The sequence below is a fragment of the Crocodylus siamensis genome, chromosome 9 (assembly GCF_052110815.1).
Source record: "Crocodylus siamensis isolate JL-2025a chromosome 9, ASM5211081v1, whole genome shotgun sequence".
Lineage (NCBI taxonomy): Eukaryota > Metazoa > Chordata > Crocodylia > Crocodylidae > Crocodylus > Crocodylus siamensis.
Window position 1 is genome coordinate 59560542 of NC_143403.1, and position 59186 is coordinate 59619727.

Consider the following 59186-nt stretch of genomic DNA (forward strand, 5'->3'; position numbering starts at 1 on the left):
TATACACTCTGTCTTATCTATTTACAAGGTAGGCTTTTTGAGGGGGTTATGTTTGTACTAGTGCCTGATAAAATAGGAGCCAAACCCCAATTTGGGTCTGCAGATGCTACTGGAATACAAATAATACCATCCTATCATCTGTACAGGTGGCCTGTACAAGAGTCATCATTGAACATGGGTAAAATATGGTGGAGAAATGTTTACTTCCTCTGCTTGAGCTGCTACCTACTTTATGGGTAAGACTAACTTGTCAGTCTTGAATCTTTAATAATCACTAAATTATGTGCACAAAATACATACTTAAAACAAGAAAATATATAAAAGCTACTTCATGTAGTATGCACTGTTTAGTTGTGGAACTTTTTATGGTCTGTGCATGATATTTTTCATCAGCAGAGCCATGCTATCTCAAAATCAACCTCCCCATCCCAAAACCCAAATTGGACCAGTTAAGAATATAATGAAGGTTTTTATTTAACCACTCTCGCTACCCCCACAAAAACTGGGGAAAAATCCTGTCAAAAGAAGGCATTTACTATAGCTTAGAGTAATGTTTAACAAATCTCTAATGTATTTCAGTAATGTCAGACCTGCTAGGCAGACAAGTTTTTTTTGGGTAAATGTGCTATCTTTTATTAGACCAACTAAAATAGTTGGAAAATTCTTCTTTGCAAGCTTTTGGGTACAAAATCCCCTCATCAGACTGAGGAAGGGTCTGCAGTTGGTCTGTGCTCTTCTTGAATGGAATAGAATAGAAGCCAGAGGCCAGTATGCCTGCAAGTGCCAGTAGTGAAAATGCTAATTGAGGCAGTCAGTGGGTATGGGAGAGGTGGCAGGGCAGGGAAGGGGAATGTAGACCTGGTGATAAGAATATAGCTGGTGTTAGGTAGATTATAATGTCCTAAATGCAGGTGCAACCAGTGAACTTGGACTGGAGCATCACATGGGAGCAAGGGGGAGGTTGCAGCCAGCCAGGCAGTCCAGCTGGAAGTTGGGAGGCTACAAACTCCGCCCTGCTCCTGGCTGGCTGCAACCCCTCCCCCTCCAGCTCCTGTGTGCCACTGCACCCACCTCACCAGTCTGAGTTCACCAACTGTGCCTGCATAAATCCAGTGTATACATTTAGTCCATGATTTTTTGTATCCAGTAGGTTGAGGAAGTGAAGTTCGTAGGCTCATCTGTGAAAGGTGTTTTGTAAATTCCCTTTGAGGATTAAAACTGAGAGATTAGAGGGGGGGGGAGGTTTCTTGTGAGACATGTGCCCCCACTGGTAATTGGGTATTCTTGTTTTTGAAAGATTTTTCAGTGTGCATTAATTCTGGGATATAGTTGTTTTCCTATATATTTTCCATCAGGGCATTTAGTACACTGGATGAGATGTGTTACTTTTTGGACATGAATGCCGTGTGCCGCCCCACCCCCCCTGGAGGCTGGGGAGGGCATGACGAGCTCCCGCAGGTGGCTGTGGTGCTAGCGGCAGGGCAGGGAGCAGGTGGCAAGTGCCCACCAGTGGTTGGCGACCATGCACAGACGCTGGTGGTGGCCAGCAGCAATCGGGGACCATCTGCAGACACCGCCAGTGGTGTCAGTGGTGGGGCAAGGAGATGGTGAGTGGCAACTGCCCACAGATGCCACCAACAATGTCAATGGCACTTTTTGCAGAGGGTGCACTGCCAATCTCAGGGGATGCATATGCACCCGCATACACCCCCTACGCGTTGCCAGTGTTTCAGGAGGTACAGGTGTAAGATCCAGGAATGTTGATGGTTCTGTTGTGGAGTGTAGTTATTGTGGGGGTGCTGGAGATATGTTGATAGGTTTTACATTTCTTGTCATGGCACGGTCTAGATCCATTTGGTGTGTTTTGGGCCATAGGAAGTTTGCTTCTCATTATGAGGTTGGCAGGGTTTGGTGCTTATTTAAAGGCTAGGATGGGTGGTTCTGGGAAGATCTCTTTAAGAATTGGGTCTTCTAGTATGGGTTGCAGTTGTTTGAGAATTTGCCATAAAGGTTCCAGGGATGGATGATGCATCGTAACTAGTGGTTTGTGAGTCATGGGGGTTTTCTTTCTGTACTCCAGCAATTCTTCACATGGTATCTGGGTGGCTCTTTCAAAAGTGCAGGGAGGGGGTTGTCTGTGTCGCAGGAGTGTCCTTGTTGCATGAAAGGCTTTTTGAAATGTCTGAGGTGATGATCACGGGTGTTCTCAGTGCAGATTTGGTGGTATTGGAGGGCTTGGCTGTATATTGCAGCTTTCTTGGTGTGTTTAGGGTGATTTCTGGTTCTGTACAGATATGTATGTTGGTCCATGGGTGTCTTGTATATGGTGGTCTTTATTTTACCATTCCAGATGGTGATCGTGTTGGTATAAGAAATGTTGCTGCTGGAGTATTCAAAAGAGAGTCTGATGGAGGGGTGATGATTGATTTCCATCAGAAATTCAACAATTGGAGATTACAGGCTTTCTGTCCAAATCATGAAGATATCATCAATAAGTATAGCAAGGGTTTGACAGTGCCGTTCTTGAAGAATTCTTCTTCCAGGTGGCACGTAAGAAGGTTGGCGTATTGTAGGGCCATTTTGGTGTCAATAGCTGTGCCCATGGTCTGGAGGAAGTGTTGGTTATTGAAAGTGAAGTTTTGTGTGCAAGTTTAGTAATATCTTTAGGTCTGTACTCTGAGTTGTAATATTGCTCTTGTAGGTATGTAAGGCAGGTTTGGATGGCATCCTGGTGTGGGATGTAGGTATAGAAGCTGGTAATGTCCATGGTGGCTGGGAAGGTGGTCTGTGTTTTGTTTTGTGTGTTTTGTTTTGTTTTTTTTTTGCAGAAAGTCCATTGCGGCTTTGGGTGGTGGGTTTTAGGATTGATATGTTGAAACCTGATATTTCCTCAGCTGGGGTTCCACGGGTGGATATGATAAGTCTGTCAGGGTTCCCTTGTTTGTGGATTTTAGGAAACGTGTAAAAAGTCCCTGGGTTAAGCAGTGGTGGGGATCAGGTTCTGTAGTTTTTCTTGTAGTTCAGATGGAAATGATTTGATGGCGATTTTGAGTTCTAAGGTCCAAAGGGGAGTAGGATCTTCCTCTAGTTTTTTGTAGTAGGTGGTGTCAGAGTTGTCTGTTGGCTTCTTTTATGCTAGTCTACACAGTTAAGGATAACTATAGCTCCTGCTTTTATCTTCTGGTTTTATTACCATTTCCTGGTTAGATCTTAGAGATACTATGGCCCTTTCATCTGAGGGAGAGGTCCTTATGGTGGCATGTGGTGTTGATTATTTCATTGTTTATTTTTTCCCTGAAGCAGTCAATATAGCAGTCAAGCTTGGACATCCTCAGTGGATGAAATTCTAATCTGATTTTTTTGTTTTGTTTTGGTTTTTTTTGGGGGGGGGGGCTGATCTTTTCCTCAATGTTGTCAAAGAATGAAGCATTTTCAGAAGTGGATTAATTTTGGTTGTGGAAATATTCCTTGAGGCAGAGGTGTCAGAAGTGCTAGGACAATTCAAGCTAGATTGTGCCCTGGTGTTATGCCATCTGCTGGAGAAAAGCTACTACTAACATATTTTATATAAATAATAAAATGTCTGAGCTGTTAACTAAACTAATTAACAGAATTGAACATTTCAATTCTTATAGTACCTTTCATCCACATAGCTCCTGAAGAGTTTTACAAAATGTTCTCAAAACTATGCATAGGTATCATTTCAACTGCTGTTGAATGAGAGCCACTCAAGAAATTAGGGCAGGAAGCGAAGAATGTCATATCAAATTGAAACTACAATTAAAAGATTAACTTAAATTTAGCATTTTGTGTTTCTGAAGCAGGCAGAGTGCATTTGCCAAGTATGAAGGGTGGGGGGGCTGGGCAGGCTAGAGGAAAGTGAGAATGATTCTGGACTATAACTGTTAAGTTTGGATTAATTTGACTGTCTGCCTTTCCTCACTCCAGTCACTTTTGTCAGGATCTGAGATAAGCCTGGGCATTATGACTATTATTTAGTTGTTGCTGTCTTGCAAATTCCAGGCTCCTGTAACTAATTTGAGCCACCCTTGTAAGCAGATTGCACCCATGCCACCCCACTGGATTTTGTTCAAAGACAGTAAAATCAAAACTGGGAAGATTGTTTTAGTGAATGAGAGGGAATAAAGTCACTCTTGAGGCTTCTCTACATAGGGAGGTTTACTTTGAACTAAATTTGGGTTGCTGGGCGCTTAAAAGACCAGTGTCCAGAAGATTAACGGTAACTGGCAAGGTACTGTGGTCTCATCTCCTACTTTGAGTAGCAGTAAACTTACCAATGTATCAATGTGGGTAGGGTCTAGTTTGTGCTGCGAGCTGTTCTGGTGGACTTCTAATTGCCTTCCCCCATGGTTTTTCACATGGATTGGCTGATTGATCTGCCTGTAGGTCCTCTAGTTCTATACAGTCATGGTGACTTCCTAATGGTTCTGGGGCTTGAGCAGAGTCAATTTGTGTGTGCTTACATTGTCCTGGAATAAGCGTATCTAACATTTTGTTGTAGTCCTGTGCCCTGCCTCATTGTGCATCCAGGTGGAGTTATGCAGAGGGAGGTCCTGGCTCTCTCCATCCTTTGGAGAGATGTAATGGTTCCAGAAATCCTAGAGAGAAAACATTCAAACATGGATATTTTTTGAGTTGCTAAAGAAATGTCTGAGCAGGGTGCCAAGCAGGGCAATTGGAAATGCTGCATCAAAATTAGGGATGTGAAACCAGGTGTTCAATAGATCAAAGGACAAAAGAACAGATCTTGTATTGCTTCCTACACTTGTCCAGCTCTGATATGTACAAGATGCTATGGTCCACGATATAAGAACCAACCTGCCAGCCACAGGTTTCCTTCCCTTCCCTTCCTCCCCTCCCTCTTTTCTCTACTTCTGGCTGGAACATTACAAGGTATACCTGCCTACTTCTGGGATAGGTTGCAGCCTCCCAGTCCCTGCATGGAATGTCAGAAGGAAACATGTTGGTGAATAACGGAAATGCCTCCCTTGTTGGGCTGTTCTTGGCATCTGGGATGCAGTTTCCAAAGTTAGAGCAGCCTGCAGAAGTACAACTGCTAACCTAGCCATTTTACCAAACCATCCAACATGCCTTTCACTGCATGTCAGCCATAATAGCAATATCTGCACATCTGCGACTGCTTGTAACTCTTTTGGTCACACCTGAGGCAGCTGGATCCTCAGGAATATTGCCTCTGTTATGGCCCAGTTCTGGCAAACTTGCAAATGAAGAAGGTAAAAAGCAAAGAGGAAACCATCAGTAATCTTGCTGGAAGCCTTCAAGATCCAAGGTTCAGTAGTTCAGGGAAGGAAAAAGTTTTTCAAGGAAACAGAAGGACAGAAAGCCAAAGAAGAAGAGGGCTCTTTCTTTCTATCTGCGACCAGGGAACTGGCAGAGAAGAGGCTGTTTGACCAGTGAGACTGAAGTGAACAGGCAGATGCAGAGGCACCTGGTAGAGATCTTGAACAGTTTGCAAACTCCACTGGCAACCCAAAAAGAGGTGGATGGTGAAAGAAGAATTGTGGTGATGTTGAATTTTAACGCCAAGATTTAGAATTCTCAAGACATTTAGCTAGCAGAAATTTCTGTAATATCCACAGGAGGAATCCCACAAAGCTTGGGGTCCAGCAGAAGCACAAAGGAGTGTAGGGCACCTCTCCACAATGCTGGGAGCACTTTTCAGAGGCATGAAGCAAAAACTGACTCTTCATTTGGATGTGGCTACTGTGTTGCTGCTTGGCCTTTTCAGCTCAGGCTGCTTCTCGGCCTCTTGAAGGCTCAGATCAAGTGTAATATGCCAGCTGCCTGGTGGCCCCTATCACTGACTCGGTGGTGACTGGCAGGCTCACAAGTGGGAGAAGTATGCCCCATTGGCCAACATCCTGAGGGGCCGCGGCTACGACGTGATGGTTGATGCGCTCATCGTGGGAACGCTCGGAGCCTGGGACCACAGCAACAAGAGCATCCTGCATGCCTGCCACACTTCCTGCCACTATGCCAAGCTGATGTCCTGTCTCATGGTGTCTGACATGATCCACTGGTCCTGTGACATCTACGTTTAGCACATCATGGGCCACCACCAGTACTCCAACCCCACCGGACCAACCACCACCCGATTGGACCCAGAGGGGACTACCTGAACCCCACAGCACCTGATGGACTTCACTTAGAGGATTCTTCAGCAACGGACCACCCTGCTCTACCCAAAGAGGACCCCCATGATGAGACTCTATATTGACTGAGACACTTTCCTCAACCTACTTCCTCCACCACTGTGGGCCACTGTGTGGGTTTGTGTGTATCTACCTCCTTTCTCTCCGTGTCATGAACCCCCACCCCCGGGGTTAGTTGGCTAACATTGTATTTTCTGTAACCTAGTTGTGTTCCCCTCCTCACCCCCATCTCTCTAATATTAGTCCCTCACTTGGGCGATTTGTATTTCCCTACTGGCTTTTGTCATCTTTTTGGATTCACAATCCTAAGCCTCTTCTATGTAGCAGTTAATACCCAGCATCTCACTGTAAAATAAACATCTCCCTTCTTCCATGCAGACAAGCCCTTGGAAATAAGTAGAAGGAAATGAGGAGGTGCATATCAGAGGGGAAAACATTACATCTAACAACAATATGAAACTTAGAATAAATATTGAAAGACTTGGTATAAAGCATGTAATGATGCACAGCTAACTGTGAATCTCTCAAAGTATGAGTGCATTGCCAATAGATTGGAGGCAAGCCCCAGGTAAAGAAGAAAATACAGTAAGTGTATGGGCAAGATACTGAGTTTCATATGTATAACTATTTGCAGAACACTTGGTCAAAGTCCAGGAGACCAGGGCTCTGTTCCTTGGCCCTGTTGCCAGCCCATGGGATTTCAGATGAGTTGAGTGCATCAGTTTCCCCATCTGTAAAGTAATGGGAACAGTACTAATGCTAATCCTTTGTGAAGTGCTTTGAGAGCCTTAGATGGAAACAGTATTGAAGTGCATGTTTATGGTCTACAGTAGTAGGGCTCTGAGGCATGTGGCCTAGAATTCAGAGTATCAACCCGCTTCTGTTGCTTCTGCAAAATTATGTTGAGTTTGTCTTGTCCAAGATGAGATCAAGCTTTGAGCAACCAAGCAGCTGAGTGGGTAGGTTATTGAGTGTCTTTAGATGCATCTTGTAAGAAAAGTTCTACAATTAACAGGTTATATGAGAAATGCATCAGGCTGCTTCTTGTGTTGAATCTTTGCAGCAATCTTATACCCATTACATAACTTTCTTTTTAAAGAAAAAAACAAAACACTTTGCCAAAATAGCCAACATTAAATAGTCTTTAGGTTTAGACAAGTCTGGATGTTAAGCAGATGCTCTAGGTTCAATTAATTGGAGATATTAAGTCTAATACAGGAATGCTGGGATTTAGATGCATTGACAAATGTACCTATGTCTGTTTATCTTCACTGTGCTCAGCTCAGGCTTGTACAGCAGGGGACCAGAGGTGATGAAATTTAGAATAGAGATCAATAATGTTACATGAGGGATTTTGACAGTCTGTTCTAGTGCTAGGTTTGTCTTTAGCCAGTATCTCCATCCCTCAATTTACCAATGAAAAAAAAAAATCAACCTAGTTTTAGATTAACAGCAAATATTTTTACAGGTTTCCCTCTATCCGGTACATTCATTCCCAGAGAGTGGCGCATAAATCAAATTTGCATAAAGCAAACCCACTTTACATTGTAATAAATTAGGGATAGGTTCCCATGGCAGGAAGGGAGGGAGGCTGGGACTAGGGAAAGGGCAGGAGGAGGGGTGCTGCTCCCTGGGCTGCACAAGGCAGCAAAGCAGTGGGAACAGAGTGGTACTTACCCTAGCCCTGGCTGCAGCAGCCCTAGGAGTGCCCAGCGCCAGCTGCCTGCACCCTCTGGGCTGCACCGTACTCCACCTGTCTTGCCCACACTCACCTCTGCTCCTGGGCTGTGCTGTGCCCTGGTACAGGCAGCTGGTGTCGGCTGCTTCAGCATAGGCTGGGGTGAGTGCAGGCGAGCAGAGCCCCAGGCAGCGTGGGCCGTAGCACTCACCCCAGCCCCTGCTGCAGAGGCCCTGGGAGCAGCCAACACCAGCTGCCTGCACCAGGGCATGCCAGAGCCCAGGTGTGGAGGGGACAGGCAGAGCACAGCACAGCCCAGCAGCTGCAGGCAACTGGTGCTGGCCACTCCTAGGGCTGCCGCAGCTGGGGCTGGAGTGAGTGGGGCCATGGCCCTTTCCCATCCCCCCCCCACAGAGTTACCTGCTTGGGTAGGGGCATCTATGCTGATCGCATCAGAGTGAATTTACCTTGCATATAACAAATTATGGATCTAAATACGCTCATTGCAAAGAAGTGAATTTGCATATAAAAAAACCCACATAAATCCAGGGAAACCTGTGTACAAGTTCAGACTTGGTGAAGAAAAGAGTTTACAGCTTTTAGCCACAAGATGGAGCCAAAATAATGCCATCCATACTTGCTTCTTACTGATTTAATTGAGGAAGTATGTTTTTTGAGTGTGTGTGTTTGTTTCACTTATACATTGTGTCCTCCCAGCTTCCTCAGGTGTCTGGGACTTTGAACTAGCCACTTGTTTTTCCTCATTTATTACATTGTCTTTAAGCCTAATGGAGACCAAGCGTAGGTTAAAGTGCTCCCCCTCCATGCGGTGCTGGTCAGGCTGCAGCTGGAGTCCTGCGTCCAGTTCTAGGCGCCGCGCTTCAAGAGGGACGTGGGGAACGTCTTATGACCCCTCCCACCCCCAGTGGTCCTTCCTCCCCATGGCAGGAGTTCAGACTCGATGATCTGTCTAGGTCCCTTCCCACTCACTGATTCTATGATTCAGAAGGCAGGGAAAGGACAAGGAAATATACTCTGACATTTGCAAGTCCATCCTACAGATGAAAACCTCCAAAGTCATAAGATCACACAGCTACTGGATGACTTCTCTTTTATTACCTACCAGGTTTATCTGGGCCTTGATTTAGCTGATTTACCAAGAGCACTTTGAATGGTAAAAGTGGGATGGACTAGGAAGAGGAGGAAGAAAGAAATAACAATATTGATAAGGAATGAGTTTTTGTCAGTTTGTTGGAAAACAGAAGTGACCCAGGAAAGTAATTGCAGTAAATTATTGCCTGGTTCAAAGAACTTCTCTCAGCACCAGGAAGAGAGAAGACATTTTATACTAATGGTGCTCAACTTTCAATGGTGCCCTGCAAGTTAGTTGAGTAGTGTGGGGCTGGTCCCTGGACCAGATCCTATGCGTGCAGTCTGGCACACCAGCCCCATCTGGCATGTGGCCTGACCTATGCTACTTTCTATGGCCATGTCTTTATCAGGAAAAACAATTAGCTTTTCAATAGGAGTCATCCACTCATAGTCGAATCCTACTGTAAATGGGAGATATATCACAGTTTCACTTTGAAAAAGGTGCATCTCAACCAAGGTAAAACTGCAACTCACTCTGTGTAAATACAGTATTACAGTTGCTGTGTGCTACCTGCTTCACTGTTTTGTTTTTCATTCATTTTTGTGGGGGGTGGTGTTTGTTTGTTTAAGCACCTAGCACCTACATTTCCTAGTAGAGGCATAGTCCTCAACTTTGGTGAAGAAATGCACACTGGCTAACTGGATGAAATAAAATAAACTACTTTCCTGATAAGAAATCTGTTTGACCTGTTTGTCATTCTTGGCAACTGGGCCCCCACTGATTGGTTTAAAAGGCTAATGCCATGTTTATCTCATGCAGATAGATGAATTCTTGAGTGATATAAGGCAAAGGCATGTCTGGATCAATTCCATAAGACAGGCATTTTTAATGGCCAGCCAAATAGCTGATATGTTGTTTTCCATTATAAGCCAATTCTTAGTAGTAGTAACTTCTTTAAATGTGGTTATGTGGGTGCATTCTGGAACACCTTGTATACCTTCTGCTGAGGCTAGGAATGTATTTATTTCCTCTTGCGTGTAATCTTATTGCATAACAGTTAACACTCTTAGGAAGGACACAGTGGCTGAACAGCTTCTTGAATATTAAGTGCATCTAATGCTTTAAAGACTGAAATATAGGTCTTAGAATGAAAAAAATGAAGCAATTCAGTGTGAGGATTGAGGGGTGACTTCATGATATCTAAGTGTGTCTATGGGGAGTGAAATGGAAAACTGCCTCATCAATCCTGCAGATCAATATACAATATGATAACATGTTTCAAAGATGGGCAAATTTAGGCAGACCTGTTTAGCAATGAAGGAACTGACCTTAGAACAATTTATCAAAAGGGTTGTGGTGGATTCCCCCTTTAATATAAGTATAGGATATTTTTCCTTTTCTGAAGGATATGCCCTAATTAACCAAGAATAAATTCAGAGGAATGCTTTTACCTGTTATTATATAGGAGGTAAGACTAGTTGATCACAGTGGTCCTTAAAATCTATGAATCTATAGACTACTTTCATGCTGGATGGCTATACCAGGAAGCAGAAAGAGTTGAACGTTTGTGCTAGGCTTTAAAATGATCAAGACATACTTTTTGTGATGCTCTTCTTTGGGGAAAGCTATGCTCCCCTGCCTTTGGCTGATTTGTTTTGTGCATGGTAAGTATCTACCTATATATACACCCTTAAGGCATATTTACAAAAGACACTTGTCAACAGAAAATGAATCTTGGCTTTCTTGAATCTCACTCAAAACTACAGAATTCCTTTTTGATAAGCAATGGCTGGCTAGTATCAGCCAGGGTTGTCTATCTGGAGGAGGAGGAGATGACCCTATGTAAAGGTATTTCAGGTTATGTATGCATACGTATGTTGCATATGATGACTATTTCTTTTCATGTTTATTTTTTTCCTGTTGCACCAAACAAGTTTTAGTTCCTGTTTTCTTTCTGATGATTAAATATGCTATTAGTTTTAGTACAGTGCAGGCCATAATCTGCTTATGTGCTTTAAAATACCATGGTCATAACAAAGCCCAATTAGTTTTCATGTACTATTGCTCTCCTTAATTGTGCACTGCCAGTCACTTATTTGCATGCCAAAATTGGATCCAGATGCTCCTGGCTGCAAGTGACAAGCTGGAAAAGTAGTAAGACGTTTTTTCCCTATTTTTTATCCAAGTTCTGATCCTTTCAGCCAGGTGACTGTCAGAGGTACAAAAAAGTCTTTATCCACATTGCAAAGTTTCACAACTGCTGCTAGGGCTCCACCACAGCACTATCCTACTAACGAGAAGCATGATGTGGACTTAGAAGCACCATTTCTTCTAGGAACATCAAGTACTTCATGGAGCTGGATGTTCCTTCAGCGGGGATCCAACTGATGCAAAAGAAAACAATTGTTGGCAGTGGTTTTTTTGGTGCTGCAATGGCTTGACGTATTCTTGTGAATAAATCTCTGCAGCTCCAATATTCGCTAACAGGGAGGGCAGAAATGATCAGTAGCAGGGCGTCCTTTACTTGCTCTAGCCAGGCAGCCACCTGCTCACAGTTCCTGTAATTGTTGGACAAAAAACTTTTTAAAGATCTGTTTCTCTTCCCCCCACCCCCTGTAAAGATTAGTTACAAACCAGGCAAGTTGCAGATGAACTCCAGCAAACAATAAGGCTTCCACCTGTCATGATAATACAGTTCATTGACATGGATGTGGGAAAGGCATTTTTGTGCTGATGTAAAGATTAAAAACAAAGCAAATAACTGGCTGTAAGAAAAAAATGGTTCTAATAATGTGTTACCATTATCATGCACATAAGCCCATGCCGTGTTTGGTGTATACAGTCTATCCCTCATTTCCTTGTGCACTGACTATTGTGTTTCAAGAGACTGGTGTATTATCTGTCTGTTGGAACACTAAATAATGAGAAGTGAGATTATTCCATCATCATGATGCAGGGATAAGAAATGAGGGAATGTTAAATCTTCAGTCTGGTTTTGTCTCATTTACTTAATTCAGATTCTTGACAAATGTCTGGAAGCACAATTATTTTTGTTAAAAATTTAAAATGATATTTCTTCCCCTTTTCTTTTTAGTTGTTCTCAGTCTTTCAGTCAAATCTCTGAAGGAAGTTGGAATCCCTAAACTTTTGAGTGCTCCTTGTATATCACAAAGAAGCAAAAGAGGTCATATGTCCAATATTATTCTTTTGCCAATCCCAGTTCTTGGTCCCTGGAACATCCTTCACTTGCTGCATCTAGAAGCCTTGTTATACTTTTTAGAAGTACCATTATGAATTGCAATCAGGGTTCAAATTATGGGGGGCTCAGGGGCTGAGCCATCCCATAAGAGATGAGCCCCCTGTAAGATTTAAAAACCATAACCTGGGGGGTCAGAATTCTAGGGGATTTTATTCAGGTATCTTGATGGTGCAGCCCAATTTTTTTGCAGCCCCGCTCCCCAAGAGTCAGTGTAATTCAAGCCCTGATTGCACTAAAGTGTTAACAGCACTGCATTCTAACAAATGCATGGCATCTCTCCATGTCCTGTAACCAGCTGTAAACCACATCCTCCTCTGCTGAACCCAGTAGAAAAACTGATGTGAAAGACACCCCTACTGTAAACTCACCTTCTAAATGGAAGTTCCCACAAGGCAGAATCCATAATATTCATGTAGGAGGAATTACAGGAATTACTGTACTGGAATGATCAATATTTGTAATTAAAATACTGAGCATTGTCTCCATGTTAATACTTGGGTTTGACATAAATTGCCATTGCTATAGGAATTTACTATTCTTTGTACTGTATCTTTGGAAGATAGCGTACCCGTGTACAGTATGCACCTTGATTTTGAAGGGGAACCTGAAGAAAAAAAATCTTTGATCAGAGTGAGTGAGTAGCTGCAGCTAAGGAGCAAAAGCTGATGTTAGCCCTGTGTGTTGGCTGAGCCTGCAGATTGCCCCAGAGTGTCAAGTCCCAGGCTGCATGCTGAATCCAACTCCCTGCATTGGCTCTGGAGCCATGTACTGGGTTAGGCTCAATATACTGAAACCAGGACTGCTGGCACCAGCTACATGCTGGGTCTGACCCTCTGTGTGCTTCTGCGGCCGCATGCTAAGCTCAGGCTGAACCCAGCATGTGGCTTCAGAACCAGCATGTGGTCCCAGACTTGGCACGTGACTCTGGAGCCAATGCATGGTGTCAGACCTGGTGTGCTGAGTCTGGCCACATAGGGTTCATATGTCAGCCTTATCTGGTGAGTGATTGCAAAGGGGTGCCTACCATAGGTTGGAAATTTGGTGGGGGGGACAGTGGCAGTGTGAATTGCCATGGCTCCCAGAGTTGTGGCAATTAATGTTACTACTGCTCTGCCTCCCCTTGCCCTCCCCTCACCCCCAACCCAATTTCCAGACCTGTGGGGATCCCTTTTCCTCATATATAAGGTGTGCCAATTATCTCTAGCTGGTTTTGGGGGAAAAAGGGTATTGGGTATATGCAAGGAAATAGTGCTGTATACAGACATTGTTATATACAACCAAGACCCAACCCACATTGTGTTAGGCACTGTACAACCCCAGAGACGCAAACTATTCTGAAGAGTTTACAGTTCAAAAAGTATAGATAGAAAATCAGACTCAAAGTGGAGTTTGGTCTCTCTCCTCAGTTTTCCAGCTGCACATCCTATTTTGTACCCATAGCTGAACTCTGTGGACTAGCTGCTTTATTTTCAACAGTGCTACTTTAGCTTTGTATAGGTCCATTTGTGCAAGCAACCTTAACCTGCCACCAAAGGCTGGGGGAAGGGGCATAAACTTAAATGCCTCCTGCATCTGTAGTTTAAAAGAGGTGGGGATGGATGGCAATCCACCAGCAGGGTACTGGTATTTGTTACCAGGGAAACAAAGAGTAAAAAGAAAGTGGCCTTCAGTGTGCTAAAATAAGGGAAACATTGTTTCGTCCCCACTGAATCTTTCTCCTCCTTTCCTATCATGTCTTAATTCAGAAAGAAAGACAGTCAGTTCTGTATTCTGAGGGGAGCCATTGATACCTCCTGTTCCTGCTACAGTCTGTAATTCATACATTAGTCAGTTCCTAGGACAGGGGCGGGCAATTATTTCAGGTGGATGGCTGCTTACTGTGTTTTGGCAAGCTGTTAAGGGCCATATAGGTAGCCCTGCCCCTTGACAGGTGCCCTGCCCCCTGGTTGCCATCTTATGGCTGTGAGTCCCACCCCCTAACCCCTGACCTTTGCCACCATATGCATCTCCCCATGCCCCCAGAAGACTCCTTTCAGCAAGGGGTTTTGCCATCTTGGAACCAGAAAAATACCAAATTTATATTCTAAAAAGCAAATGTCTAAAACAATTAATTTGATTTTAAAAATATTTTTTGTACTGGTTTACATGTTTGTGTAGTGTACCTAGAGGTGATTGTACATAATAGCTTAAAATTAAGTTTTACTCTTGTATACTTTGGTGGGGAGTATAGGTTTGTGGGGGGATGTGGGGATGAAGGGGAAGGTCCTACTACTACCTCTGGCTCTTATCTTTGATAGGCAGCCAGGAGTAGATAAAAAAAAAAAAGTTTCCACCGCCTTATAGAACTCTGAAAATCCACATTACATCTGGTGCTCTGAACACCTTCCACCAAATTCACCGTTTCTCAAGATAAGGCTTGATCCTGAACAGGAGCTGGAGACTAATGGTCACTGTTATTTTACCTGCTTTCACACCCTGGACAATCGCTTAGTGTCTGTCCTCCAGCTTCCAGATCTGTAAAATGAGGATAACATAAAACCTGCAAGGAAGTATTGCAAGAATTAATGAGCAGAGACTGGTGTAGTGTTTTGAACAGGCAAAGCATATAATTAGTGGTAAGTATGACTAGTAGGGCAGAAGTATTACTGTTATAAAAGGTGACTGTGGAACTCAGAGGGATAGCTTTTCATTCAATAACTGGTAAATGTTGCATTTAAAAGTTGCCATGGTGGTTGGGGGTGCAAGTTGATGGAACACCGGTCCATCCTGTCTAGTATTTTATACTTATTAAGCTACTTGAATGACTCTACTCAGTCTAACCTGTCAATAGGAGGGGGAACCACCCCATGGGCAGTTTGAATTAGACACGCTGTGGGACAACTCCCTTTTCCTCTCTGCTAGAAGTTGGCTTATTACCTGGACCTGAAGATAGATAGCGCCTCTGCTTTTGATCCATGACTGTCCAAGTCTTTCTCTTTTGTTTATTAAACCTCAACAGCAATGGAGTTGAAACCATTGTAGAGATAGCAAGAGCTTGTCAGGAAATCTAACATAAACACACCTCCATATATTTAGCAAATGCAGTTTCCTGCTCTTTGTTGCCTGATGAAAGGGAGATTAAATTATACAGGCACCCCCCCAGTTAGTGCTCTTAATTGGTTCCTGATAAACCCAGTGTTAAGCAAAAGTCTTTGATGACCCAAGATGGTGACTGCAAGCATTTTAATAAAAGTTGCTGAGCACTAAGTGGAATTGGGTATCAATTTAAAATGAGTGTTATAACAAAACAGTGCTAAGCAGGGGTTGCCTCTCAATGCCATTCTCCTCCCTCCCTTCTCCCCATGTTAACTGAACCATACCTCCTCCACCACCCCCATGGACTATGGATATACAACAGGACACCTGTGCAACCTTCCTGTTAAGCTGGATGTTGAGAGGTGATGTGACGAGTGTGATCTCTTGGTTATAACTGTCCTCCCTGTGTAAAAGTGGAACCAAATGCCTTGCACCCAAGGGGGTGATTCTCAACTGGGTGACAGCAGCGATCCTTGCAGGGTGTAAAACCCAGGGATTTTGCCTAGACCCAAGGACTTCCCACAGCAAGCCCTAGATGTTATGCGCTCCCTGACTTCTCTGCAGTATAGAAATGGCTGTCTGCTCTTTTCCCCCGCTGAAAACGAAGAGCTGCCCTCGCCCGGCTTCCCTCGAGTCTGTCAGGGCGGAAGAGCCCCCCGGACCAGCACAGGCCCGCTGCTCTGCTCCCTTACGTCACGAGGCTCCTCCCCGCGGCGCTTGGCGGGGGCCGGGCTGGCGCTGCCCCTCTTCCGGAGGGGCGGGGCGGGGACTGCCGCGCGCGCTGCGATTGGCTGCCCCCAACGTTCGGAGACGGTTTAACTGCAGCAGCGAGGAAAACAAAACAAAGGAGCCGCGAGCCGAGCCCGGCGCGGCGGGGCTGGCGGCGGGATGTCTCAGCCGCCTCTGGGCCCTGAGGGCAGCGCCTGTGGGCCCAGCGGCCGGATCCTCCTATGACCCCGCTACGCAGACGTCCCTGAGCCCCGGGGAAGGGGAGCGACACCCCCCTCCCCCAGCTCTGCAGCCGGTACCTGAGCGGAGCATGAGGCGCTGGTGCTACTAATATCCCACCCCCCCTACGCGCGCACGCACACACTCCCACCCACCCCCCAGCCGAGCAGCGGTGGAGGCTTCTCCCTGCCCCCCCTCGAGGGGAGCGGGCCCGCAGCACTGGGCGGCGGTGAGTACCCGGCCCGCGCAGGCGGTGGGAAGGGGCAGTGTCTCCCGCCCCCTGGGGGCAACTTTCCGAGCTATTTATAGTGCCGGGAAATGGCTGCAGCGAGTCCGGGGCGGGCGGCGACGCTTTACATAAACGCGGGTGGGGGGCGCGGCGCAGCTCCGGCCCCGCCGCCTGGGCCCCGCTCGGGGTTTGCCGACAGCCGCGATCCCCAAGGCGCGGAGTGACGCTCGCTCGCGGAGTGCTGGGGGGAGGAGGGTGTCGCTCGGTCGGCGCGGCGCGGCGCGGCGCGGCGCGGCGCGGCGCTTTGTCCTGTGAACTTCCCGAAGGAGACTGACGCGCTCTTTCATGCGCTGTGTCCAAATGCGTTTGGCCGGAACCGCAGATCGGAGTCACGTGTGTGTTGTTTTGTGTTTCCCTCTTTTAAAAACAATAACACCACAAATCTCACGTGATGGCACCGTAGTTTGTGGACAGTTCCCCAGGGCAGTGGTCCGGGTTCAGAGGGCCAGCTCCTTGTAATCCTCCCTTTCCTACATGGACGCGGTTTGGAGAGAGGCTCCTGGAAACGACCGTTTTGGTTTGGGTTTTTCCCCATACTTCTGCCTGCCATTCTGGAGTTGAGCAGAACAGGAGTGGGAAAACTGCCCGCAGAAATGCACTCAGTGGAGTGAGCTGTGAACTTGAGAGATTTCATTGCGCTTATTGACTAGCCTACCTAACCCAGTCATGTGTTTCTTAAGGAGCTAGGAAGTGGAGTTAGTTCCTTGCTGCCTTGGTCTGTAACGGGTAAACACCAAGGAGTTTTAAAACCAGAATATAGTGAATTGCTTAAGCACGAAAGAGCAACTGCTGGCGGATGTACTCAGTGCTATAGGTAACCTCCCTTTTAACTGCAAGCTACAAGAGAAATGTATGGAGACAGCATCTTTACTGCAAGCATTACAAGCTCTAAACAATAATTTATCAAGTATTAAACTGTGTTTTTATTATTATTATTTTTTCCAGGCAAGCCTGGATGACAGACTCTTTTATAGAGATTGAAGGTTTCTGTAGTGACCTTAGTTATATGGTGGACAATAGTGCTGTCTCTGGACTGCACCTGCTTAACATGCTTCCTCTATGTTTGTTTACACATCCGGGACCAAGGCAGGGACTGCCCACTTGGTTAGGATTGGCTGGTACTTGTCTAGCAAATTCATACCTCCCATTGAGTGATGTCATGCTGCTGGATGGCAGCAAATCTAATATTGAAAGAATGCAATTCATGAATTGCAAATTTAAAACTAATACTATGTTTCTTTGGCTATGTGGATTTTATGGTTCTCAAAATCAGTTAGTGCTCAAAATGTTAATGCTTTAGCAACAGTAGGATGGTAAACCAACTTGAGCAGTAGTGAATATATGGATAAAACTGAGCATGATTTTTAAAATGGAGCTTCAGTAATTAATAGTCTTCTATTAAATTGTAATATTGGCTTTTAATGCCTTTGGGCATTCAGAATTGCATTGTCTGAACTCTTGTGGCTAGCCCTCTCTAATTTTTGCAGGTGGCAAATGAAAGTAAGCCCATATGCAAACATATAAAACACATTTGAATTCCCTTGAGCTTAATAAAACGAAGAAAACAAAAGATTGTATGTGCTCCAGAATGACACTGTATAGTGTCTAGGTCAGCGGTTCCCAATGTGGTGCCTGTGGGTGCCATGGGATAAAACTTTAAAAAACACAGCTTCCCTTTATGTTGTATTCTTTTGAAGTTGTGGATCTAATGCAACTTTAAGTTATGGATAAGATGATCAGATTGATTTGAATTCTAAACTTTAACATTCATATTGATGCCTGCTGCTTTTTCTTTGTTGTGTCCTTGGGCACAAACGTTGGGATCCCCTGGTCTGGTGATATAGTTCTTAATGCTGTTAGGAGGTGGGTAATGCTAGGGATCTCTGCTCCTAATGAGTATACTGATAATTATATTAATAGTATCTTTGTAATTTAAAGCATTTGCCTAACTCTTGGAGCACTTTTAAGGTTAATATGTGGAGTAAGGTTAATACATGGAGTAAATTAAAAATACAGTTAGACTGCATTTTTTTTGTAGACTGCTACAAGCATAATTATGTGAATGAAAACCATTTCCATAATCTCTCCCTCTTCTACAGTGAAGCACTTTCCAAGTGTTCTTGCTTTGGCTGAAAAATTGTTTTTCCAAATGATTGTGTATACTCCCCCTCCTCTCCCTTTGGAAGCAGGACCATGTATGGATGCAACTTCTAATCGGGTCTAAAGGTTACAACTAATATTTAGTGATGGCCTTTTTGTGCTCAAGCATTATTTCATTCTTGGAATTTACTCTTATGACTACGAATACATCATCTTTGTATTCTTTTAAAGTCATCCGAGTTCTGAATTTTGATAGGAGAAAACTAATTCTTGTTTTAACTAGGAAGTACAAGTCTTTGTTGGGAGAGTTTTTAATAAGAAAAAAGCATGCCAGTTCTATCGTTTGCTAACAGCTGTGTTTTAGACGGCTGTTCTGAATCTGACTGTCACTAGCTTTGTGACAGACTGCCTCTCAGAAAGTATATGCAAATAAGCCGATACACTAATAATCTGTTAAAGGAGTTTAGATTGAAGTGCTTTGCAACAAATATTGAAGATGCTTTGTAACCTTAAGGAGAAAAAGGGGGACGAAGAGGGAAAGACAGAAGAGGGTTGGAAATCCAGACCATCTAATAGCAAGTTAACAGAACAAGGTGAAATAATTGAAATTATGGTATGTATCACTGATTAAAAGGCAGGAGGGAAGCAACGCTGACAGCAGGACAGAAAAAGGGATTGGAAGGAAAAAGCAAAGAACCAGTAAGAGACTAAAGAGCCAAGTTGACCTTACCTTGTCCAGTAATCTGTGAAGGCATGTTATTCCTAGCTTCTGCTTCCTGGAAGCCTTGCCAATAACAAGCTCATTCTTTTTCTTTCGCCCCTCTCCTAGGAATCACATGAGGAAGAGGGGGTCCATGTCGGTTCACAGGAATAGTTTTGGGCTTGTGTAAAGCTTCAGACTTTTTAACTTTCAGCTTTTTCTCAAAATACCCAGACTTCTCAAAGCTACTTGTAGATTATTGCTTAAACCCATTTGTAGTCCAGGTAGCAGCACAAACACTGTGGTTCTTGAGAGTAGGGTTGGGGTGTTGTAGCTGTGATGAAAGGTATCACAAAAGGTCCTTGTACAGAGAGCATGATTCTTGATGCATTTCCTGCTTTTGTAGGAATAGTGGAAACTGATAGCAGATGGGCTTTTATTTAATTCATTTTTGACAGAGTGATGATGTGCAGTTGAGCCACTGGAGAGAGTCACTGGAGCTATGTCTGTCTGAAGGCTGGGGAAGAGAATGCTGTATTGACTTGATCAATTCATGTTTGGAATCTTGCCTTTTTGTTAGCAATACAGCTTGGCAGTAATGATGTAATAAGTTACGAAGTACACTGCTATGACATTGCCACTGCTGCCAGATTAAGTAATTGAGAACAGAGAGAGGTGGGGGCATTTTGTTTTGGACATGCATCCTAGTTGCTGGCAAGAGCAGGAAAATCAAAATGCATATATTTATTATGACCACTTCAGAGGTTTCGCTGAAAACTTAGAACCAATTCTGCAGTATTGGAGTTAATACATCTGCTATTTTATCTGGATTTAGAGCAGGGGTAGGCAAAATGCGGCCCATGGGCCGAATGTAGCCCATCAGGCCATTCTATCTGGCCCACGGTTCCCATAAAAAAATTTAGAAAATTAATATTAATCTGCCCTGGGCTGCCTATCATGCAGCCCTCAATGGCTTGCCAAAACTCAGTAAGCAGCCCTCTGCCCAAAATAATTGCCTGCCCCTGATTTAGAGTGTGCTCATTCTGGTCTCTGGATTCATTACCATATTTAAAATTTGCAAATACTGGGGCAGTGTCCCAAGACTATAAATGCATAATCCTGTATTTCATCCTTATAAACTCTTTGACTTCTGCTATCTTTAAAAATAAATAAAAGGTGCAAAGCAATGCAAAAAAGAATGGAGATCTACAGGTCAAAAGTGTTATAATTGATAACCTTTTTTCCTTTATTCTCTCTCTCTTAATGCATATGTTCCACTATGTGTCTTCTTCAGAAGACTTATTTGTGGCCTTGGAGTTGGTTATGAATAGAATTTGAGGATGTTTTCCACCCTCATGAAAAATGTACCCATGCCTCTCTTCATCTTAAGGTGAAGCATCACAGAGCTGATGCTTTTAGTGCTTGTAGTTTCCCTGTATGTGCACACATATGTGCTCCTCCCTCCCCCTGCCCCTAAGACATTTTGAACTGTGATCACTTTTATAAGGTTTGTTTTTTTCCTCGAGAAATTTAATGGTATTAGTAGAAACCATATAACTCAAGCTTTCCTTGGTGTTGTAGGACACGTTTCTGCAGTTTGAAGTAATGTGAATTCTTTTAGGTGGTGTTTTATTCAAGTTATTGAATAAAGTGGTTAGAAAACAAGTGTCAGAAGTATCTAAGAGGTGGGGCAGAGGCAGTGAGTACAAGGAAGGGCTTAAAGTGGAAAATATCTTGGTGGCAATTAGTTTTGTTTCTTGTGTTTAGTGTTGATTTTCTCTTAAAGCAAACTTTCCTGTATAGGAAGAGTTGACAGCAAGTAACTTTTACAGTTGGAGCTCTGTAGCAGTTAAGGTGCAGTGGGCTGAATATAAACTTTTGCATTTATTCAGTAAGCACAGAGGAAACAACAAATCCAAGGATTACTAATTTGTTACTAATAGAGAAGTGTACTTTTTTTTCTGACCTATGGTTATCTGGCTAGTAAATACTATACAAGCGTGCTTCGCTTTACTGCGCTTTGCAGATATTGCGGTTTTTTTACCAATTGAAGGTTTGTGACAACCCTGCCTCAAGCAAGTCTATCGGCGCCATTTTTCCAACAGCATTTGCTCACTTCGCATTTTTTATCAATAAAGTATTTTTTTAATTAAGGTATGTACATTGTTTTTTAGACATAATGCTATCGGACACTTAATAGACTACAGTATAGTGTAAACATAACTTTTATATGCACTGGGAAACCAAAAAATTTGTGCGACTCGCTTTATTGCAATATTCGCTTTATTGCGGTGGTCTGGAACCGAACCCGCAATGTCTCCGAGGTATGCCTGTACTTTTTCTCACATAGTGAAAAAGGACTTAAGAGGCTGGGCTGCAGTATGTCAAAGGGTAGTGTTGTTTTTTTTACCATGATGAAATATTCTGATGCTTAAGCAGTGTCAGATTTTTATTGGTTGAGATTTTTATCATCTACCTTATTAGACTCTAACTTCAGCACCTGTGAAATGCACTGGAAACTGGCAGAAAAATGGCAGCCCCTATCTCCATTTTGGAGGTTGTTGTAAGTAGTGACAAGTGCAGGATTTTGTGCTGCCCATTAGGATGGTGGTGTGAATTTGAAAAGCCATGTGTAGACAGACGTACAATGAGAATATGAGTGGAGAGAGTTATGTGGACATCTGATTCATTAGGAATGCCATTTAGTTGAAACCACTGAGTAGAGAAGAATCATTTTCAGAAGAATCATTTTCTACTGAGCTGTACAGAATTGAAGCCAGTGATCTGGAATCAAGAGGCTACATTTCATTACAGTAACAAGATCTAGAAAGTTCTGTTCTGAATGGCTATGTTCTTTATTTGAGGCAAGGATTTCTTAGTGTGATATCCCTTATTGGATCAACTACTTATTTATTTGTTATTTAAAGTTATAATATTTAAAAAAGTGTATTTAAATTATTACAGTTAATTTATAATTTTAAAATAAAATGTATTTCTTATAGTTAAATACACTTTATTTTAAATTTTGAAATATATGAAAGAACTTGAACATACTACGTTAAATATCCTTGGCTTCTTGCAACTTATTTATAGCTCTTCTTTGTTCACCTATAGGTTGACTGTTTCTCTTGTGGCATCTGTGTGGAAAGTGCCACACACACTCCAGAACAACGACGGCTTTTGCTTGCATTTTCCAGTGTTTCTTTTGTCAGCGAGTTCAGCAAAGTTGTAATTCTTCAAGTGCCAGCCCTGAGCTGAGTGAGGAGCCACCAGCAGAGATGGTAAAAATGACAAAATCAAAAACGTTCCAGGCTTACCTGCCAAACTGTCATCGAACCTACAGCTGTATCCACTGCAGAGCTCACCTAGCCAATCATGATGAATTGATCTCCAAGGCAAGTGATTAGTTTTTAAATACTCTGATTTATTGTTAACCAAAATTTGTTATCATTGGACCACTACTTCCAGTAGATAAGAGATGCAATTCAAAAGCAAGTTTCAGAGTATCCCTCCAATATTCTTGGGTCACAGGTGTTGTTTATAGAGGACTGGATATTTTTTGGAAACTTTTGAAAACTTTGTTCATCCTAGTTGGTTTTTTTGTTTTTGTTTTTTTTTCAGTATAGTCCTCACCTTCTCAATTCTCCTAGACTAATTGGGAGGTTGTACTTTCTGAGTTGTCTGGTAAACCTATATCGGCATTAGATCTTGTTAGTTTGCTTATGAAAACTGCCTGATAGAAGTACAGAGCTCAGGACTCCTTTTATATGGCAAAAGAGGAATTTTGTGAATCAACACAAAGATGCTATTGTCACATTCAGTGGCTCAATCTGGGATTCATCAAGCCTTTTTCTTTCTGATTTGTTGGTACATGCCCTACTTTAAACTTGCGTATTTCAAAAAAGTTACTAAAGTTTAGGTTGTCTCAGGTTCTTTAAATAACGTGGGCTTGTGCTTTGTATCCATTATTGAAAGAATCTACAACTCCATGTAGTATCTAGGAAAATCATAATGCACAGATAACATGCTTTAAGGGGTGTGTTTTGTTTGAATTTCACTTAGTTTGTCATGAACCATCCTCTAAATATTGTGTTCTGGGGAAATGTTTAAATCCCACTCTAAACTTCATGTGAAATTCCCCTGTCCCCTTTGTTTAAACAGTCTTTCAGCAAGGCAGAATAATTGGGCCCGAGGGGCGGACGTGCGCGCGCACGCACACGCACACACCCCTTTATTTTTTTGAATTTTCTGTTTTCTGTCACCTTTTGCTACTGCTGGATTGACCATTGTAATAAGGCCCTTTCTTGAGAAGCCGCAGGGATTGAAAAAGTCTCTCCTTTTAAGTTCTTGTTGCCTATTATAAGCAAGAGCATTTATTCCTTAATTCTGTGGAGTGGTCTTGGGCAGTAATGTAATAGAGTACAAGCCCAGAACCTTGATTTAGGAGACATGGAGGAGAAGGGGAATAAAAACAGCTGCTACTGTAGGGGCACTAGTCACTGTTACTGCCACTGCCCTGTGCACCACCAGTGCCCAACGTGCAAAACTGCCAGACTACACTTCTGGCCTTAGATGAAGGCTGTTCTTAAACGGACTTGAAACAAAATTGTCATCTTATGCTATCAACCTCTTCTGTTGCTCATTTCAATGAGTAGCTTTTCTAGGACATGGGTGTTTTCTTAACTCAAGATGATAGCAAAATTCTCACCATTTTCATTATGTTGTTGTTTGTAGGCACCTTATTGTAGCCTTCTTTCTCTCCCTGACCCTTTTGATCGGTAAACTAAAAGAAAATCTTTATTTTACATAATCTTTCCAGTTAGGAAGCGTGTTTAAATAATGAAATCTTGTCTTATAGTCTATTACATTTGTGGGATAATACAGATTCATTGCAACTATCTTTTAGTTCATTTGCCAGCATAGTAAAGTTAAATAAAAGGTTTATTTTGTGACCTATATGAGATTTTCTAGAATGGATTTAAAAAGTCTGAGGTTTTAACGCATCAAAAAGAGTTACTGAGCATATGGAAAGTGGTTTTGTTTTGTTTTTTAAGTACCCATGTCCTGTATGTCTGAGTAAGTATAGCCCTATACTATCTAATGGTGTAGGAAAACTTCTGGTATATGGTCTTATTTTAATCCTGGTTTCATATTCTCCAGTTAAGGTTTATTAGACAAACTGCCAAGTTTCTTAACCACTTGCCAATTTGGAAGTTGTCAAATGCAGTGCTATAGTAAACTTTCCTGAACCCTTCTTTTTCTGGCTTTTTTGCATTGTATCAATCTTGCATGAGATTCAGAAATACATGAAACATAAGGTATATTTTTACTTGTAAATAAATATATACTTGTTGCTATTTTCCGACCAGTTTGTACTGTTATGTGGGGTGCTGGCAATAAAAACAAGCACAAGGGAAATTATTAGATTACACCTGTTTTAACTTCAGTTTGTATGTCGATTATAATACCATGTAAAAAATCTTGTACGCTTCAGGATTCTTTCTTCTCAAAACAGGTTATGAATTCATAATGTTGAATCTTGTAACTTGTGAGTATCTGACAAATGGTGCTTCCAGCAGGGAAAACCAAGAGTTTGACACCTTTTTTTTTTTATTTTAAAGACATACTGTAAATGTATTCAACCTTTGCCCGGTCTTTAAAGAGCTCATGTATCATTCAGACATGTGACTTGTATATTTACAGTCTGTTCTTACAACTTTACACAAGCAGAAGTGATGGCTATAACTTTGAATTTTCTTTTGTCATTAATACAAACCTTCCTATCTAGTTTTTTCTTCTGACTTACTGATCCCTTTACAGCATATAAAATATATATTCACTAGAAGGCTGGGAATGTTGGTATATGTGTAGTAGCAGTGAAAGTAAGCTTAATGGGGTCACTTTAACCTCTAGAGCAGGGGTGGCCAATTTTGGCTGGAGGGCCACTTAATGAGTTTTGGTGAGTTGTCAAGGGCCACAAGGGTAGCCCTGCCCCTTGACAGATGCCCCACTCTCTGATTGCCATCTTGGGACCAGAAAAGCACCGGCCCCCCAACCCTGACCCAGAAGTGTTTATTTGGGGGCAGGGGTGTTGTCTTGAAATGGGGGGGGGGTACAAATTGTGTACTTAAAAAAAAAATCAAACGCCTACTCCTAACTTATTTTAAGAAATATTTTTGTCCAGATCTGTGTGTTTGCATAGTGTATGTAGAGGCAATTGCATAATGGCTCAAAAATATAGTTTTACTCTTGTATATTGTGTGTGGTAGAGTAAGGGGGTATGTGTATGTGTGTGGTGGCTGTTGGAGGGTGTTGGGTGTGGTGTTTTTTTGGGAGGGTATGGGGAGAATGGGGTGTGTGGGAGGGTGCCGGGGGGGATGTGGGGGGAGGCGGCTCCTCTGAGTCCCTGGAGTGTGCAAATGCCTGGAACTGCACATGGTGTCAGTGAGCAGGGCTGGCCCCGTGCGGGCATGTAGTGCACAACTCCCTCCCCAGCCACAGGTAGTAGCAGTGTGCAGGTCAGCCCCATAACATGCAGCTCCTGCCAAAGTCCCTGGTAACATGTGATGGCAGCATAGTATGCAACTCCTGCAGTGTGTGGGGCCAACCAACCTGGCCCAAAATTGCACAGCTCCCCATGCTCCTAGCCCCTTTCCCCCAGTGGGAGTTCTTGGCCCCAGCTAGGGGAGGGGGAGGGCCCTTATCTGAATTCCCCCTAAGCCACAGGGTGGCCAGGCAAAAACCTATGCCAGGCAGAGTCTCTATTGGCCTCTAGCTGGGAGCGTGGTTGCTTAGCAACCACTGCTGCACCTGTTGCATGGAGGCTCCATCTTGCACAGGGGCAGCCCAGCGCCGGGGCTTACAGGGGGGCCCCACAGGGCAGATGGAATTCCCTGGTGGGCCAGATGCAGTCCGCGGGCTATATTTTTGCCTGCCCCTGCTCTAAAGGTTGTTAATATAAACTAAACCAGCTTTCTTCAACAAGAAAAATTATTACTTATCTAGAACTAAAACTTGTGTTGCAATCTAGGACTTCTCTTAAGGAATTGTACCTTGACTGACATACAAATTATGCATGAATTGCAGAGATTAAAACATAAAAATTGTCATGTTCTGACAATTGTGCCTGATCACAGAACTATTACTACCCCCAAATCTAAACTAGTTAACTCTCGCTTTATTATTTCTAATACCTTGTTAAAGGTGATCCAAAAAAGGGTAGGGCTGATGTTTTGTTTTGTTTTGTTTTTTGTGCTGTGAGAATGTTAAAAATGATTGGGGAATCTTGATCACCTCTTTCTTTTCCCATGTTCTGTACTAAATTGTCAAGGTGGCTTCTAAGTTTATCTTGAATACTAGAATTCATACAATTACAACTTTGCAAGAGAAGGGAATGGAAGCAGAGAAAAATAGTTTAATCATTAAATTCTCCTTCCCCTTTGGGACCTAGTTTAGCTTTAAACTCATTCAAGCAATTTCTCAAAAAAAAAGTTCTTACAGTAAAGATTATTCTCCCCTTTTTCCAGTTCAGGGTTATATAATCAAAGTCCAGATGTTATAGCTTCCCTAGATTTTCTCATCAGAAATCGGGCACAAGACCTTGGATTCTAAATACAGCAGCTTCTAAACTGGTTTGTGGAGCTTCTTGGATTCGTAGTGGTGGCTCTTTTTTTAACAGAGAGAAAACACTGATCACAGTTAGAAAGGACAGAGTTTAACATTTTCTAAAGAAGTTAAATTGACTTGGTTGTCGCTGTTTCTAATATTGTAATACTTTCACAATGTAGTTGCTGCGGTAATGCTTTCTGGCTGGAAAATTGGCTGGAAGATGTTCTACACTAGGAGACAAACCCTTAACACAAGATTCTTTCTTTTTAAGGCAAGAGCATTCTTTTTCCTTCATAGGTAATCTTAAAATGGTGTAGACGGAACAAATATTTGGCTGTGGCCTGACCCAAAGCATATGAAATATGACTTTATATCTTAACTTAGACCATCTCTTGTTTGCTTGTTTGTTTTTTCCCTCTCTTCCATTTTTTTACTTGAAAGATGGTGCCCAACCGAGTGTGGAACTTTGTAATAGGGGTGTAGGTTATAACCGTGTTGGTCTAAGGATGTAAGCAGAGAAGGTTCTTTGGGTGAATCTGATATCTTTTATTAGACCAACTTAAATAATTTTTTTCCCCCAATTATTTAAGTTGGTCTAATAAAAGATATCAAATTCACCCAAAGTACTTTGCCAAACTTTGTAACATAAAGTTGAGCCCTTTTTTTTTAATGTTTACCAACTAAACCTTTTTTTCCACAAAGTGTACAAGTATGCCATCAATCTTTTCCTTCTTCTCTAGCAAGAGCTCAACTAACAGTCTTCAGTGGAAGGTTGTGTCCTCCTTTGTGCCTTAAGCAGTCAACTGAAGCAGTTGCCAAGTAGGGCAGCAGTACTGAGTGATCCACCCCTTCAGTTTACTGCCAACAGTTCTGCTTGCGTGTTCTGGGCTGTGGCAGCATTCTCTCCCTGCCTTTTAACCTATTCATGTAGACCTTTTTCTCCCTTTCAATCTGCCTCCTTCCTATAGCATGTATTTCTCTTTGGGAGGCATCTGGAAATAGCTAAACTATATTGTTTTCTGTTCTTTTACGCCATGCCTCTTTTGGCACCTTGACAGAAAGGTATTTGTCAGCTTCAGCTCTGAGGAGACCTTTCACTGATTGACCAAAACCCAGAAAAGCAGGGATAATCTTTGCAAAGCCAAGAAACTTTAATATATAGATTTCAGCTGCCCTCTTTTCTAAGAGGAATATTCTTTTTTATTCACAAACAAGAAATCTGAGCTATCTGAGGGGAATTGCAAAGCTTTCTTCAGTTTATTTTTGCAGGTATGTGGGAGAGCAGATAACTCCTTTTTGCAGGTAACCTCTCTGCAAATCCAGACAAATTCAAGTTTACCAGCAATTGGTATGCAAATACATAGGCCAGAATACTTTAGTAGTCTGTTTTACAAAGTAATTTACACGGACTGTTTTTACCTCTAATTTTAATTTCTTCTGCCACCTTTAGAAGGATTGATTTAGCCAAAGCTTAATTACAGTCTAAATTAAATCTGCTGTTTAATGCTGTGTGCATGCTAAGAGTAAAGATACTTCCTCTTAAGAAAAAAAATAGCACAAAGCCATGGGTATTGCTTGCCAAAAGAAACACCTCCATTTTTAAATTTTATTTTTTATATCTCTTGAAAATGTGAGGCTACAAAGGTATCCAGGCTATATGAGCAGCAAGTAAAAGTCTATTGGACAACAAAGGCCTGCTTCAGGTGTTGCAACTTTTGGATTATCTCAAAAGTTAAGAATTTGTTCCAAAGAAGGAAAAGAGTGCACTAACCCCAGCCAGTTTTTTTTAGCTGGTGCTGTTGACATGTTGGGAGAGGGGCAGAACCTTCCCATCAGTGGAAATAATGGTCTTATGGTTAAAAATGATTTATTGGGACTTTGATATTCTACTGTCTAATGACACCAGTTTATCTGGGTGCTATTTAAAAACAAGAAAAAACTTTTTTCTGAAGAGTTTTTAGAAATGTAAAAGGATATTTTAGCTCGGCCAATGTACTTTGGGAGAGCACCCCAGAAAAGAACTGATACCTTGAATACTGATCAGTAATTCTTAGTGAGGTCTTTATGATGATCCCTTGTATTTATTTTTTTAAGTTCATGTGTATTTACATACAACATTGGCTTTATTGCTCCAGCAGGAGGTATTCAAAACTGTTGTCCACTTTTCAGATATGTAGGGGGTAGGGAATATACTGTATCCACAAATGCGGTATGTGTGCAAGGAATACTAACCTAGTAACAAATAGATTGAGGAGAAGGATATGGAAGTACAAAGAAAATGATGCCTCAGTAGAACTCTGTTAAAATGGGTTCTTGAGGGAGAACCTTGGGAAGCCTGTGTGGTGTTCAAATGGAAATGTAAGAAGCTTCTTAAAGACAAACTGCTGAAAGGGTCATGCCCAATTGTAAATGTTTGGTTTGCTTTTGTTTTCCCATTTTTCTAGAGAGGAAGAAGCTGCTGGGGTAGCAGTAGATCCTCCCTGATTTAAAGGTGAGGATTTTCAAGAAAGGACTCTGTGAAAGCTGTTGTTCAGATAGAGGTGACTGACATGAAGTCTCAGTACTTCATCAGAACTTAACATTTGCTCAAGTTTTGTGTGGCTGATGGAAAGAGACTGAAAAAGCAGAATTGCTCTGAGCACATTTAAGATGCATCTTTGTTTCCTTTCTGAAGAGAAGAAATCAACAGGGCTACAATAAATTGTGATTTAGAGACTGTGTTAAAAGACACCCCCCCCCTGAAAAAAAGGGCCAGCCAAACTGGTGGCTTACTTTGGGTCTCTGTAGTCACTCTGTCAAGATCAATAGGTTGACTGACCCTCCTGTTCAAGGAGCAGCAGTTGAATGCCCATATGTGAAGTGTTATTTAGCCACTAAAACCTTCACAAATTTTGTTTTCTTATTCAAAGCTTAATTATGCATTTAACCTCTTGCTATTGCATCAGATTGAAATAACCAACTCAGTTTTGCTATATTTTTCTATCTATGTTGCCATTATTTTACACTTTGCCATTGCAAAGCATATCTGACCAATTGGGCAACTGTCCCTGCTATGCAAGGCAAAAAGACATGATGGTTACATGCACATTTTCAGGATTTTGTTTTGCTGCAAGAACCAAGCCATTTTAATTAACTCCATGTGAAGTTATTGCTTCTGATGATAGAGAAAATAGGGATCCCAGACCTTCTCCTGAAGAGTATGATGAATTCAGTTATTCCAAGGAATTAATATTTCTACCCTAATATGGTTCAGGAGGAAAAAAGTCTTTGTCATAAGTTAGAAGTCTGAGCAGTTTTAACCTAAATTATTTAGGAAGTCTTTTGTGTTCTTTGTCCTTAGCATTTTAGCTTGTGTATGTGGATTATTTCCAAATCTGTTATAGCGGACTCATTGTCCTCTACTTTTTTCTTCCCCCCTGCCGCAATGCTGCAACTTAGGCAGATGATTGTGTCCCTCCTCTAGCAGCTGTCCACCTCTCTTTGCACTGTAAAGAATAGCTGTCTACCTTGTGGGCGGCTAGGACTTTACTACCTATTGATAGAATCTAAAAGAACTGGCCTTTCACGTGACATAGAATACAATTTTCTGTTCCAGGTACTGCTCTTAAGGGCAACTGACCAGTTTGTGGGAGAGATCTGACTTTACCCCAAATCAACTTGAATTTAATCCACTATATGGGAAGCTTTTCTTATTTTATTAGGCAAACATTTACTTTTGGAATGTATCCAGTTGGTGTGTATCCCTCTTGAACTGCCTTAATGATCAGTTAGATGGCCTCCATGTAGTATTGAAAGAATAAAATCTAGTGAGGACTAGTGTGTAATCTTTTATAAGACAGACCTTTACAAATTGTGGTTGGACCTCCAGGAAGGTGGTCTAGATAATTCTTCTAGAGGTACTTTCCAACCTTACTTCTCTGACTTTATGACCTCACATACACTTTCTTTTGCCTCGTAAATCGAATTACTCGAGGATGGATAGAATTCTTTGAGTATTTTTTTTCATTACGCTTGTGAAGTCCCAGGAGTATCTAATATTCTTATTGATGAAACTTGTATTTTATAACTTAGCATCAACATGGCTCTGGGGTCTAGTTCTGATTGCAAGGAAGGAGTTGACCACAAAAAATTTATGGGAGTGCAAATCAGCATAACTAGATATAAACTTCTCACCTAATGATTCTGTATAGGTTTGCTTGACAAGTTGGGAACATTGGTGCTAGCCATTCAAAAATATGGTACTTCTAGTGCCATTAATTTTTTAATAATTTCCTTGTTATAGAATGTCAGAATCATTTATATGGTAGGTTTTGATCACTTTTAAAAGCATCTTTTATGGACCCTGCTCTCTGGTCACGTGGCCTTGTCTGATGTGCATTGTCTGTGGAGCAACTGATACCTTAAAAGCTTTTAGCATCCACATCTAGCCGTTACACCTGCCTCAGAGGGTGAAAATAGAACGGTTTGCTTAACTGCAATTTCCTTTTCTCCTGGGCAAAAATAGCTTATCCTGATGCATCAATAGAGGCCATGTGACTTGGGAGTTCATCTCATACCTAATTCTACATTTGGAGAGCTTCACTTGCAGGTATGTACCTAGCTTTTGTTACAGTGAAAACACTCAGAACTGCTTTGGAAGTACTGTACTCTGTAGTCGGCATATTACAAAATAGATCAGCTAGCTGGAGAAAGCTGCTACAGTAGGCTTTAATACACTTAGTATTTTTTCCCCAATTTACTATTTAGTTGATATTTATTTTTTAGTGTGCATATTCTGGACCTTCCAAGTGTTCTGAAACATGGAAAGAGTACTACAGAATTGCTTCATGAAGCAGTAATTTTACAGGATAAGACAGAGTGGATGTTCACAAAATACACCAGTTTTTACCAGTATTCTACAGTTGTTTAGCCATAATATAAACCACTGGCAAGTAGATTTGCAGTAAACTTACTTCAACACTCAACAGTAGATTTAAGAAATTTTCCAAAGCAAATATCCTACTATGGTGTCACTTTGGCATATTTTATCATAAATCTCTGTTGCTGTGTATTCATGCCACTTGTAGTCCATCTATTCTGAATAAGACAGATACTGGACTTATAAATGTAACTACAAGATATCCTGTTAGAATGGTTAAGTGCCATACATGCCATTGTATCTTGAAAGGGCCAGAAAAAATGTACTGCAGTCTTATAACCTGCAACAACTGATAAAGTATTTCCTGCTGTGAGTTTTCATCTAGTGGTCCCTTCTGGGTAATGATTCTTAATACCTAGGGTTCTGTTCTTTATTCTATAACTGAAATATCCTCTTTTCCACTAGCCTTGGGCAAATTACTTTATGTTGTACCTCAGCTTCCTAGCATTTAAAGTTGGTATATATTTGAAAATGAATAGCATAACATGAAGAAAAAAACTGGAATGCTGTGGTGGTAAAAAAAATAAGATTGTTTCCATGTGCTCAGAGACCTTGTCTGCTTCTGGAACAGGAACCAAACCAGAATCTGTCTCCATCTGCAGTCACTGGATTCTGAAATCCAGAATAAGGTTATGGAGGTTAGGCAGATAATAGCATAGGATGACCTTTACATTATAGACTAAACTGTTAGCTTTATAAATTGTCACCTTGCCCTGAGTTTTACTAGACTTCAGACTAACACAGCTAACCACCTCCTGTATTGCAAGTTGTCACAGACAATCTCATGGCAATACTATATCTAAATAAACAGCAGTGCTTACTTTCCTGAGTTCCTTATATTAGTAAAAGATAGTCAAGCAACAAGCTGCATTCTGGTTTTTTTGGCCCAGTGCTAACCAGGTTGTTCACAATGGCATTGATGCAGTCTTCTGTAGATCTCATATCTATTTCAAGAAAGCTGGTAATGCCATCAGGATTTATAAAAAAAATAAATACAAGGGGCAGATTTAATGAGGGAATGATATAAACTGTTCAAAATATGTGGAAAGAGGATGTGAAAGAGGCCATGAGATTTGGCTAAGTAGAGTCACATGGAAGCCCTGGTGAGAATTGTTGCTAGAGTGTTAAGGATGAAAACTAGATTGAAAGGGATTCTGGGAGGGAAGTGAAAGCAGTAATTGCACATGGATATTCAAGAAGCTTAATAGTTTGGTGATAGGATGGTACCCGTTTAAGTTGGGGGAGGGATTTTTGGAGGCCGGGGAGTATTAAACCATGGATCTTAAAAGAAAAGACCCAGAATGGGAAGGGTTGTCCAGTTAGGTTGACTGGAATAACTGAAATAGTGACTGGGTGTCTACTAGGTGTTAGTTTGTAGCTGGCTCCAGAGGTGAAGCATTTTAGCACCACTCTAGTAAGATTACAGTATTAGTGATGATGTATCTTCCAGATTAACTTTGTCAGTAGTGGAAGAGAAACCTTGCCTTGCCTTTCAATAAGGATGATAATGTAGAACATGAATGGGTAATGAGAGTGAATAAATGCATCAGAATAGAAATTACTACATATGAGGTGAAGTAAAGGTTGGGGGAACCTGGATAACTTCCACCTCCAAAATACTGAAAGAAATAGCACATTGCATTTAAAAGTCTGCTAGCTAGGGTTTCTAATAATCCAATCAAAACAGGGTACTACTTTTAATTGGAAAATAGCAAATGTCCTTATTTAAGAAAGTGATCCAGGTAACTACAGACACTTTTTTTTTTTTTTTTTAGTGTGACCTGAATAGCATGCAAGTCTTCAGAGCAAATTTTTGAAGGAAAGAAAAACTAAAGACTTGTTATGAGATGGAAAATAGGATAAAGTGGAAGATAAATTTTAATAAGGAGGCACCACATCACTTTAACCTGATACCTGATTTTTTTTTCTAGACAGATTTTCTGCATTTTTCTTTATCTGGACTTCAGTGAAGTATTTGATATGATATCACATGGGGAAACTTATTACTTATAGATAAGGAACTGTCCAATGAGGAGACTTGCACCAGGTCATAGCAGGATGGAAAGTTTTTGACTGTAGGAATGTTACTACTGGAGTTGGTAGTACTGATTAACAACTTTGGCAAGTGAAGTAGGAATGTGCTTATGATAATACCAAACTGGGAGGCAGTATTAATAGTCAAGGTTGAAATATTCTATAGGATGACTTGTTTTTACTTGAACTGAAGTAATAGAAATGGGATTAAATTCGATAGTGCAAAATATGAGTTTTATGAATAAAGGGATTAATAGCAAGACTTCTTACTATAAACTAAGAGTTAATTGGTTAGAATTGACAGAGCAATAGAAAGGCCTGGGAGTGTTAGTCTGTTAGGATAACTAAATTCTCAGTATGGGGTTGACATGAAAAAGACTAACGTGATTTTAGGATGCATTGAGTGGAGTATTTCCAGTAGAAGTAGGGAGGAATGAATGGGTGCATCTACACGTGCACCTAACTGCGAGGAACTGCCGGGACCTGACCCTACTGTACAGTAGCAATGCCAGTGTAGTTCTTGCCCACTGCAGTGCTGCCATGGCTTGTTGCCATGGCGATGTAGCATCTTCTGTAGACATGCCCAGTGTGCATTTTCTAGAGGTGTACCAATACATCAGTCCATATCATATCAGCACTGATTAAAAAGAAACTTGACATCATCAGCAATCAGCTTTTTTTGGCTGATGTGGCCAGTTTAATGGCACTGATTAAATGCTGTGTGCATACGGACAGCCGCAGCATGCATGCAGCTAGCCCAGCATCTTGGAGAGCAATGTCCAACTGGTAAGTCTGTTGGGGTGAAGGGGTGTGGGGAGCAGACTGAGGCTCCCGCAGTGAAGCAGGGAGTGGGGCTGCGGCAGGCACTGCCTGGGCAGGGCACAGGACAGAGCTGCAAATGGCTCGTCCAGGGCCAGTGGAGAGTGGCTCCTGCTGTTGCATGCACCCCCAGGTGGGGGGCATATGCCTCCTGGATCTGTGTGAAGGGTGAGAGCAGGCTGCTTCTGCCTGCTTCCAGGGCTGGGGGCAGCACCAGGCTCTTCCTCTCTTCTCCCCCCCACACCAATGAGCTGCTTGCAGCACTTTCCCCTGCTCTGACCTGCCCTGGCCGGGCAGCACCTGCCCCAGCCTCACTCCTTACCTCACCATGGGGTCCTCAATCAACCTCCCCCCCCCCCCAACTTACCAGCTGGATGCTGCTGTCCAAGGTGCCAGGTTTCACATCAGCAGTCCGCTCAGTATTGGCCAATATGGCTTGTTAATAATCAGTCATCGGTATTGCTCAAAGAAATCTGTATCTGTGCATCCCTAGTATCTGCTCCCCCCAAGCTTTGAGAGCTAATCTGGAATATAATGAGTGGAACAGGTGCAGAGATGGGCTACTAAGACAATCAAGGGAATGGAGAGCCCAAGAAGATACTTGGAGCTGTGCATGTTTAGTCAGTTTAAACCAAGCCTGAGTGTTGATATGATTCCTTTCTCCAAATATATCAGGGGGTGAACACTGGGGAGGGTGAAGAGCTATTAAACAACGTTGGCATAGGAGCAAATGGTTATAGACTTCAAGTAAATTTTGGACTGTGAATTAGAAGGGTTTTTTATTTGCTAAAGAGGGAAATATCAGCATAGTCTTCTGATTTAACTAGTTCTTAGGAATTAAGAAACAAAGATGTCCCTCCTCCCCCGTAATAAGTTTCTTCTTTACCCTGATCTCAATGAAGGCTGGGGGTCAGTTTGTGGCAGGAATAATATGGCATAATTGCCTGCAATTGCATGCAGCCTGGACTTAATGAGGTAGAAGAGGCCTTTCAGTCTCTGTTCTGTGCATATGGTATTTGTGCATTTCAAAGTATAAGGGCAGCTACATAAAAATAGAGAAAATAGTTCTGTACCTTGTAATAGTCCAACACCACACTGTTAAAATATCATGTTGTGCATTTTTCTTAGTTGCTTGTCGTGGTGGTTGGTGGGAGTAGACTTTGGCTTTGGTATTTTATTTGTGGAGACTTTTTGCACACACACAAAAAAAAGGAGCAACTCACCTTCATGTTTCTCTTTGACTGGCATTCTGATTTACCAGTTGCATTCTAACTGAGTGTATGGAGAATAATTTTTATTCATGGCTGATACTGGCAGAAATGCTTGGTTGCTTTTAGGCTTGGTATAAGAATATGCAGTACTGTCGCCTTTTTCATTCCTTTCTTGAAGTATGCAAAGGTGATTACTGTAGTTGGTTGTAACAGAGCTATGGAAAAATGCCTCATTTATAGTAATCGCATGCAATTTTGGAGGACTTTCATGACCAATGCCTCACTTTATATTTGGAAGATATAAAAATGTCAGGAATCATTGGGGGGGGGGGAATCTCCAGAAATGTCACTGGCATAAAAAAATTCAGATTTATAAAATTTAAGGAAAATTCACATAACATGCTCTTGTGGAAAAGATGCAGTATGCTCAGGAGGTCCTTTAATATATTTTTATGCATAATGCTCTCAAATGTAGGCCTTTTAAAAATAAGTGTGTGTGTGTGTGTGTGTGTGTCAACATGGAGTGCTTCTAGAAATATGCCTATATGTGTATGTATATATAATAATATGGTGGCATATTTCTGGAAGCACTCCATGTTGACCAAAGTGTTCTCTCAGAAGCAATTGGCTCCTCAGTGGGCCTTTTGCCTCTAATTTCAGTAAGAGCAGAATTTAAATCAATGTGATAACTTTTAAACTCCTTGTTGATATGAAGAAAAAAATGTGTTGCTTTTCCACATAGGTCTTTTCCTGTCCTTTCCTTAAAGGGATTTATGTAGGGAAAATTGATCAATTAATGTTAAAATAACCTCTTTACAAAAGGTTAAGGATATTTGAGAAATTCTTTACAATATATGCTCTTGGTTTTGGGACACTTTTGAGAAATATGGAAGGTGTCTGATGTCGTTCATTTAGTAACTACTTTTTAGGATTACTTGCATTGTACTGAGACGGGTACCTTGTGTTGGGTTGCTGTGAAATAGTTATTTAAAAAATAAAAAATGGAAGTCCTATCTAATGATGCATTTTAAAAAAGCTGTTAAGTTGCATTGCTTTTTATTGCATCCAGAGTTTATTTAGGATCTCATGCTTATTCACTAGTTAGTAATACAGTATAGCACCTCTTTTTTTTTCATTCAATGCGCATGTAGTCTACTACTGCATACATCAAAGGGAGGTAATGAAGACATAGCTATAAGATGCACTTTATTTAAAAAAAAATTGAAAAGGCTATAAAATAAAACTGAAAAGTTGTGACAATCTGTAGAAATGCTATATATATAGCTAATATACCAAAGGTTTAAGTGTTATTTTTGCAACCATAAGTTCCAGCCTTCTGTAGGTTACCACATAATTACATTATGAAATTATGGTTAAAAAAAAAAAATGTCCTGTAAGATGAGTATGTTAAGGGGAACAGCTTGGCGAGTAGTCTGACAAATTTCACTAGTGCAGACAAAGCCCAAGTGGCAGAATGTTGTGGATTTTTTGTTTATGTGTATATGGCTCCTGTGTCAACTCTGACGGCCTCTATCTAGGAATGGCTGGGGAGGCAAATGGGTCTAGAGGTTTCTCTAGCATGCTTCGGCTTTTTTTTAATTTACCATTGGCAGCAGTGAGGCATTTCATTTTGAACCCAGTGTTGTGCATGGCCCTAATTTAGCCCAGCTTTGGGATCCTAACTAAAATCGTGATTTGGTTCTCTTCACAGAACAGGTAGATAGCTTGACTAACTGGCAGCTTATGCATTACTTTTAATATTGGCAAGTGGGGGAAGGGGTGGAAAGGAAAATAGCAAGAAACTAAATTATGTTTTTAGAATATTAACTTTATAATGCATCTTTTATTGTCCGATGTAAGAAAAGTTTTTGTAATGGTATAAATTTTTTGTACGGCCTTCCTAGAACTTTATCCAGTTGCTGTGATTTGGGTCCCTTGTGCCCTTTAGCTTTCTTTTGGTTTGAGTAACTGCAGCACTCTCTTCTTGGTGCTTCTGAACACTTAAATACATGGTTTTTCTTGTGCTTCTTCAAACACATGGAACATTTTGCCTCTGTTTCTGCCAAATTTTCCCCTACCCAAGTTCGTACATTTCAGCCTCTCTCTCCTCACTTTCTCCTCCCCCAATCTTTCAGGTTATGAGTTTTGTGGTTTGTTTCTTTTTAAGACCCAGACCTAATATCTGCGTCCTCTTGGGTGATTTTTTTTTTTCCAATCTTTGAACTGCAGCCTTGGGAGAGAAGTCAGAGAACAGATTTAATGTAGTCTGGGGCTACCCCACTTTGCCAGAGTGCTTCCATTTGAATGGGCACCACCAAGATGCAACAAACTTCTGTTGTCTTTGCTTGATCTAGGAAATGAGTGAAAACAGGTGATGCAGGACTGATGACATGTGGCTGATTCCACACATACTGAGGCATTTTATAAAACAGCTGTATTACAAACTCGACCAGAATTTCAGAAAACCAGTTTTACAAAATGTAATAGTCTTACACTTTTTTAAGACCCAATCACTTGTAAGGTTTTTTTTCCCCCTCCTCCCTGTCAACAGCAAATGGAAATAGTCTAAAAAAACACTAACTTTTTGCAGTAGCATTCTTCACAAGTTTCTTCCATCCCGCCCTGTTTTCCTTCAGCCAGTTTCAAACAATGGAAAATAGTGGAGTATAGGATCTGAAAGAGACTCCTACAACTCAGACAGAAGCATTTTATTTTCAGTTGAACAGAAGTGTACCAAATGCAGTGGTCATCTTCCATTCATTAATTTTTTTTTCTAATTTCAACTTTTTTGGCAACCTTATTCAACTTACAGGAACATTTCTGTTTTGTAATGAAATCGCAGCATTACATACTCAACACAGAGCAAAAACACCTGGAGTTGTTTCTACATTGCAGTCTATCTGATTTGCAGTCATGTCTCAACTGGCCTTGTACATTCACACCTACCATGCTGTCATATGTTTCTGTCTCCATATCACAAGAAAATGGACTGCTATCTGATTCTGCATCACTGAAGACACGTCTACAGAGTAGCTCCAGAAGTATGCAAGATCAGAGCAATGCATCTTGGGCAGTCGCAAAGTAAGCTGTGAGGAACATGGATGAGACTGTTTGTTCCCTGTGTATGATACAAAAAAGCATGCTGTACCACTTGAGGAAATGCAGCCATGTGGTGTTTTGAGCACAAATCCAACTAAGAGGCAACCCTGTTACCAGTTGATTTACAGATGTGGCTAAAAGTTTGTGAGGATGGGACCTTATTGAAAAGTAACTTTTTTGTATAAAATTTCATTTCTAGTATTCCTTTCTTGACACTGTCATACTTGTATATGCTATGTGTCCTAACATTGCTTTTCTTTTTCTTTTCTTCTATGCAGTCTTTTCAGGGAAGCCAGGGACGAGCCTACCTCTTCAATTCTGTGTAAGTATAGCTATAATCATACATGCAGTTTCTGTGAATTATCTCTGTCTTTGGTATCTGCTGCAAATGGGCAAGGTACTCCACAATTATAGCTGATGCAGCTTACTCCAGGCTTTTGGCTTTTGTCTTATCAATAGGTTCTGTTGGTGAATATAAGTGGTTTTGGGATAACTATGGCTTTTATAAGGGAATATTATGACTGCATAGCTTGAGGTAGACTAAATTTCTTTTACAAAAATTTTAAGCAGAAGGCAGGGCAGAGGTGCATCTTAAACAGACTAATTCAGATGTACATAAATGTTCGTAAACAGCAGCTTACTTCACAGCAGATGCCATGAAAGAAACTGCAGAGAGCAGGCATTCTAATGCAGTGATTTAAATACAAAAGATAAGGGAAAGGAGAAGGAACAATGCTGAAGGGGGGGAAAGGTGGGGGGGGGAACCTGTAAACCCATAGGACCATACAAATTCTAAAAAGCTAATCTAGGTAATGGGATAAAAAATCATAGTCTCTGTTTAGATCATACTTAACACAGTCCAGTCTGTGGATGTTTTCTTGTTCTGCAGCTTCTCATTCAAGATTTTTTAAAGTTGTGTTTGGTTTTTTTTTGTTTTTGTGGGTTTTTTTTCTTTTTAGTTTAAGAATGGTTACTCCTAGGGTAGTGATGGAATAGCCAGTGATGTTAGTGCTCTGCCACATGCTTTTGTGCATTTCTGGACTTAATTTCAGAATGGTGTCTATTCGTTTTTTCATGTAGGGGTCACCCACCCTATCTGTCCATTACAAACAGTGGGGGTATAGTAAACGGGTGATTGCTGATATGATGTTGGTAGTGGTAAATGAACCCTAGATGTTATAAGCAGTGTTGTTTGGCCCAGTGATGATGCGTTTTGTGTTGATGAGGAGGCATAACTGATATCTGGGCTTGTTGCAAGACCTGGTGCCTTGATGAAAATAGGAGCTAGGTAGTCTGTTGCTGAAGAAACAATGAGGTGGGGCAGGAGATGTTGCCTGTAGGTCAGGACAGGCTTGTCCCCTAAGACTGCCTTGAGATTTAATATAGGTAATCTTGTCATTTGCTGAAAGATTTTTGGTTTTACAAGGGTCAGTCGGAGTAATGACTCCTATTTTTCCACCCCCCCAGCTGAGTATTACTGGAAAATATTAAATTTGCACAGAAAATGTATACATCATTGCTAAACACACAGCTGTTTTGACTGTCTCTTTCTCTGCCAATGGCTTTTTTCCACTGGTGAACAAGGGCATGTATCTTGACACTGAAAAGTCCTTGCATTTGTTGCACGGCCACTGTCCCATAGCCTTCATTTGCTGCCATAATCCCCAAAATGTGGCCTTCAGTCCATCCTTCATCCTCTGGACTGTATAGAGGATAAGACATCACAGTCCATCCAAATGCTGAGGTTGTCTGTTGTGCATAAGATGGTGTGTGGGCCAAGCATTGTCATGCAGAAGCAGTACTTAAGTATTCAGCTTTTCATTTTCTTCAGTGTTTGGATGTTAGACCTCTGAATTTTACTCTTCTTACCACTTTAGGCAAGCGGTCAAGAAAAACAACCTCCTATGTCTATGGCTTGCTTAGGAGATTTAAAAAAAAAATTGGGGTCGTTACTTTCTGACTGATCCTTGTATTTTAGACTTCTAATTGTACACATCTAATTCCAACTCAGTTGAGGCAAATGAAGCTACACTGGGTTATTCCAGGAAATGTTGTGAAACTGGAAAGGAAAGTAAATTACACTGTTGACAACAACACTATTCCAGAGGAAGAATCTTTAGCATGACCATTGCGTTCATGTTTTCTCAGGTTAATTTTTAGTAAGTAGAAAGTTTTAATGCCCTTGAACGAGCTACAAGAAGTCATACTATAGGTGAGTATAATTATAGGCTAGCATAATTAAGATGAGATTAAAGGATCCAACTGTTGTTTTCTAAAATTCTGTTTACGTGTAGTTGTTGTTATATGAAGAATCGGAGCTCATTTTGTAGTAAAAGTACTACAGCTTTAGGTAGTTGAACAAAGCAAAAATAGCAAGAATCTGTTCTTGTGTAACCATATCAGTTAAACTGTGTTGCCAAGTTTTCCTAGGTTTATTACATAAGTTTTTGTCCAGTCTAAACCTTGTTCTGGAACATACTCAGTGGTTTAGTGCAATGGTTTTCAACCTCATTGGACCCAAGCTACTCCCCCTTTAGACTAAAGGAAAATGGAAGTTCTTAGCTTTGACTACTTTCTTGACTGGAAAAATACTAGAACAGTTCTTCTCTTGCAAAGAACTCGATCTATAACAGATTAGAAAATTTTTTGGCACCATGGATCCAATTTGAAATCTCTGGGTTGATCTTGTGAAGCATGTGCGAGCGTTGGCACACAATATTGTGTGGCACCCTTAATACTACTTCATGGCACCCTGGTTGAGGAATCACTGGGTTAATATATACTAAATAGTCCAAGTTTTTTCTTTTAATACTCACTGTGTGGTAGTATAGTAACATATGGTTGTTTTTGTCAGTCCAAAGTAATTGGTAATGTTGGCTAATTATCCATATTTAATATTTAGCCATATTTTTAACTTAGGATATTGACCCTACCAAGTATGACAGAAGGGACCTAAGCAGATCATCAAGTCCGACCCCCTGCCGTGGCAGGAAAGGATGCTGGGGTCAAACAACCCCAGCTAGGTGATTGTCTAGCCTCCTTTTGAAGACCACCCCCCAGGGTAGGGGTGAGCACCGCTTCCCTTGGAACTTGGTTCCAGCTCTTAGCCGATCTGACTGTGAAGTAGCACCTCCTGATGTCTAGCCAGAATCTGCTCTTGATCAATTTATGACCATTGTTCCTTGTTACTCCCGGTAGTGCTCAGGGCAACAGGGACTCTCCTGTTGCCTGCTGGTGCCCCTTGGCAAGTTTATAGGCAAGTCCATGTCATTTATGGATAAATAACACTGTCTTACTATTTTGTGCATGTTATGTGAAGACACAAAAAGAATCATTCTTGATATTTTTAAAGATGAAATACTACCATACATTGCAATAATACAGCTAAATGCTTAAGGTGCAACATCCTACAGGTTTTTTCTGTTTGTTTCTGCTGCTAACTTGGAGCATTGAACTTGAATAGTCTGCCAAGCGCCTACCACATGACTATGGCCTGCATAAGAGTCTGCTATGCATTTGGCAAATGCTGTACAGCACACTAGAAACCCAGCCTTGAAAAGTGTATATGAATTCTTACTCCCTGTCCCCATGAAGACAAAGAAAATTCAGCAAATAGCTATGCAGAATTGCTGAGGTGCAACTCTTTGAGGAGCCTTTTTGCTCATGTGCTCAATCTGAGTGGAAAAGTAGCACTCTGAAGTAAAACCTGCAGCTGAATGGCTAATCCTTAATTCAGTAATTTCCTGTGAATTAAGGACACTGTGGACATGCCCCCTTCCCCCCCCCCCCACTAATGATTTGGGTTTTGCTGTAGCTTTTTTTACAGGGATGAATTGGTAGTAGCAAATTTTTATATATAGAAATTTACTGTGTGTGTGTGTGTGTGTGTGTGTGTGTGTGTGTGGCCACTGGAAATGGTCAATTATGCTTTAATTGGCCAAATTTCTCCTAGACAAATTACCAGGACTTCTGCCAGGACTCAAATGTACTGATAAATAGGTGATAGTGATAAAGTTATCTTGGTAAAGAACCTGATTTTTAACCTATTGACAATCCAAGTTAAATGACCTAAAATTTTCTAAGATCTTTTCTACATTGGTAATTAGTTTTTCATTTCAGCTGTTGGCATTGCTGCTCTGGTCCAGAATACTTGGGTAGAAGAAAAAGGTAGCAATTTGTGCTAATGGAAACAATTCTCAATATAGAGAAGACTTTAAATCAGAAGATGCCTGACATTTAATTTGCATAGTTAAATAACTTTTTATTTACCTTGCATTGCTGTTTCAGGGCATAGGTGAGAGCTTGTTCCATGCTACAAATGCCAGTGTGTTTCACCTGTGAAATAAAAAACAAGATTCAGTTATCCCCTTCCTGTCTCTTCAATTTAGTGTGATATTAGAAATTAGCTGAGCAGTATTTGACTAGAAGTAGCATATCCTGGAGACTTTAAATAATTTAAGGAAAACTCAGGGTTAATCTCCAGGAAAATAGAACTTTTTTGTTGTTCCATCAGCATTCACCTATGTTAACGATGAAGTGCCATTATCTATGTTCTTTGTTGCAGAGTGAATGTGGGCTGTGGTCCAGCAGAGGAGAGAGTACTTCTGACAGGTTTACATGCTGTAGCAGATATCTATTGTGAAAACTGTAAGACTACTCTTGGATGGAAATATGTAAGTATTTAGTATGTGTTTATTAATTTTTATCAAACATTTAACAAATTATATTAGTGGTATTATTAATACAAATAATCTGCAAGGATATTACAGAATGATTGTTTAGAATACTATATAATATTAAAAATGCATTCCTTTATTCAGCAACCTTTTATGTTTTTAAGGAAGGTAATAAAAATTAATCAATTTGGAGTTATCTTTAAGATTTTCAAGCAGTTATTTTATATTATTAGATTGAACGACTCTTAATTTATTACGTTCACATCCATCCGAACAAATCTTCTGCATCTGTCAGTAGGTGCATGTATAATAATTTTTAACAAAAATAAAACTGCTGCTTGAATGTTGTGGCAGGATCAAGATATTTCCAAACTAAACTTTGTGGCTGACAAGTTATCCATGCTACTAATGTGCAATGGATCTGGCACTTTGAAGAAAAATTGTACTTTTTTAGTGGACCTCTTTCCACTTCCACTTGTAGCATACTTTCTGGTTCAGTGATGTTTCAGAATCTTCTGGAAAGCAGTTGGGGCCACAAGTTCCCTCTTATGGCAATAAACCTTCGGGGTAAGATGGTTAATATACTGTAGCTTCTACCATTTCATTTTCTTTCTTTCCACTATTAGCTGTGGAAATAGGAACTTTGTCCTTAGTCTTGTGTATTACCACTTCCCCCGCAGTCATAGAATTATAGAAAATTAGGGTTGGAAAGGACCTCAGGAGATCACTTAGTCCAACCCCCTGCTCCAAGCAGAACCATCCCCAACTACCATATTTTACTACGTACAAGTTGACATGGTATACAAGTCGACCCCATAAACTTCCCTTGCTGCATCTTAACCATCGCTCCTCGTTCTGTCGTTTATCACAACTGAGAACAGCCCAACTCCATCCTCTTTGGAACCACCCTTCAGGTAGTTAAAAGTTGCTATCAAATCCTCCTTCCCACCGCCCCAGTTGGCTCTAGCTCATGGGGCTTTCCTCTGTGCTGCATGAGCGCAGGAGCCCACCAGCAATAGATGCAGCCTGGTGGGGGCTGTTCTTCCTGCAATGTGCAGTGTTGGTCCTGCTGAGAACAAGTGCCCTGAGTAACCCCACCTACTACTGCTGCTTCCTGCTGGGGCTGCATGCCAGGCCTGTGCTCCCGCCCAGCTGCAGGTCTGCCTCCGCCCTGCTCTTGCTGCTTCCCTGGTGTCCCGCTGACATCAGGCAGCAGGTAGGGAAGTCAAGCAGGTCCCAGGTGGCTGGAGCAGCAGCAGCTCTGCCAGAAGCTGTATGTTGGCCAAGCCCTTCCACCCTGATGGTGGGAGTGAGGCACAGTAGGGTATGTTGAGTGGGGTGGGGACAGGGATGTACCTGGGCATCTCTCTCCCATCTTCATAGGTGGAAGGGCTGGGCAGGGTACAACTTGTTGGTTGGGGGCTGGGTGCTGGATCCAACCCACAGGCTGTATTTTGCCCGCACCTGTTGTAGGGTTATGATGTCTCTTGATGCATGACACGGTTTGAAGAACTAAAGTTTTCAGTTTGAGATGGAGGATCTGATAAGTTTAAAAGTACAAAAAGGGCTGTTGGAAAAGAGTTTATCATCTCCTTTTAGCTTCATCTCATCCTGTACCCCACAGAACGTATCTTAAATTGCATGGTTAGATTGGATACTGGATTCACAGATTATTGAGAGGTGGTAGAATCTCCATTATTGCAAGTTTTTAAGTGTAGTTTTTAAGATGGACTCTTGGTTGGGAGAGGTAGATAGGAATGATGCTTTCTTGAACAAGGGCATTTAGACTCGGTGTTGTCTTTAGGTCCTATCCAGCCCTATTTTTCTGCTATTCATGCATCTCCTGCCTCCAGCAAGAAAGGGAACACATGCATAATCAAAAACTAGTGTAAAGCTTTAATAGGTATTACATTTTTTTTAAATGCGTGTCATTTGATGAAAAACCTTGTTAGAGCTTTAGCTCAGTATTTTTTTAATATATGTATATATTTGTTTTTATCTAGGAACATGCTTTTGAAAGCAGTCAGAAGTACAAAGAAGGAAAATTTATAATTGAACTTGCCCACATGATCAAAGACAATGGTTGGGAGTGATTTCCCATGCCTCTCACACACTCTGGACAATATTCTGTGGAACATGCTTTATAAAGACTAATGCAAAGTAAAGGAGGATTCTGGCTGAGATGGCTCTGAAAATATCGCTGAACTTTGAAACCTCACAAATGAGTAGTGTAGTTTGTGGCTCTTTCAGGCCATGTTTGCCTTTTTCTCCTTGTGTAAGTTCCCTCTTTTTGTATATGTACTCTTGTGTGAGCAGTTGTTTTGGAACATTTTGGATGACCTTTTTCTAAACTCTCTGATTAGAGAAACCATTAGTTAATTGCAGATGGATTTTACTGGTTGGTATCTATCTTTTTACCTACGCCTTTAATGCTACCTTCTGCTGTGCATGCTTCTTGCCTAAACACCTACACTCCAATCCTATGGAAGATCTGTCTGAGCAGTCCTAAAGAATGTATAGGATGGGGGTGTCTTTTTATATGTAGCAACTTCTGATGTCTTTTGGAAGTGAAGGGGATGCAGTATTGTAGTTTCATGAATTTCTTTTTAAAATTTGGGAGTATAAAAACCTGTGTACGTTTTGTAAGGAAACTGATTATAGGTACAGTGCCCACTTAGAAATCTTTCAGTTGCACTGATTGAATGTATAAGATCTTAAATTTTGTTAGGAATACATTGATATGTTGATATAATTAGTGCAAATAACTTGCAAGAACATTAGGGAATGATACTGTAATTGTAATCAAAATACATTCCTTATTCTGCAACCTTTTTTATCTTTAGGGAAGGAGAAAAAATAACAGCCTGCAAGATCAAAGGGCACAAAAATGTACATGTCTTTCACTTGCTACCAAATTATTTTTTGCACTGTACCTTTAACAGTAACAGGGAGCTATGCATCATTGAAGTTGTATGGCTGGTTCCATGTAGCTGCATAGCCTAATGCACTGGACAAAGAGGTTGATATATTTAAAAAAAACAACTCCTTAAAATATCCTACTGTCATTTACATTTGAACAAGAATAGATATTTTTGTGGGAAAAAGGCCATGGCCTATGAGAGAGAAATGGGGGTTAATGGGAGGGTAGGAAAGTAAAGAATGAAAGTTGATTTCACTTATTCATAAAATAGAATAGCAAGATAATTTTTTTTTTAAAGTATAAAGAAAGAAAAAGGGGGTTACTTGGTTTGCTGGATAAATCACCCCCAAAGACATTTTTGTAATAAAGTTTTATATAAAAATGTGTTTTCTTTCTGTGTTGTTTTTTTTTTGGTTGGTTGGTTTTTTCTGGTTCTTCCAGCTACTTCTTAACTGGAGTGACTTGGAGAGAAACTTCTATAGATGTGTATACACAATATTAATTATTGGGATATGTGTATACACTTTCAGTGTCTTTATAAAATACTTTGTTCTGAGAGAGGAACTTTTGAACTTGGGCTCCCTTAATTCTTGAGAATAAAGTGGTTGGGTAAATCTTTAACACTACATAAGTACTATGACATAATTAATAATATGAAAGCCTTGCAATACAAAGTAATTCCTTTTAGTAACATTTTAACTTGGCATCTATGAAGTCTAGTAATATGTGCCATTGCTGCTGCTGCTGTTACGTTCTGGAAAATCTCTCATAGGCTTTCAGAATTCTCCTGCACTTTACAGTTCTGTGTCATTCATTTAAAAAGTATGCCAATGGGTAAGAGCAATATAGATCTTTAGAGAGAGCTTTTAATTTTCTTTTTTGGGAGGAGGGAAAATCCTCCCAGCTATAAAAGTTTTTTCTATGATGCAGGCTGGCTAAACTGCACATCAGAAATCTACAGAACTCAATGTTTAACGAAACAAAAGTAATTAAAACTTTTGGCCAAAGAACTAAGTCCAATTTGGATTTTAAAGGTGACTGCATGGTTTTCCATGTTGAAGAATATGATCAGACAAGAGATTCCTCTATGACTAAAACTCATTGATGAAAGAAGGGTTTTTGCTCATCTTTGCCCCTTTCAACTTGGAATCTCTTTTTACTATTTTCTTCTATTACCGTGCCAGCAAGGAAAGTACTGGCACAGTCATAACAAGGAAATGGAGATGGTATTGGTATGAATGTCTAATTAATTGTAATGTCTATAGACATCTTTATGGGTATCAACAAGTTTATCTCTCTTTCTCTTCTCCCCCAGCTATAGACTTGTAAAGCAGTACACTAAGTTGAAGAAAAGAAAAATAACTATTTTTCACTATAAAAGAGACCACACATTTAAGGTTAGCTGTTCTTTTAAAGAAGGAGAGAAAAATATCATTGCTACTTTACTTTAAATAGCAAAGCTGGATGTCTCTTGTTAGTGAGCTAATAGAAGACTAATTATTATTTAGGACCTCAACCTCTTTCTTCAGTGCATTATTTATATTTCATACTGGAAACTTTCACCAAAACCTTTATTAATCTCAATGCCAAAGGTTGAAATTTCATGCAGTGCTTAACACCTAGAACTTTAAACTATTGGCATAAGGAGTTATTATAAATTATATGTGATGTTTAGGGCTTTTAAGAGAACCAAATAAAGCAATATGCTTGAGTCTTGTGCGGGAAGGGGGATAGAATCATAGAAAAGAGGACCTATAAGATCATCAAGTCCGGTCCCCAGCCGTGATGGAAAAGAGAAGCTATACCTAATACAGAATTACTTCTATGTAATATTTTTTCTGTTCAATCTGATACCTGGGAATAATAGAAATGTTTGTTACTGTTTGATAGAAGAAACTGGTTTTTAAACAGTTCTGCCCTTGTAAGATATGAAGCATTTCAGTTAGTGGTTTTGGTGAAAGTTGAATCCAGATATCAATGGCTGCTGGTTGATGTAAAGAGGTCAGTCTGGTCACTGAACCTTCCAGTAGCACATTTAAAAATAAAAAACAGGAAAAACAAACATTTACTTGAAAAGAATTTTGAAAAGCATTTTCCCTCTCACCAGTTCTTTGTAATATATTAAGATTATATTTAAAGATTTTGTGTGTTCGTTCTGGGCAAGTTTACTTCCCCTCCAACTTGAGCACTTTTGTTACTTGTACTGGTTATTTTTATTGTTGGTCTTAACAATTATTTTGTATTTTTTTTTTTTTTTTTTTTTTTTATTATAAACTGTAACAAAAAGCTTTTGTGAACTTTTGTGTTTCATGCTGGCTCTTTTCTAGGACCAAATGAACTGACTATGAGCTGGCTGTTTGGAAAGATATGTTCATTGGGATACATAGGAATGTGCTAGCAAAATGTACATGTATTAAAAGGTCTTTCGTTCGAACCTCTAAAGCCATGCATCTCCTAAAACAAATGAGCATCGTAATTTGACATTCTTTTTTTGTAATCCGGTGATTCTTCATTGTCTAGGCCCTAAATAATGATTGTAACACAGTTGTTATAGAGTTAATATACTTTAAATGCCAGGTTTCTTTCTTTGCCTGATTACTATAGAAACATTTTTAACTCCATGAAAGGCAGTGCTGTCATTTACAGTACATTGTTTCAAAAGTTAATGTAAACTGGCTATAGAATTAAGGAGGGTTTGCTGATTGATGCATCAGCTCATCCATATTTTGCTATATATGTGGATTTACTTTACTGTGTTGCCATTTTAATATACAGTATTTTATTACCATCTTAACAGCCTGTAATGTTTGCTCATTAGCTTTACTTGCTGTTAAAGAGGCCAGAATGTGTGAACTTTTTTATTTATACCTAAACCACACCGCAATGTAGATTTGAATTATACCACTGCACTAATGAAGTCTTGATGCCCTACTGCAACCTAAATACTTGACAAATTAAAAAAAAAAAAAAAAAAGCCAACTTCTCTGTGAACGGCTTAATTTTGCATGCAGCTAACTTTAGCAACCTGTGGACAACCCATTTTAAACTTTGGGGTTTTTTAATTAATCAAAGTTGTTTTGCTCTTTTATGAAGAGATGATCATGTACTTGGATTGTAACAGCATCTGTATTTGGACTGAGATGCATAAATAGCCACAGAGAGACTTGAACATATGCATTGTATGCTAATGGTGAAGAATGAAGGGAAAATGTCAAATTGTTAAGCATGGATACTGCTGTAGTTCATCCAGCACTACTGTGGCCCAACCAGCAGTATAAAACATCTATTGTGTAGGATTAGGCATTTCTGAGGTTTGTTGTTTTTTTTTTTTTGTTTGTTTGTTTTTTTTTAAAGGATTGTTACAATTAATTTAAGGCCTAAGCTGGAGTCATAAATGAGAATTGAGTTGTCTCATTGTTTCTTAAACACTTTAAAATGCTTTCATTTACAGATGACATGGCTGCTTTGCTGTTTTGTCCTAGCAATACTGTACCATAATTTGTTGTTTCATTATATTGTATCTATTGGAGGTATCACAATAAAAGCTTTTAAAGATTTTGTTGAATTACTTTTTAATGTTGTGCTGTTTTTGTGTTTTGGGTTTTTTACTAACATTTAAATTCTTATTCTGTTCCTTGGCCCAGAGGGCCAACATAAAAAGCCAGTATTTATAAAATTTAAGATGCAGGGGATTAGATTATTCTACTGTGCAGTCTAGTGTCACAGTCTACATGTCCAGGCACAAACTGTGCCATAAATTAGTCTATTGCACGATAAATTTTACTGTCCATTTAATGGCACATGTAGATGTGCCCAGGGAGGGTGTTTTCATGAGAATCATGTTACGCAATGTGAGTCTGTCTTAGCTGTAATGTCAAGGTTTGTTCATTTCTTCTTCAGAAGTGCATGCATCTTTAAGTCCTACACTTCAGAATTTGTCCCCAGTTGGTGCAGTTTTGCTATTGCTTAGTATGGTAGAAGATGCTCAATGGAACTAGAAGCCAAGAGCTTTTAAACCAGTCCACCTGCATGGGTCAAACCACAGATGCTATGTGGTAGGAGACTGTTGTATGGGTTTTGGTTTTTATTTTTGTTTGTTTGTCAGTCTCTGACAGCAGTCACGAACTGTAAAGAAATAAAAGGAATGGAGATTCTCACTATTGTCTTTGTTCAAAAGGTGGTGTTTTTAAAACATGTACTTAATATTTACCTGAGTAGCAGAAGGTGTTCAGAGAGAACCTCTGAAGGAATTCAAATATCTTTGTACATACATTTTGAAAGTCCCAATTCTGCACCAATAATATGATTCTGATGCAGCTCTGTAATACGCTTCTGCATCTTTTCTATTTAGGAGCTGAAGATACTATGTAAGGAAGAAACCTGGTCCAGTGTGTTCCTGCAAAGACTATGGAAAGTATAATGAATCTCTTAGCCATGACAGATTCCTACCAGCATTAATGTCATTAAGTGCTAATTTTGTTCATTAGATCTACACAGTTACTTCCAGTATACCTTAAGTGTCACCTCTCCTGGACTGCTTGAGATGATGGTGATTTATTTTTTCAGGAATTGCTATAGAAAACTGTCTGTCTCAACAAAAGAACATATTCTGATCATTCATCTGAAGAGGAAAGATAGTCTTATGGTTAAGGATCAGGTGATCAGGGCTTAGTTGGCTCTTCCAGAGACTGCCTCTATATGACTTCAGGTAAGTCATGTCATCTCTCTGCACCTCAGTCCCACAGACATAATGGTGTGGTTTGTCAGTTAAATTCAGTTAGTGTATCTAAAGTTACTTGCACGCTATGCTGGAAATGGAACTATAGTAGCACGTAGTTTCTGACCCGAGTTCTGAGAATGTCCTAGAGATAACTGAGCTTTTTGCAGGCTTATGGGAGTTTGATCCCAGATGATTATTCAAAGTCTCCAGTAAGTTCTTTCCTTCAGGGAGCTATAGGTTGAGTGTTGGGGTTATTCTTCACACTTTGAGTGTTCACAGTAGTACAGGTACATGTTACAAACTACCCTAACTTTTAAACGGAAATCAAATCTTCTCTGCAGAAAAAGCATGACAGAAAAAATTATCTGTAACATGGCACACTGAAAAGAGAATCAAGCTTATTTGTGAAGACACCTTACATGGAATCCCCACTTTTCTATTGCTTCACAGTTGAACCAGGTGATGTTAGTTCAGTCATCTAAGATTTTAAGTGGCTTTGGTATCATAAGAGCAGACAAGGTGATCTTGAAGTTAACGAGAACTCCATGTACTTCAGGCTTCATAGATTGAAAAAAATGAATAATTTAAACTAGTTAAAGTACTTTGCATTCAACAAAATAAATTCCAGCTACAGCCAGTAAAATCTTAAAATTCTTCTTGTACTTTAGAGCAGAAGAGACCCTTTTCATCACCTAGCTTGACTTCCTACACAACAGAGACTTCTCTGAACTAATTTTTGGTGGTTGATCTAGTGCAGGGGTTCCCAAAGGTTTTATGCCGTGGCCCAGCAAACTGCAGCCCAGGAGTCATAGCCAAGGTAAGGATGGCCCCCGCACTGTGGGGGTAAACCCTGTGCTGCTGTGGGCCCTGCAGAAAGAGCCACGGCCCCTCTGCCTGGCTATGGGGGGGCCGCAGTTTGCTGTCTGTGGCCACTTCCAGTCTGGCAGCCTACCTGCCACAGCCCAGCACCGGGCCATGGCCCAGGGATTGAGAACCCCTAATCTATTAAAAATAGTTAATTTTTGGAAAAGCTTCAGCAGAATGGAAGTATGTCTGTCTATCATGTTGCATTTGAGTAGATTCCTTCTTTTTCAATTGATGCACAAACTATACTTGTACGCTATATTAAGGGAAACTGAAAGCTTGCTTCACAGAATGTAAAATGTCAGTGATTTTAGGAAAACTGGTAGCTAATCAGCACTTCTTACTTTTTGGCTTTTGTTTGTTTTTGATGCATTAAGTAGGGGAAATGCACACCCAGAACGCTAAATAAAAATGAAATAATTACTGTAATGTTTTATGTTCAGAGAACTCAAATTGTCATTTCTAGAAAATTCCTTACTACTTGAAATAAATTAAACTATGCAGTTATAGACACTTAGTTGGTTTCTTAATGTTACACACTATAAATGACAACATTACACTTTACATACTTTCTGGTTTGTGCACTTTTGATAGGGTGAAGGGAATGACATTTGTCCTACATGAAAACAGGAGGTGAGGACACTTTACATAATCTTTTTTTCCCTTGTTGGGCTTTGACAATTTCAAAAATTGTGTGAGTGCCTTTTATAATGTGCTTAGTATTCAACATTAAATATAAAGACTCTTGGAGTAATGAATAATGTGTGGTACTCACTATGAAGTCATTCAGTGGAGACTTGTGCTGTGCCTCTTCCATTTTCTTCTATTCCATCTTGGAGGGGTGTGGAATTGTTTATGTGAGACCAAACAGTTTTACAGTAAAATTATCTCAGTGCTAGAACATAGGCAGAGCTGCTAGCAGTGCTCATTTCTAAGGTTTATCGAAAGCTAGAGTGTCTTAAATAGCTTCTCACTTTTGCTGGATTTGGTTTCCAATAAGACTTGGCCCTGTATATGTGAAGTTGGTATAGCAATGCTACAATTTAATTTACCGTATTTTTCGGACCATAAGACGCACTTTTTTCCCCCCAAAAGTGGGGGGAAAACGAGGGTGCGTCTTATGGTCCGAAGGTGTGTGTCCCGGGGAGACGGGGCGGAGCTTGCCCGCGGAGGTGGCGGAGCCCGAGCGGGACATCCGCCGCTTGTTTACACCAGAAGCCGGCACCTGTGCCGGTGGCCGGGAGCTGGCAATAAAAATGGCCGGCCGGAACACACACAGTCTCTCCTGCCATAAAAACTGGGTGCGTCTTATGGTCAGGTGCGTCTTATGGTCTGAAAAATACGGTAAATTTTAATCTTATAAATATGTGAGAAATGTATGATAAGTTCATTGAATACATAGCTAATGTTGATGAGAATTAATTGCCTACACGTTACAAATATCAGGATCCAAAAGGAACAGAACTGCTTTACCTCTTCAAGACATCTTGCAATGGCAATACATTAGATGCTAATATTGTAGCGACTATGTGGATGTGGTTACATCTAGCCATTATGCATGCAGCAGTATCCCATAATTCATTACTTTGCCGCTTTAGGTTAACATGCAAGTATGGTAAAGAGCTGGAGTTTTTCATGCCTCTGGTTTGAAAAGTGCCAATATGATATTTAACTTCCAGCTGCATAAACTTTAGAGCTGAGACAGAGATGTCTCCTTATAAGGATGAAATTCAATACAGGAAAAGTTTTGGTATCTGGCATGAGTGGGGTAAGGGGGAGTGCCAGTTGTTGTATAAAACCTTGGGTTACCTGAGGACGGGGGTTTTTTGGCCAGACATCCCTCTCACATCCATGCTGGGGGCAGATTGAGGCCACTGCCACTACCTTCCCTGAGCACAGCCCAGCCCAACCCCGCACTGGGAACAGCCCAGCACTACCCTGGCCCAAGCCTGCAATGGCAGCCTGCCCTTGCCCCATGCACAGATCTGGGGGTAAATGCCTTCCCAGGGTGCACATAGCAGCAGGAGCCACCCCCGCCTTCCCACTCATGGCTCTGTCCCATATCCTGCCTCAGCTGTAAAGTGCCTGCCCCTGCCCCAGCCCCACCCCCTCCCTCACTGCTATGGCCTTGATCTACCCACTTGTACCCTTTCCCTCCCCCATTCCCCCACAACACACTTATCAGCCTGACCTAGCTGCTCTCTTGGACACCTGTGTGCTGGGCCATGGTTGTGCATGCACATGTGGCATTTATTGGCCCCATCAGCCAAAAAAACACGATTGCCGATACGGTCAATTTTTCTTACATCGGTGCCAATCCAATATGGAACTGATGTATTGGTGCACCTCTAACCTGAACCATTAGGCTAGGTTATAGTAAGATAAAACACATTCTCTATTTACATGTCTTGGGCTAAGTGGAGTGACAGTAGTGACTAAAGTTTAAGTAGTTTAGCCTCTGAGAAGAACTCAACTAGGTTATTCTGTCCATATGGGTTATTTACCTTTTTTTGCCTCTTTTTTTGTGTCCCCTTCATTTGGCTGTTTGCCCATTCTGTGCACAGGGCTGGATTAACTCTTTAATGGGCCCTAGGCTGGTCAAGTCCCCCCCCCATGCTACTGTCTGTGGGGAGCAGAGCTCAGTGCCACTGCTAGGCAGCAGCTGCCACAGTAGTGAGGCAAAGGGAGGGGAGGGGAATGGAAGGGAGATGGATGGGGCCATTAATGCTGCCATAGGAGAGGGAAAGACCAGGGACCTCAGGGCCCTAGGCATGGGCCTAGTTTGCCTGTGTGTTAATCGGGCCCTGTCTGTGCAGCTTGAGGAACATCTGAGCAACAGTCTGCAATTGAAATTAATATCTTTCTTTGAGCAAGCCAACTATGGATTAACTGGCTCTGAACATCATTCTTTGGCTCTGGAGCACCTTTTAAACCAGGGGTGGGCAAAATATAGCCTGCAGGGGGATTTTATCTGGCCTGCAGCAGGTCCTTGGGCCCTGTCTGGCCAGGTGCAAGGGAGCAGCCCAGGCTGTAGTGCATGCAACCAGTCCTGCTGCCCTCAGATATGCAGCAGGGTGAGGATGGTGCAGCAATTGGACTCCAGTTCCCAGCAGCGGCAGCTCTTTCTGGCTGCCACCACTAGCATCTCCACTGTCACCAGACATGGCAGGCATCCTGACCCATCTGCCCTGCACCCACCACTGGGGATACCGGACCAAACAGGCAGGCAGGATACTATGGAGACTGGTCCGGGACTTGTGTAGGCATGACATGCTCAGCCAGGCACAGGGGATGGGGCCATGGTCGAGTGGGGAGCAGCATCTGGGACGTAGCAGGATCGGAGGCTGGGATTGCAGGGTGGTAACCGCAGGGCTGGAGTCCTGGGCAGAACCATGGTTTGCTGCCCCCATGTCCCTGTAACAGGCACTGGTTCTGCAGGCAGGGGTGTGCCCGGAGCAGATCATGGCTCCACCCCAGGCCTAGCCCCAGCTGCCCATCCTGCTCCCAGACACTGCTTCCCACCCACCCATGGCCCTATTTTATCTTTGCAGCCAAGCATACCCTGATTGGGGGTCCTGGGCCAGTCTCTGTGGAGAATGCTGAGCTAGGGCCAGGATTGCCAGGCAGTGACAGTATAGGGCTGTTGCCTGGGGCAGAGGCACTTAGGGAGTTTTGGTGAGCTGTTGCGGATGAGAGGGAAGGGGGGGTTGCTAACCAAACCTAGGGTGGTGGGGAGGGTGCTAATCCAGCCTGCAACAGCTCACCAAAACTCTCCATGTAGCCCTTCAGCTCAAGTAATTGGTCACTCCCCTTTTAAACAATGTAACTGATGAACATTAGCTACTAACTTTTGTAAATACTAACCCAGTTAGGGTCACTGGCTTGCTTGTTTTTTTGGCAGAGTTGCTACCTAGGGCTTAGACTGAGGTCGGCAAAGACTGACTTCAGGTTCTGAAATGTTTTTCCAGTCATTGTAGCAAGCTAATCTGTTTTTTATTCTACATAAACCAGAGTAGGGAAAGTAAGAAGTATAGACTTAGATATGCATTTCAGGATTGTATAAAATAACATGCTGTTGCAGGCATAATCGGTCTCCTGCATTTTTCTATGAGTCAGCATACCTTCTTCCCTTTCCTCTTGAGCTAAAGTGAAGATTTTAGAGATTTCTAGAACCCTGTGCTGTAACCTGTGCTTTAATACAACACAGGGGTGTCAGTCATTCATCTATGTCCTCTGTGCTAGAAACAGATAGTGGGGCTCCTTGCAGATTGGCTGCAGACTGCAAGGAACTTCTTAGGCTGGATCTGGATCCAGACCCAGCATCAGAGGCAGGGTGAGCACTGATGCAGGGGTTAACATGGATGTCACTTGCTGTTCCCCCGACTCTCACCCCGCTAATTCTCAGCCCCTCCAAAAGCCCCATGGGCTGGGTGAAATGACTCCATAAACCTGGATATGGCCCATGGGCTGTTTTGTGTTACAACTTCAGTAAAAATCCCTCCTGCTGGACAGTCACCAGGCTGCTATATTTGGGCCTCACCCAATTGATTTATTTGCTTTAATAATGGTGCAGACAGAAGTGCAACTCCCTACTGTAACTGAGAACACTTTGCAGAAATTGTTCCGAGTTATAGCAATCTTCTGGAACAAGCAGAAGTTCACTGTTGTTTCCAGGGGGGAGGGGAATCTAGCTGCTGGTTGCATCCTGCAGCTGGTTTTCTCCTAGCAACAGCCCCCCCTCTCTCCCTGCCTGTCCCTGTTTCAGAGTGGGAGAGGGAGGAAGGGAGCAGACGGAGCTCATTCTAGAGGCTCCCCAGCTTGCTCTAGAGCAGGGGTGGGCCATTATTTCAGGCGGAGGACCGCTTACTGAGTTTTGGCAAGCATTTGAGGGCCGCATGACAGGCAGCCAGGGGCAGATAAATATTAATTTTCTAAATTTTTAGGGGCCCCATGGGCCAGATAGAATGACCTGGCAGGCCACATTTTGCTCTAGAGGGTGGGGTGGGTGACTTACATTGGAGTCCCCACAAGGAGGGCAGGGCCGCCTCCTGCCCCACTCTCCAGCAGCAGTTGAAAAACTCCCAGACCAAACTTCCTCTGCCTGCTCCTTTTTCCCTGCTTCCATTCTGAAAACAGCTTGAGACAGGCAGTGCAGACAGAAGTTACAGAAGGCACTGTTTGAAAACCATCTTAATCTGAGCTCTCATGCAATAAGAGGTCAGATCTTCACCCAATCTGCCATTTTTAAAGCTGTTTGCAGCTGTGCACATGTTTGGTCATGGCTATAAAGTACTTTCTATGGCCAGACAGGACAAAAATTGTCACTTCTGTCTGCACTCTTGGATTCCAGTTTGTTCAAACATCTCTTCTTCCTGGGCACAGGCATAAGACATGTTACATCTAGATCTGTGCAATTGAACACTTCTCAGTATTTTCTTGCCTTCATTTCTTCACAAATCTTGGCTGTTCTTTGGGCTTGTCTCATTGGAAGATCTCCTGCTTCTGCACTTGGCTTTCTTGAGTCCTGGAAGATCTTACTTTCTTAGATCCCTTCTACACTCTCCCCTTTTCCCTCCTCTCTTTCAAATTACTGTTGAAAGGTCTTTTCTCTTGAACAGTTGCCTTTTTTTTTCAAATGTCCTCACAGCAGGCCTCAGAATAATCACTTCAGAGACTTGCTGCTAAGCAGTTCACCTTCTTTTCTATGTAACATCCCTATATGAGCTAAAGCAGTTGCTTGCGTAGTAATATTTAAAAGTGTGTTTTTAAACCATGCTTCATGTAGCAGAAATTATAGAAACCAAGTGGAGATTATCAGGACTATACAAATGGCCGGCACTCTGCTCATCCCAGTTTGTGCTTGATGGAAAGCTAGTGGGGTTTCAGGAAACTGTTGTTTGGGAACAAATATGCTAATAACATTTAGGATTGGCCCACTCTGTTATCTTATGCTGGGCAGCATTTATCTCCAAGTTAGGAAAATCTTTGGTGGAATCCAGGTAAGCTTCTTCACTCCCTCTTCCTTTGTATGTTATTCTCCTACTCACCATTCTTGGTATTCAGCCAAGACAAAAAGATTACAGTCACTTTTCAAAGGACTTGCTGTCCTTCCTGCAGAGTACCCGGCTCATGTTGATACATACTTTTATCTCATGTTGTCATGTAAACATGCTGTGTGGTTTGGTTTTTTAGGCATGGCATGATTTGCCACTCAGAATTGTCCCACTTATGTTCAGGATTTTCATACTTACCTCTACTAAACAAGGTTTTCCTGCTCTTAAAGTTTCAAGTGCATTGTATATATAAGATCATAATCAGTTGAGTGTTAATTCACTTATTTTATTCGGTTAGTGACTTTTACTCCAGCTTGTGCATGCACATGCAGGCAAGCACGTCCTATGTAGGGTGGACTGTTAACAAATTGTAATAACAGATGTTTTGAGCACCTCTGGCAATACATTTTTGATTGTGCCTGTATCCCCATCCAAACGTTAAATATATTTTTAATCATCTGTTCTTTCATAGGGCCTAGAATTGAGGGACCAAATGCATAGGTAAATCCATTTGTGCCTCTTTTCTCTTTGGAGGTTCATCCATTGATTATCGGTATAATTAAGGATGCTTATTTGACAAGGAAGAAATCACGATGGAAAAAGGTGAAGTCTTGATTTTTGTTCTTTTTGCACCTAATGTTGGGTGCCATAGGCTCTCTTTTTTACCAGGGTTGTTCAACTAGTGGCTCATGAGCCAGCACATAGCCTGCAAGCTGTATGTGGGCTGTTAGTGGTTAAACATGTGGCTCACAGATACCTCTTCCTGTGCTACATAGGGTTGGAGGGAAGGGTTGGGGGCAGGTAGGGTGGAGCTGCTGGTGCTGTCCAGGGGGCAAGGAGGGATCCTGGCAGGGATGTCCACATAGCCCCTGGGCTGTACACCATACAGGCCACACACTATGCCCTAGCACTGTTCTGAAGTTGGATG

General features: G+C 41.4%; 1 protein-coding gene across 1 annotated transcript; it reads left to right on the top strand.

Moving 5' to 3' along the window:
- The first annotated feature begins 16114 nt into the window (after positions 1-16114).
- Positions 16115-50189, top strand: YPEL1 (yippee like 1). Its single transcript, XM_090062632.1, has 5 exons — positions 16115-16476; positions 22451-22731; positions 39304-39347; positions 43590-43698; positions 45705-50189. Exons 2-5 carry the CDS (start codon positions 22615-22617, stop codon positions 45792-45794), a joined length of 360 nt encoding a protein of 119 aa, XP_089918758.1. The 5' UTR covers positions 16115-16476; positions 22451-22614; the 3' UTR covers positions 45795-50189.
- The last annotated feature ends 8997 nt before the right edge of the window (positions 50190-59186 follow it).

What these genes read in the sequence shown, in the direction of transcription:
- YPEL1 (XM_090062632.1), top strand. Translation starts at nt 22,615, where the DNA reads ATGGTAAAAATGACAAAATCAAAAACGTTCCAGGCTTACCTGCCAAAC. An exon ending in GCCTACCTCTTCAATTCTGT is followed by an intron (nt 39,348 to 43,589) that starts GTAAGTATAGCT and finishes TCTTTGTTGCAG; the next exon opens with AGTGAATGTGGGCTGTGGTC. An exon ending in CTACTCTTGGATGGAAATAT is followed by an intron (nt 43,699 to 45,704) that starts GTAAGTATTTAG and finishes GTTTTTATCTAG; the next exon opens with GAACATGCTTTTGAAAGCAG.